At 47.6% G+C, this 71,053-nt stretch overlaps 2 protein-coding genes across 8 annotated transcripts in view; one reads left to right on the top strand and one right to left on the bottom strand.

Annotated features, from left to right (window-relative positions):
- The window catches only part of MKLN1 (muskelin 1), a 377,738-nt gene extending 376,734 nt beyond the window's left edge, over window positions 1–1,004 (top strand). For all 6 annotated transcript variants that reach the window (XM_070465719.1, XM_070465720.1, XM_020894367.2 and 3 more), the window contains one exon: window positions 660–1,004. In XM_070465719.1, coding sequence (XP_070321820.1) covers window positions 660–781 — 122 coding nt within the window. In that variant the 3' untranslated portion in view covers window positions 782–1,004. The remainder of the gene's footprint in view (window positions 1–659) is intronic.
- An 11,996-nt stretch (window positions 1,005–13,000) lies between these two features.
- Window positions 13,001–63,924, bottom strand: PODXL (podocalyxin like). Of its 2 annotated transcripts, none has more exons than XM_020894370.2 (8): window positions 63,549–63,924; window positions 23,152–23,799; window positions 21,958–22,178; window positions 21,363–21,434; window positions 19,370–19,517; window positions 19,110–19,171; window positions 18,681–18,848; window positions 13,001–17,695 (listed from the first exon to the last, which is right to left on the bottom strand). In XM_020894370.2, the coding sequence occupies exons 1-8, from the start codon at window positions 63,907–63,909 to the stop codon at window positions 17,501–17,503; spliced, it is 1,875 nt and encodes a 624-aa protein (XP_020750029.2). In that variant the 5' UTR covers window positions 63,910–63,924; the 3' UTR covers window positions 13,001–17,500. The 2 variants fall into 2 exon arrangements, with proteins under 2 accessions (XP_020750029.2, XP_070321833.1); XM_070465732.1 differs by having other exon boundaries at window positions 23,152–23,787.
- Between the last annotated feature and the right edge of the window lie 7,129 nt (window positions 63,925–71,053).

Raw genomic sequence — 71,053 nt, 5'->3', positions numbered from 1 at the left:
CATGTCGTTGTACGGCAGAAACCAGCACAACATTGTAAAGCGATAACCTTCCAATTAAAAATAAATTAAAAAAAATAAAAAATGTTGCTTCCATCCTCTGGAAGGACATTCTTCTGGACTATCTGAATTTTCACTCAGTTCTTTGAGACTTCTTCCAGCTCTCAGTGGCATGATTTTCTACTGCTTTCTAAAGACCCCTTTGATCTTGATTAGATTTTTATTATCAAAACAATTTTAGTGGTCAAAAGCATTAAGCATTAAAAAGAAAAGAGAAATGAAAATTCCTCAGTGGACCAGAAGAGGAAAATGCTTACAAGGAAAGGAAGAGAAATCAATATTAGTTACTAAAATACTAATCATCCTGCTGGGTGGTATTCAGATAATTGCATTTAATCTGCACTTTAAAGGTTATGACATAAACAGGATTATCACAGATTTGTAGCTGAGGAAACAGTTGTAGAAAGGCTGCTTACCATACGTAAGATCATACCATTGCTGTGTCGCAGAACTGGAATAGAGCCCATCGCTCTCTAGTTTCAAAGCCTGATTTGGTTTTGATTTTTCCATTATACATTGCTGCTTTTGTCAGCTAGCTTTACTGTTACGTGTAGAGCATTAAACACAGTGGATGAGTTTCTTTGTTATCTCTCTTTCACCAGGCTTTTCGGACGTGGATCACACCTATGCTCAAAGAACTCAGCTCTTTGACACCTTAGTAAATTTCTTTCCTGACAGCATGACTCCTCCTAAAGGCAACCTGGTGGACCTCATCACACTGTGACTGAAGAGTCCTTGGACAGAACTGGAGCACAGGAGTCTGCTTTTGGTATTCTGGATTTCAGCTCTGTTGACTGACAGTTAGGCTACAGTGACTGAGTTTTGAAGGGATCTTTGCTGTCACGAGTTTTAACCCTCCTCCTTCACACCTGACCTTGACCCCATCGTCCTCATCCCATTCCTAAATTAGGCTAATAAAGTGAAATTGGTATATACTTTCCATTAAATATATATTTTTTCTTACTTTAACTTTTAAGAATTCATGAGTATAAAAAAAATAATCAGGCAGTATACCCTTTTCTGATTTTTATTTCATTTTTATAAAATTGGGACAAGTAAGCCCTGTTCACGGACTCAGTGCTACAAGGATTGGGATTTTGTTGTTGGCTTGTTTTGGCCTTTCTTTTTTTTTCTTTTCTTCCCATTTCACTTTACCTTACATCACCCAGCTGCTTGTAAGTGATTTATATCATCTGTTACCTCTTCACTTCATTCTTAACAGTATATAGTTCTGTAGGGCAGTTGCTGTATGTTTAAGTGATATATGTGTCTTTGTTGACTAGAGTCTTGTATTACATTAAACAATAGGAGGGACAGAGGGCTCCTTGTCATAGAACTAAAAGGTAAAACCTGAGATTGATCCACACACTTATCTGAGATTGGTATATAGTATTCTTATAATGATATATTTTGTAGTGGTTATTATAAAACTTTGAGTCACAGAAACCTTAAACCAAGGAGAGAACATACTTCAGAACCTTTAAGAGCCATTCTCAAAATTACCAGCAGGAGGATTCTGGTTGCGACTGATACGTTCATTGATACTGTTGTAGTAATTCTGGAAGACAACGACTCCTTCCCCTGGCAGAGCTTTTCAGGGCCAGGGCTTCAATTTCTTCCTGTATGCTGTCAATTTTTTCCTATAAATGCTGTCTCTCTGTAGCGTTTCCATTTGGGAGAATGGGTTTCAGAGCTGCTTTATTTCCATACACATTAGCTCCCTACGTCTGCTTCTGTATACTGATATTTTAAAGAATAATGGTTTGTATTCAGTGGAATACAGCTGACAGGCATTTCATATAACACATAGACCAGGCTTCTTTTAACGGAGAAAAAGAAAAATATTGGTGCAAATATTTTTTAATTTAACTAGAAGAAAGGTAGTTCTACAGTTCCTTTTGTTGTGAAGATTGGAGGCATGCATTCCATGAAGTGCTGTAGAATGCAGTGTAGGAAAGTTATACCTGGCCAAGAAGTATGCTGTATGCAACTGATACTCACCACGCTTAAAGCAGACCAAGTATAATAGATGTCTACCAGTCCAGTGGCTCTTCCAAGTGAATGCCTTCCAAGAATTTAGTATGTCCCAAGTAGCAAGGTTAGGCCTCACCAAAGAAAGAAGAAATTGATTTGCACTTTCAAAAAGTCTCATGTATAGGAATGAGACTTTGAGATCCCTCTTCAGTCAGTCATTATTGCGTGGTTTCTCATCTTCTGGAGATGGATAGAAATATATCTCTTCTACTACTAGCCTTGAATCTTGGGGTCCTTGGCTTTCCAAGCATTCCAAAGCAATCAGTAGTGATTTATAAAACAATTAGATTTACGAAAGATACAGTACATAATTCAGGAAGTACCTAACTGTATAGCTGCAGAATAACCCATTGATTTTACAGGTGAGCAAATAGAACCAATCTACTTACTACTTATACAGTTCATTAAAAGATTTCCCTGAGTGACAGTCAAGAACATAAAACATTATCGCTAATATTATAATCTATTGAAGTCCTTTTGTGGAATCAAGTACAAATCAGTGAGTTGATAGGAAAGAACTTGGAAAGAGTTTCTAAATTTAAAAGCTCTAGTTTTACTCACTGTGAATTCTGGCACTTTAAAGACAATAACCAAATGAAATTCTGCTGCCCTCCACCATTTATTTTTTTTAATTTATTTATTTTAATTGGAGGATAATTACTTTATTATGGTGGTTTCTGCCCCTTTTTTGGGCCATTTTTTTCCTGTAGTTCTTTAGATTCCATATTTGGAAGAAACTCAGTTCTTAGACTCAGTGATTTTGTTTGCTTTTAGTTTTCCCTAACTGACTTTCTACCGATTGTTTTCTAAATATTCTTGTTCTAATTTCATCTTTCCTCACTTAAGTGAAACCTCTTCTCTTTTTCACTTATATATATTATATATTTTTCACTAATGTGTTGAAATAGGATTGAGTCATAGCAAACCATTTAGTGTTGCTTAAGTGACATAGACTGTATTTAGGAAGTTATTGACTAGGTAAGTCAGAATTTGTACCCTGGGGCAGTGCTGGTAATGATTACAGGAAAATGTAGGGAGGGCTTCATTATACCCACCAGGATTGCTCACTTTTGACATCAGAACCCTGATGTGTAAGTTGTTGATATATTTAGTGAAGAGCTACATGTATTTCCAAGTATTCTAGCAGTATATTATGCAATTTAATCTAATTTGGTATTTATATTACATTGTTCAAGTAGTCAAGTATCTATGCTTTACTACTTAAAAATTCTTTTATCCTAGCTTAGTGAGCCCTGGTTTTAGATGCATTAGTTAGTGGAGTACAGTTTACTCAATTTCATTACCCCTAACTTCAGCCTTATCTCCATTTCTCCTTTTTCCACTGGAACATATTATTCCAGAATAATAAACTAGAAATAATTTAAGCTAGAAATAGACTAGCCTCTAACAGTATTTTCAGTGCTTGTACCTCGTGAAATTAATTATCTGATTTGCAGGATACTTCCAAAATGCATTTGGATCTTGTGGAGTGACAGAGACCTCATGTGGCCAGCCTGATAATTCACACATGTTGGCCTCCTGTGAAGGAAAGGAATTGAGACTTGGGTGCCTAGCTCTGTGCTAAAGCTGACAATATTAACCTTTAGCAAGATTGTCATTTAGACCTGGTTTTCTTTAAAACTGATAGAAAACATTAGAAAATTAATACACTGATTTATCACAGAAAATCATGTTGGGTTTAGAGCTCAATGTTTTAAGATTGTAAAACTGCATTCATCGGTGAAATATGTCTTGAACATAAATGATTTGCCAGCTTATCTTTCTAGTGGATCTCTTCACATCTGCCTTAAAAGTGCTATTTAGAGATACATTAACAGAATTTCAGGTAATAAGACAGTTTTAAAATTTATAAACAGAAACTAGTTTGAGACACAGTGCGAGATTGTGAATGATACTTAATGGCTCAAAAGCACTTATAAAGCAGTATGGTTCTGATTTTGTTTTCTAAATTAAACTCAGTGTCATGTAAGGAGTTACCCTATAATTCTTAACACAAGATGAAACTCATTAGGTAACTGGGGGTCATTTGACTATTTCCTAGGTGAATGTCATGCTACCTCTTTAGCTAGTTGGGTGTTACGAAGCAGTTGAGAATTCTGGTTTGAAATGATTTCTATGGGAGAGGATCATACAATGTGTATGTACTTTAAGCAACATCATCTAATTATTAAAAAATATGCCCTTTGTAATCTTTTTTTTTTCTCTCTTAAAAAAATACACGTTCATACCCCAGTCGCTCAGTGGTAAAGAATTTGCCAGCAATTCAGGAGACACAAGAGATGCAGGTTCAATCCCTGGGTTGGGAAGATCACCTGAAGGAAATGGCAACCTACTCCAGGATTCTTGCCTGGAGAATCCCATGGATAGAAGAGCCTGGAGGGCTACGATCCATAGGATTGCAAAGAGTTGGACATGATTGAAGCGATTTAGCACATGCAGTTTCAAGCTTTTGCAGAAATTCTAGCCTGAACTTTAACTAAGTTTTAAATTCTTAAGACAGTCCTTAATCTAAGATACACAGGCTCCTTAGAAAAAGTTCATAGTTATTAGAGGAGTAATCAGAGAGAGTCTGTATATAACAGTAGTTGTAGATTAGGTCTTCAGGTTCTTTCACTCAAATTTTTGTATTCCTTATTAGTCAGATAGCATTATTCTTTTGTGATTTTTGACTATGGCCTACATCTCCCTGTGGTTTGTACTAATGCTGAAATGATATGGGTGCCCCAAACTTCTAATTGGGAGATAATTCAGTTGAAGGTGGAAATTTTTATGTTTGTTGAAATAATTAGGAGCCAGCTTGATCAGCTGAATGATGTCAGTCAGCACTGTTTGTTTTGACAGGGAGGACTCATAACTACAGTTATTGATTTCTTCACCAAATGCTCTTTTTATTTAAAAAAAAAATGCTGTCTTAAAAGATTTTATTTATACATAATTTTTAAACCTTGATTTCTTCCTGTCCCCCAAATACTATGAATTGTGCTTCCATTATTTTTCTTAGCTATTATAACTTTATTCTGGGCTTTTTTAGCCCTAGACTTCCTGGGTTTTCAAAATCATTCTGAAGCAAACAGGCTCTTTTATCCTTGTTTATAACAATAGATTCAAAATTTTAAATCGTATGTTATTAAAGAAATTATCGTGAAATTTAAAATCCTATGTTATTAAAGAATTTATGATATTTAGACACTGCTATAAAAATGCTTGAATCATTTTCATTTGGGGGATAGTAATATGGCTTATAGCTTATAGCATTCTTTTAATGGAAGAGCCAGTGTTGGCTGCTTTGCCTGGCCCTAAGAAGTATAGTTATACTATAGATGAGGTGCAAGTTTCATAGCAGAGCTCATGGAATTGAGCACATCACCAGAATTTTCATTTGCCTGTTGTCTTTGTATTTCTTTGCCTCTTTCCCCCTATTCTTAGAGCCTCCCTAGTAGCTCAGCTGGTAAAGAATCTGCCTGCAATGCAGGAGACCCTGGTTTGATTCCTGGATCAGGAAGATCCCCTGGAGAAGGGCTAGGCTACCCACTCCAGAATTCTTGTGCTCCCCTTGTGGCTCAGCTGGTAAAGAATCCACCTGCAATGCTGGAGACCTGGGTTGGGAAAATCCTTTGGAGAATGCAATGGCTACCTGGAGAATTCCATGGTATAGTCCATGGGGTCGCAGAGTCGGACACTTGAGTGACTTTCACTTCCCTATTCTTACCTCTCCTGAGTAGCATTGATTTTCTGCTAAAGTTGAATTTTGTGTTAAGAGTTGACTTTCAGTTTCTGAGATAATTGAATATCAGGAATAGCTTTAATTGCCATGAAATGATTGGTATTCTTTTTTTTTTTTTTTTCTTTCTTAAAATAGTACAGGGACTTCCCTGGTGGTCTAGTGGTTAAGATTCCGTGCTCCCAGTGCAGAAGGTGCAGGTTCGATCCTTGATCAGGGAACTAAGATCCCACATGCCTCTTGGTGTGACCAAAAAAATAAATAAATGTTTTAAAGTGTAGTACAGTCTTATAAATGTCTCTTCCCCTTAAGTATGTAAATTTAGTGAATTCCCTGGTGGTCCAGTGGTTAGGACACCACATTTTCACTGCCAAGGCCCTGGGTTTGATCCCGAGTCAAGGAACTAAGATTACATAAGCCATACCACGTGGCCAAAAAGAATAACAACAAAAAAGAATGTGAATTTAGCTCAAATTTTAAATAGCTAAATCCTATTCCCAGTCATCACCAGTGATAAATCCTATAAATTCTCTGACAATAGATTTACAGCCCTTAACTTAAGGAGTCATTAGAAATGATAGTAAACCAGATTTTCTCGTAGAACACAGAGATGCCTTGTGGGAATCCGTACTTTTTTTCTCTTAGAATTCTGAAGTTACAGATCTTGAATTCCAGTTCAATTCATAACATAAAAACTTGAAAATCAAAGGGTAGTTCTGGTTTATCTTCCACAATAGCCATTCTTTGGAAATAAGACTTACAAGTACGTACTATCATGTCCTCAAACACTGCCTAGCTTTATTGTAAACAGAGTGTTATATGGATGTTACTTGAGAGCCATAGGGTTAGCAACAATAAAGGGGGAAATGTTTAGTAGGGAAATAGACCAGTTGTATCACTTGGAATTATGAACTAATTTGTATTTTTCTTTTTATCTGCTGTTGAACCAGTTTCGATGAACTATTAAATAGTTATATGTAATGTCCTATTTTGTCTGGCATTTTCACTTGGAAGTATTGAACTTTAGGAACAGATCTATATAGGAGATTTGAGGGTTGGTTAGAGAAGAGAAAATAGGAGCTTTTTGCCCATGGATTTGAAGGTCCACAGATCTAAATGAGAAAGAAAGCTCTTCATTTCTAACCATAAATTAAATCTATTGCAGTGCTGAGAAGAAGCCTGTCAAAAGTGATCAAAGCTCAGTAATTCTGAACAGTCTTTAGAAAGCAGCATTTCTTGGTTAGTTGCTTTTCGCACTCTCCCAAATAGCTGATACAGATCTTGAAACAGAAAACCCAGTTATAATGAGCTCTAGATCTTAAAGTAGGTGAGCAGTTTCTTATGTACAGCCAGTTCCTTAATAAGGATCCAGAGAAAAAACCAGCAATAAACCATTTTAAACACACAAGTTTTTTGGGCTCCCAGGGAACTTGTTTTTTTATCAAGTTTAAGCTCTTGCTGCACACAGCTCTGTACCATCTGGGATGCTAGCGTTCACAGCAGTTAGTTTGGATATCTGAGCTGTCTGCCACGCGAATACCAACCCAAAAAGATCATCATTCTTCAGTTTCATTCAGTGCTTAATGAATGCAAAATTAATTGGCAGAAAGGAAAAACACTGTGTGATGTACTGAACAGGCCTTTGTGCATGATTAAGGAGTTACTCAAGTAGCCAATTCTGAGCTTAATTTCTCTCCTTTTGTTAACAAATCTCAAGAAAACCTTTGTTACAGTTTAGCTAGTGTCATACGGTTGGCATTCATTTTCTAGCCCTTTAGGAAGAAAATTATCATTTCATGTTTAACTTCTAACCCATACAGAATTGAACTGGCACCAGTTTAGTTTCCGTGTTTTAAAATAAATAAATTATACATACTGTAGACAGTCTCTGTTTATTTGACTTTTCCAGGAAGTAAATGAGTTCTGGGCTTGGCATTAGGAGTACTTGATAATTTTGGTTTGTTCTTTAGGTTTCCTCCCCATCTGTGAAGTGACTACATTAGAGAAGGTATCTAGAATGAGTTTAATTCTACAGTAACTGGCAGAGCTCTGTAAATTCATTTTGCAGCAAAGGAGAGGATCCTGTGCCATCAGATTTTGGCAAGTGACTGTTTTAGCATGTTGCCTTGTAGTTGCTGTGTTTATCTTCTTAAGGTAAAAGGGGGAAAACTAAGGACAGAAATGTGTAGCTTTACATTTTTTTAAATTGTGTACTTTAAAAGTCTTAGGGTACTTTCACCTTTATAAAGGCTTAGCTTAAATTCACTTGGCTTTTCTGGAGACCCCGGTTTGATTCCTGGATCAGGAAGATCCCCTGGAGAAGGGGTAGGCTACCCACTCCAGAATTCTTGGGCTTCCCTTGTGGCTGGTAAAGAATCTGCCTGCAATGTGGGAGACCTGGGTTCAATCCCTCAATTGGGAAGATCCCCTGGAGAAGGGAACCGCTACCCACTCTGCAGTGTTCTGGCCTGGAGAATTCCATGGGCTGTATAGTCTATGGGCTCGCAAAGAGTTGGATACGATTTACACACACACATTAGCTATAAACCCCAAAGTTGATAGTAGGATATCAAAAGTTTAAATGTGAGCAGTCTTTTGTGGGGAAGGTATGTTTTTAAAAGTCATGTACTTGGTCTCCTTTTTGAGATATTTTTTTCCTTTCCCAGAAAAATGATTTTGGTAACCAATTATAAAGCAATTTTTCCCTCAATTGTAAACCACGCATTTAGAGAAATAAAAGTGGACTCACTTTCTTAAGCATTACATTTAGCCTAACCAAGATACACTGTGATTGTGTTTTTCTTTAAAAAGCCAGCTCGCTTTTTTGACTTGTCATAAAATATCTTTTGAAGTGAACAAATTAAATAATATAGTATTAATTTTCCTCTATGTATAGCTCAGTTTAGAAACTGTAAAGAGACATTTTTCTGTGAGCAGATTCTTTTATGGAAATAGGTTTTTAATGAGATTTCTTCCCTGTCACCACTTGAGAATCTGTGTACAGCTGAGTCTGAAGCCTCAGAAGAGCAAAGGAAAACTTAGGACCTCCTTTTCTTGTGTTGGTCTTGGCAACAAACAATATTCCACCTTTTCAGTGGAAGAGATGGGGGATTAGGGGGTTGTGAATGCAGCTTGGGAAAGATGTTAGAATTTTTTTTGTCAACTCTTACAAATTAGAAGTATGTCTTGGCCAGAAATTAAGATCCATTTAGTTAGAGAGAGAGCCTCAGAACCAAAGTTGGACTGCAGGTTAGGTTGAGCAGAATAGTGCAGCTCATCCACAGCCAGTAGAATCTGTCTTTCTGGATCTGCTTATTGATGCTGTGGATAGCTCCTTCTTTCTGTTAGAACATCTCCCAGACTGGAAACATGGTATTAGAGCACCCAGCTCATCTGAAAGTTGAAAAGTGTTAAACTTTATCTCTAATGGGACTTTTAAATAATAACATTGGTTTTGTAATTGTAAAAGTATGTTTATCATAGAAATTTAGGAAATTACAGAGTGTGAAGAAGGAAAGCCACTCTTATTTAACTGGTGAGACTTACTCATTTTACTTTCCTGACTTCCTTCTGTTACCCTACATGGTAAAGACCAGGAAAAAAATAAAAAATCTCGACACAGTCATTCCACTGTCCACAAGCATTTTTCTCTGCTCTTACTATATTTCTTTAAAACATTGTCCTTTTTAGATAAACCATCTGAAAATAGTTCTGTTGAAATGTAATTTTTAAGCCTAAACTATAGATATAAGATACTACCCAAAAGCTATATAGGGAGCTGCCTTGTTCAGGTCATTTGAAATTTTATCTCAAGATTAATTTGAATTTTTAAGCCCTTTATGTACCGTCATAGACATTTGGAGCATATTCGTAACGAAGAGCTTTCTGTTTAGATGGACTTTATTTTAATATAATCATAATTAAATTCACACCTAAGAGGGGGAAGGTACTTTTCAAAGGCCAAAGGAAAAGCAGAGAAGAGCAAAGCAAAAGAAGAGAGATGAACGCAAGTGTATAAATAAAGGAGTCCTTCGCACGAAATTCCCCTTATCATGGTTAGCAACTGTCTCTCCAAAAATGTATTTCTCTGGTTACCAGCTAAGATTTAGGAGCTTTGTATTTCATGAGAGTCCTTTAATATTTGAAGGAAGAAACTGGAACCTTTCAGGGTTCTACCCCTTCCTTTACTCTCTTCTAGAGCAACATGGATCCTGTATCCTTGGGTACCTAAATCAGAAGTGGAGATCATGAGATAGATCTGGAACCACTGGCATGGGCTAGCTGGAATGTTTAAACAGAAATGTGTTGGGGGCATCCGGTATCCTCTGACGTCATTAATGTTCTAGATTGTTGGGCTCTGTCGTGTGTGCTCTGTAATCTTCCTCACCCCGCTCATGATCCTGTTTTATCTCACTTTTGCCCTGTCAGTATGGACTTTTTAGGGTTTTGTTTTCTTTCTTAGCAATGTTCTGATCCCAGGTTTGGTGAATGTGTTAACACTGCTTTGTGAATAAATAGGTGATCTGCTGAACAGTCACAGTTGTAGAATTACATTGTATGTAATGTACATATGGAGAAAGAATGTATTTTGTTCATTTTCTTAATAAAAAGTTATATACGGACACTACAAGATGTCTCTTGTGTTTGGTAAAACTTCTTTTGATGTCAGCTTTTGAAATATTTACATACTTTGTAAATATTTTTACAAAGTTAATATTCCCCTCAAACAGATGAGTTTTATTTAGGCAAATTATATACACTGTAGAAAGGCCTTGTTTTTGAGGCAGTGTTGAAATGACGCCCTGGTGGATCTTACTGAGTTTCTAGGGGAAGTTTCCATTTTTAAGGAGCACTGGTAAGTGACTTCATAAAATGGTATTTTCTTCGTCTACTGTTAATGACCAATTCTACTTTATCCGTTTTGTAAATCTGGACTTGGGTTTCCCAGGTTTTCTTTAAGTGGGGGCATGCTTGTACCAGTTAGGAACTAGAAGAAAAAACTGAACTGAAAATTAATTGTAGAAAAGATATTAAAGAGAATCTGGAGGCTGGTAAAATTCTGGATCCCTGTCTCCAAAGAAGGGGAAGAAATTTTAAGGGCTGATCCCTGAAAAAAATAAATTCAGAAATATGCTCAACAAAGATAACACATTGTTTGGGCTGAGTTGTATGAGCTTTCCAGACAGACTCTTACCAAGGAGCTTTCCTCTTGGCCCTTTCTATCTCCTGGTCTGGTTTACATTTTTCTTGGCTTTGTGTGTGATCCTGTATTCTGGTGTTAGTTGTCCACTGATTTTATTCAAAATAGGGATTATGTTCTCTCACTTTACAAATCAAAAATAATCCATTTTACTAGAGTGTGCTTTGAGCATGGCCGGTGAGTAACATTTCTGTTTTCAAAACAGGAAAATGGTGTGTGATGATAAGGTAAGGAATTGGCCTTTCCTGGGTTAATCCTCTAGAGAATTAAAAGGATGGAAATGTGGGTCACCACCTCCTCTCCCTTGATGTATTTGTCATCTGGTGGGAAGGGAGCAATAAGCAGAGGCTTTGTGTTTAACACAGTTGAGACGGTAGCTGCTCCCATATCAAGTGGTGTGGGTGAAGGCCGTCAAGTTATATTCTGTCCAGAAACATTCGTGTTACAAGGAAGAGAGAGCAAAAAGCTATAGTAGAAGTAGCTTTCCTACTGTTGGTCTGTCCACTGCCATGCTAGTCTGATGTTTGGCAGAACTTCATAGGAGAGGTTATGACATTTGGTATAATGTCTGTAGCACGTGTTGTCTACCTGCCCTCTGAACTCGGGCTGTAAAGATGGGTGGTCCAGGGCAGGAGTCAGGAGTCCTAGGCTCTTACCTAGGTCCACCAGTGACTTTTGTGTAGCTCTGGGCACTGTCTTAACTTCTCTGCCTCACCTTCTCTTTTAAGTAAATGCTGGTAGAAGACCCTGTTTGCTAGGATCCCAGTGACTTTTTAATATATAAGATGCCAAGGCCGTTGAAAAACCCTAGCTATCTCAGTATCACCTATGTTAATTATAGTGGCTCGTCCTATTCTTTAATTTTTTCACCCTTAGGATTCAAAATAAATATGTGGTTTGGGAGGGAGCTTGTAAAATGGGGACTTATGAGTGACTACGAGGCATAACAAATTAAAAATGACAACTGAGAGTGCCTCTTGGTTGGCAGGGCAGGGCAGGGAGCAGGGTGAATGACCTCTTCAGGAAGAGAATGGAGTCACAGGTCTTTGTGAGACTGATAAATGAGTCATTCTCTTAGAACAGTGTGCCTCGAGCATGGCCAGAGGCCTTCCTGAGTTCTTGGTACTCTACTCCGTTCAGTATTCTTGGCACACTGTTGAAGTTAACCTCAAAGTACCCCTGGCCCAACTCTGGCACCCTTAAGGATGTTAACTGCCTTTTGGAACTCCCATATAAAAGGAAAATCCTATTACAATTGCATTCTGGAAACACACTTTGTTGTTGTTGGAACACAAGCATCAATATGGTGTTGAGAGAATGTAGGACTCAGGAGGGAAAAGATGTAGATTCGGGGCCTAGTGGTACATTTAACTAGCTGTGTGATCTTGAGAGAATCCTCAATTTCTGTCCCCAGTTTCCCTACTGGTAGAGTGGTGACAACTCCTAAATAAGATGTGTAAAAATGTTTTGTCAACTGTAAGATGCCAGGCAAACAGAAGAGACTGCTGTATAGCAAGTACGAGTGTGGACCAGATTCACCTGTTTCCCTGCAGCAGATTAGGAATGATAAAAGTTTTCTTCTTGCAGTGAAGAAACATGTCAGTAGATAATTACCACCCCACGAGATGAAGAGAATCAGAATCATCTTTGAGCAATTCCTTTCCTGAACCTCCTTCATCTTCACTACATTTCTGGGTAAAGAATCCACCTGCTAACACAGGAAATGTAGGAGGAGGTAGGTTTGATCCCTGGGTCAGGAAGATCCCCTGGAGGAGGAAATGGCAACCCACTTCCAGTATCCTTGCCTGGAGAATCCTAGGGACAGAGGAGCCTGGAGGGCTCCATGAGGTCTCAGAGTCTGACATTACTGGGCATGCTCGCATATCTCTGGGTAAGGGGCAGGCACGGGCTTCTTCTGACAAGTAAACTGATCCTTTTATTGGCAGAACAGGACCAGAACAGAATCCTTTGGGGTTTTTTTGTATTTTTATTAATGTTTGCCTTGTCCTTACAACAGTGTTTCATACCTGATCAGGGTTCAGCAGCCCCCTTGGGATCTCTGGTGGTGGGTGAGTCACAATTTTTTCTGAGGCAAACGAAGTGAAGGAAGAGGGTAAAACATTGATAAAAGTGTTGTGAGGGAAAATGGGGCACTTTCAGTTCTCCTCACTAAAGCAGCCTGAGGTTATCTGGAGAACTTGGCATCACCTCCAGAATCCCCTGTCCTTTTACTCTGGACCCGCGTAGCTAAGCAGGCACAGCCAAGCAGAGGTTGCCCCGCTGTTTCTTTAAGGTCTTCAGTGATGAGCCATGTGCACAAGTTAAGAATGGAAGCCACTCAGAGCAAAATACTAGTGCTTGAGCCAGCTTAGACAAAAGCCGTTTAATTGACAGTATACAACTTTCCAAAATATATTTTTGTAAGAAAATGGCAATAATAATTTTTACAAAGAGGTTTCTTAGTAAATTCCAGTGTACTTTAGACTCCTGTCCACTAAGACACAGCTCCCCTAGTCTCCTGAGCAAACTCTATTAACATTCACTAATTTTTTTAAAAAGACGTGGAGCAAATAGTAATCCCCTCCTGTGACTCAGGGTAGGGTTTTCACCAAACTTGAGTTAATCAGCTAATGACAATGATGAAAACCATTGCCTTTCTCTCGCCCCCTCTGCCTTCCCATCTTGTTCCCTTTGATCCTTAGTCCTATATGTAGAAACTATTCAAAACTGTTCTTGGCAGAATACAATTGTTCATTTAAGTCTTAGACCTAAATAAGCCACAGACCAGTAAGGTTCCTGTTTTTGTCTTCATGCTTTCCCTACCCTTGCTGCAGATCTCCTTGGTATCACTCTGCTGCCTGCCCTTAATTAGCAGGCCTTAATTTGTTGGTTTCTTCCTGAGGCACACAGCACCGGACAGTTTTCCAGTCCAGGTTTTAAGCCTGTTTTCTGTCACTAAATATGTGAGTTTCGCCAGGTCATTTTATCTTTCTGGGCTTCTGACTCTTCTTCTGTTAAAAAAATAAAGACTGGACTGGGTTCTAAAACCCTTCCCAACCAGGTTGCATATTGACTACAACCCTTATTGTAACATGCTGGGACTTTACAGGGAGGGGATGAGGACCATATTTAAAAATAAAAATGCCCAGTCTGCAAGACAAATACTTCATCATCAGCCTATCTCGTATTTCATTTTTCATTAAAGAAAAACAAAAGCTTGTTATTTCTAGTAAAATAGACATTTACATTCCTGTTTAGAGGGAAAAAAGCCTTCTCTCTTAACAAAGGTTTTTTCGAAGTATAGTCACTCAAAGCAGTGCAGGGTGGATTAACATGTGGCTGTTGTATTTACATTATCAAAAAATACGTATATGTGTATCAGCTGGAACTGGTTTTTCAAAGTTTCTCCAGTATATTGTCAAAAAGATAAAAGCTCAAGAAGTGATTTAAATAAACTTTCTGCTAGCTTTCCTTATCAAGAAGGGAAAGAACAGTCTTGCATCTAGACTAAACCCGTATCTTGTCCTATGACGCAAAAGAATATTCTGTGCCCCCTTCATAAGCATTGCTGCGTCTGTCCCCCCTGACATGAGAGTGTGCTTCCCCCTGGATTTCATCCAGTCATCAGATTCATGGTTTCTGAATCAGTGTGCCACCGAAATAAGAGTTTATTATGATCTCTGGCACAACTTGTTTCAAGTCAATGCTGAATTCTCAGCTTTCTTCTCTCTTCTCAGCCCCAGAATCTGAATTAACCAGATAGCATCAGAGACCAGCAAAGACGCGGGAAGAAGATGACCACTACAGATGCATGGCGATATGGTCTTTGACATAGGTGGCAAGAGCAAGCCAGGGCAAGTTGCCCAGAAGGCTAGAACAATACGGTTCAGATGCACCCGAAGAAGGAGTCTCTGAGCCAGCCCAGAGCTTGTCAAGGCTGACTCTGGACAGAGCCAGTCATTCCTCTTGACCAAGCCTCATTTTTACTCTCTGGTCCTTGCCAGTCACCTTCTCGCTCCCCAATAGGCCTGTGGGTTATGGCCTTTGATTGGTTTCCAGGATGTATTTGCTGTCTCTGTCTAAACCTCGCTGGTGAAATGAGACCCAGAATCAGCAAAGGAGTAACCCAGGCTACCCTGTCCCATGGTGGCCATGATAGAAACCCACTGGGTAGAAAGAACCAAATGTTGGGTAGGAAAGAAGCAAACAGATCTTTTCCCAGTGAGACAGCATTTCCCTCTGCTGCTGCTGCTGCTGCTAAGTCGCTTCAGTCGTGTCCGACTCTGTGCGACGCCATAGACGGCAGCCCACCAGGCTCCCCCATCCCTGGGATTCTCCAGGAAAGAACACTGGAGTGGGTTGCTATTTCCTTGTCCAATGTGTGAAAGTGAAAACTGAAAGTGAAGTCGCTCAGTCGTATCCGACTCTTAGCGACCCCGTGGACCGCAGCCTACCAGGCTCCTCCATCCATGGGATTTTCCAGGCAAGAGTACTGGAGTCGGGTACCATTGCCTTCTCTGGCATTTTCCTCTATTTCCCCCCAAACCGGTATTCTCCATCCTGCCAGCCTCCAAACGGAAGAATCAGGGCAAATACTTCAGGATCTTTGTTACCTTAGCATCTTTCTAGCTTGTGGGAAACTCACTGGGGGCCCTACTTGAACCTCTGGCCTTCCTCTTCCCCTTGGTATCAAATGGCTAAAGACTATGAAGGGGGAATTAGATGGCCAAGGAAAGACACAGATTGTCCCCCTAAGATCCTCTCCTTTAAAAAAAATAACCTATCCCAAAGCAGACAGCCTATTCTATCAGATCTATTGCAGCCTAGGCCAAGTGACCGTTTTCATCCTCTGAAGCATCTTCCTAGTAGGATCTAGGGGCGTTATGCCCAGCAACAGAGAGACGTGGGCAGTTTAAAATTCCACGCAGTAATCAGATGAAATCAGAAAATCAGGTGAAACCTCGCTGTGCTCAGTCCTCCGGTGCCGTCTATGCAGCTGCTACCTGCTAAGCTCCCTCCAAACCCCTCCACTGGGCAACGGTCGGCATTGTGCTTCCCTGAGATGCCACCAGAACCTGCAGGAGCGCCGGGCAGCCAGCCCCACTAGGAATACTGAGGGCGCACAGCACGGCCTAGCTCCGTGCCCGACAGTGAAAGGTCGCTGGAATTCCACTCAGGCTGGCTGCTCCCGACTCAGCTTGAAGCGCACCTCACCTCCAGGCTCTTCTTGCCCTGTGCACAGAAGAATGGAATCTTCAAGCATCTCAATGATTTGAGCTTTGGCCTTTGGCAGTAGAGGGCTGGATTAAAGGAGAAAACTCTCGGCAACTTGCAAAGCCCCTGGGTGTCCTATGAAATGTAAAGTAAAGCCTGTCCTTCCTGTTGTTTCAGTCGATTGTCTGTTCAGACACCTCTCTGCTTACCGGGCCTGAGGAAGCTCTGTCCTAAAGCTGCTCATTCATGTTGAACCTCAGGGGGATGACCGGGCTGGGGTCTCCTCTCTATTGCGTCAGCTGAGCAGCGACAAGGAAACAGGAAACATCTTGCCTTCAGTAGCTGCTGCAGATTTTAGTCCCCGTGGGAGTGGGAGGCCAGGCAGCACTTGGGGAGCCTTGGGGTGGGTGGGGACCCATCCTGGAAAGAGGGGCTTCCCTTTCTCTCTTCATCTGTAGATGGCCGGTGGGCAGACGTGTTCACAGGGGGAGTCTTGTGTGCTCTGTCAGTCCCGATCTCATAAGCAGACACCAGGAAACTAGACTCCAGAACAAGAGACTGAAGGTCATGAATGACCTCTGTTAGTCCCAGAGGCCCTGGACCAGAGTGAGGATGAAAAACCTGAATGAAGGGAGGGAGGAGAACAAAGGACAGGAACACAGGCAGGAAGACAAGACCATCAGACAGGAACGGGACCTGTCTTTTCAAGGAGCCAGACCCCACGGAGGCAGGATCCGGCCCCGCTCTGCCCTCCCGCCCATCCACTGATGGGCCGCTCCCACCCCTGCCCAGGGTCGCTCTGGAGGGAGGGCACGGGTGATGCAGCAGCGTGGTGTGGTGGGAACGGGCACTGGACTGAATGAAGGATCTCTGTTTTCATTCCGACGTGTCACCCAGTGGCTGTGTGACTTTGACTTTACCCTCTTTAGGCCTCAGTCATCTTGTCTGTGAATGGAGGCTAGTAGATGGTCTTGAAAAGTCCCTTCTATGGCTCTTTCCTGTTCTCCCAGCAGCACTGCGCTCAGGCACTAGTGGGTTATTCTACAAGAGGATTCTACACAGAATGTGATTTGTTCAGCTTGAAAAGGGAAAAATTAAGGCCTGTGGGGACTGGGAGGAGGGGACCCTCCGAGTCTGCTCTCCTACCCCAGTCTTTCCCTCTAAGGGGAAGGATCTTCCTCCTCCCCTCACAAGCGGCACTTGAGGTGGTTGGACTGGAGCTCTGCACCGTTGGAGACCGCTGGCAGCCCCGATTAGAGGTGTGTGTCTTCCTCTTCAGGGTCATCTTTGGTCAGGTTGTCCAGAGGCACGATCCAGCTGTCCCCCAGCTCCCCATTGAGGTTCGCCACCTTCTTCTCCTGCATCTCTGATGAGGTCTCCATCACTTCCAGTGTTGGATTGTCATGGTAACCATTCTCCACTGTCTGTAGCTCCTCTGTTAGTCGTTGCTAGAGTGAGAGAGGTGACCCAAGAAAAAAGGGTAATTTTTGAGAGTTGTCAGCCTTGCTCTAGCCTTAATATTGGCACTTGTACCCCTATAATTCGGGAACCCCAATTTAGCTAATGTGAACAACGGGTGGTCCCGACTGCTGGCCTGCCTCAGGGCAATTCTGAGAGGAGAACCTGCCCAGCATCCTAGAATTCCCAGCTCGCATCACCTTTGCCCTGATGGCAAATCTGTGACGTCAGCAGAGGCGGACTTTATTCTCCCATCTCCTCTCCTCCACTCCTTCCCCATCAAACCTTCCTCTCAAGGCCCCTTCTCACCACTTTTCTGAACAGGCAAGAACTCTAAGAAAATGACTTTCACCAGGCTGAACACGATGCGTACAGAAACTTTTGCCCTCCCGCTGCAGGTGGAAACCATCTGGAGAGACCTTTCTCTCCCTCTTTACCCAGGATACAACCTGGGTGGAAGAGGACTGTCCCTGGGAATCTTTAAACGAATACAGTGACCCAGAAGTGCTGTTTCAGTTGGGGTGTGATGAAACTAAGCAGGGGGATTTCTTTTAACGCTCTCCGCAGTGTGCAGCCAGGGTTGAGAACCCTGAATCTGGGTGGAACTGTTACAAGGGAATCCTAGTAAGGTAAATGAAAAAATTTCTGGTTAGACGGGTATGCCTCAGCTCATTTATAGCAATGGATCCTCAGAGCAACTCTGCAAGGTGGATATTCCCACTACACAGATGAGAAACCTGAAGCTCAGAGATTATGACTTGCTCACGGTCACCCAGTTAATCAGAGGCAGAGCTAGGGTTTAACCCAAGTCATCTTTGACTCCAAAATCCATGCTGCCTCTTTAATTCTCCAGGCAAATTTCCATTTCCTATAAGGGATGATGACCTCTGCCTATCAGAAAGGGCCCGCGGCTTTTCTCTAATATGGGAATAACAGGGTGAAAGTCATCCAGTGAACTAGATGCTTGGTCCTCACCTGGTCCTTCCTATGGGAGAGGCGCTGGTGGCAGCAGCCATAGAGGGCCGCCACCAGGAGCAAGAAGGATGCCATGCAGACAATAGTGATGATCAGGGGCATGCTGAACCGGTCCTCCATCTCTTCTGGTGGCCCTTGACCCTCAAACTGCATGTCTCTGACGCCCACCTGGCCAGGAAAGAGAAAGTGACATAGCAGAAAATGGGTTCCGGGTCTCTCGCTCAGAACTCCCATTCACTTACGAGCTCTTCCACTTGGGGTTTGGGGGTCCTGTTCCACCGCCCTGCTGTCCCCTTTTACCCTCCCATCTACATGCTTGCAAACCAGAGGTTCCTCAGCAATGAGAAACAGTGGAACCGGGGAACCGCGGGCTTCCGAGGGACAGGCTCCTGACCCAGTCTGTCCCAGCACGAGGGGCCATCCACTTACGTCTTCTAGCTTGTCCCAGTCATCTTTCAGTGATTTATAAATGTCCGTGGGATGGAGCTTTGCTGAGGGGCAGAGGGAGAGATGCCGCTTCAGTGGTCTAGCTCAGAGACATGGCAGGGACAGAGGACTTGCTGTTCCTCCATCTCCTGAGCAGGTGACTGAGAGTCCTGACCCATCCCTGTGGCTCCCGTCACCACCCACCCCCCCCCCCGCCCCATTCCCACCCCAGAGAGGCCTCCCTGCCCTGGCCCTCAACTCACTGATGATAGTAATGTGTTTGATGTCCACTTCCTGGGCATGTGAACCAGGAGCCATCTCTATATGGCACTCATCTTGAGTTTTGTTGAAGGAGGGTTTTACAGCTTGGCACAATACCTCGACCAGTCTGTGATTTGAAGCAACTGTATTCTGTTGTGAGGAGACCATAAGTAATTCCTCGGGGATCACGACAGCAGCCTAGGTTTGCGGGGCCACCCTTGCAAGCTAAGGTCAGGACAATGCTGTTGCCAGCTGTGACCCGAATGCCCGGACTGGTGGGTCACATGCCCTCCTCCTGGGCCAGCCCCTGCCTTCTCTGGCTTGGGTAGATGTCTCCTCCCTTGTCCCCCCATCCCATTTATCTCGTCTTGTTGAACAATGCCATTCCCCCACGTGTGCCCTCCTCTCTCAGAGCTCCTTAAGCATCACGACCTGCTGCCCATCATCATTTCTCTCCCATGGAAGGACCTGCGGAGGCACTGCCAGGGCAAAGATGCCAATGAACCTGCATTCACCAGCCCTTGATGCTGAGTTCAGAGACCTCAGGAGGGGTAAACGCCGGGCACTCAGCTCAAGGTCATCCATCCCAAAGTTGAAACACATGCCTATTCCCTCGGCTAAGACTGAAACCATAAATAGGCTGACAAGAGAAGGGCAAGGTCATCACTGCACGGGGGGACTTGGGAGTGTCTAGAAGATGCACAAGGACATCGTCAAGGGGCTTCCTCTATATTTCTTAGCAGAAAGAGCATGACTGATGTGGCTTTAGGGCTGAGGGTGAGGAAGCAAAGTATGGGTAGCTTTTACCCAGTCATCAGAGGCACCCCAAACTGGTGTTTCTCTGACCAGACTTTGAAATAAGGATACCAAGATGAAGAAAACGACTCTTGCTATGGCTTGTCCCACAAACCATCCCGTGGGTTTTCTACCTGGAATTTCCTTAGGCCTACTAACTCCCCAGCCCTGCTACCAGGTAAAGATGCAGGGCTTTCCTCTTCCTATTTATGGCAAAGGAGAAGAAAGCTTACCACCAAACCTGCCAAGTTTCAGCCAAAAAGAGAGCCGGAGGAAAGGCTAGGCAAGCGTCAGTGTGGTTCTCACCTTGTCCAACAAGCCCAATCCCAGGAAAACCCTACTCTGATTGGAAACTCCAGCTTTTCTATAGTTCACTTGGAAAATTCCAGCAAAATGGACACCCAAAAGAAAACAACTGCAGAAAATAGGTAGCATTAAAGTATCGTAAACCCAAGTTTTCCATGCTGCTTGCTTTCACTTTCTGGTTCCTAGGGGTGTTTGCAAAATAGCCACTGACCAGAAGAGGGCGGCAGTGAGCCATCCAGCGCCAGCACCCACTCAGGCCTCAGCTACTGAGTAAGCACTGCGGCAGAAACCCCAGACTAAAGCCCTTAATCCTAGGGAGACTGGCAGTCTGAAGGCAGTGGACAACACGGCTACACTCTCTCTTTCAGGCAAACGCACTCACACACGTGCTGACACCATCTTCCTCAAACAATACACACACACACCATCCTGAGTGGAAGAACAGCTCCCCTAGGTTAGAGGCAGGCCGTCAGATAATACATGGAGCAGGAAATATAAAACCACAGACTCTTAGAACAATGAAAGTTAGGCAGATTAAGCCTCTTCTTTTCAACTGAGGCCTCTGAAGCCCAAAGAGATGGACTTAACAAAGTCACATCCTGAACCAGAAGCAAGCAAGAACCAGGGCTTGGGTCAGACTCTCAGAAGTGAAAGCTCAGGAGACCTGGTATTTCTGGCCCCGTAGCAGCCCTGTGGGCAGGGCTTCCTTTAGAGAAGCTGGTTCTGACCCTCCGTAAGCTTGGACGGACCAAAAACAAGGGCAGGAAATGAACACATCTCTCAGCTCCTTTCTACAAGGAACACTCCATTCCCTTCCACTTTCAGTGATCCTGGTGCTAAACCACCTTTGGAGGATGCAGGTCAGGGTGGGGCTCAGACGAGCATGGTACTCACACAGCTGTTGGCTCCGGAAATGTTCAGGGAGAGTTTGCTCCCATTCAGCTTTTCATGAGGATGGCACTGGATCTGAAAGAAGCCACTGGGATTAACGGCCAGGCTGAACTTGATAAAATCTCATCTTTGAATCCTCCCTCCCTCCCTTAGGTGCTTCCCTGATGGTTCAGAATCTGCCTGCAATGCGGACCAGGGTTTGGTCCTTGGGTCGGGAAGACTCCCCTGGAGGAGGGAATGAAAACCCACTCCAGTATTCTTGCCTGGAGAATCCCATGGACAGAGGAGCCTGGAGGGTTACAGTCTGTGGGGTTGCAAAGAGTGGGACAGAAGTGAAGCAACTGACACCCCCCACACACACACCGTTATGTGGGCGACATCAGGCAAGGAGCTCGGGGCCAAGCTGGGAGCTGGCCGGCTGGGGTCTGAGAGCCAGGTATGTTACTGGTTACCCTGCTGTCTAAGGCCGAGTCCAGCAAAGCCAGAGACAGTGGGTGAATGATACTGGCTCCTCACACCCCCACCAGGGGCTCTGGGAAGGGAAGGGTACAGATGCTCTTCCTGGAGTCCCCTTCTCTCCGAGTCTGGGCTCTCTTACCTGCCCTATATTTGTTGGAATAACTGAGGTGGGAGAATGGGTGCTGGAGCTTTGGGGGGCATTTGATGTCAACTGAGTGCTGGAGATGGTGGATCTCCTGACAAGAGATGTGGTCCCAGGTCCCAGTGAAGAGCCTGTAGGTTGCTGAGCTCCAGTGCTGACAGTGACAGCTGGCGTCTCCCTGGAGGTGTGTTGAGTTCCTTTGATGGTGACCTGTGGTTCTGTAAATGGGGAAACAAAGCTTATGAGGAAAGGTGCGTGGTTTAAACAGAAAAAAGGTAGTCTTTCCTATTCTTAGTTGTCTGAGGTTCTTTAGTCTTCCCCTCACCCCACTTTGGCTTTACAGACCACCAGCAAAAGGAGGCAAGCTATGAGAAAGAGGAGGTAGATGGATGAAGCCAGTTGCCGTAACCCATCACAGAATGAGCGGATTGGATGAGCCAGTGTAGGAACCCGAGAGAGGTATCAAGAGCAGTGACAATGCCAGCAGCAAATGTCAGCTGAGTAACCGCTTCATGTCAGGGTCCTAAGCGCTTCACAGGTACTTTCTTCTTCCTGACCGTCCTCACAATGACTCTGAGGGAAGTACCATAATTACCCCTTTCATAAACAAGGAAATGGAGGCTCAGAGGAGCATGATGAATTCTGCACGAACAAGTGGTAGAGCAGGGACTGGAATCCAGGTTTATCCAACTCAGGGCCCTTGCTCTTACGCAGGACATCACCGTGCTCTTGGAGTGTGGTTCTCTAGTAACTTCACCATGCACCCACATGATATGGCAGCGGGAGAGGGAGTGGGAGGTGGGATGGGGCGGGGCGGGGCGGGGTCCCTCGAAAAGCAAATGCTCAGATTCACACCAAGAAATTCTGATTCAATAGATCTCAAATGGGCCAGGAGGCTCATGATCCATCAGTGAGGTTTGAAGTGAATTTACTGGACTAAGACTAGCACTTTAAAAAAAAAAAAAAAAGGAAAACGGTCCACTGGGCAGTTCAAAACCTCGAGCACTCATCACAACACACAGCTCTGCGGGCCGCTGCTCACCACTGGATGGGAAACAGGCTGAGCGAAGGTGCTACACATTTACGATCTTTAACCCACGGCATGAATCTCCACCTTCTAGTTGAACAACGGTACAGAACATAGACATCTGAAAGTTTCTTTCTGCTTCAAAAAGGCAAGGCAATACTTACTCAGTGTGGCCACCTGAGCTGTGAAGGTGGGACTTGTCATCCTGCCTGAACTTGTAGTTACATTCATTTTGTTTGATTCCTCCGGGGGGCTTCCTGTGGGCTCTGAAGTCCCGGGGGCCAAAGTCACAGGGCCCCTGCTAGGCTGCTGAGTGCTTTCAAGGTTGGTCAAGGAAGACAGAGTAGGAGAGATGCCTCGGGTGATATTCGGATCTGGAGATGTGGACATTATCTGACTGCCTTCCTTAGCCGTCACGCTGTCTGTGGTCACACTGTGGGTAGTTGGGATTCTGGATGTGAGTGGATCATTACTTGCATTCTGGCTGCTCATGTTTTTAGGATCTGTTGAGTCAGTGGTTGATGCGGTTGTAGGATCTTTAGTAGTTACAAGAGGAGTGTTACTGGCTGTGGCAATTGTGTTTTTCTGGGCTGAGGTTGTTACCGCACTTGTGACAGGTGTTTTAGGCGTGAGTACGCCAGTCAGCGTTGTAGTCACAGTGGATGTCACACTGGATGTCACACTGGAAGTCAGGGTTGCATTTTGTGTGACTGTTGTCAGAGGAGTGGTACTGCTGGATTCTTTCTGGGAGGCTAGGGTGATAGCTGTCGTTTTCTCGCTTGCGTTTCCTGTGGTATTTCCTGTGGTATTTTCTACGGACAAAGACAACACAGAATCAATAGGGTATTAGCTGGAAGTCTTTCTCTCTCTGTTGCTCCAGCTCTTTCCCAGGATCCAGAGGCCTTGCTCTTATCCCTGCCATCTTTGCTGAAGGGTCTGGGCCCTTGATGTGCCCAGATTTCTCTGGGGTTCAAGAAGCCTCTAAGAGGGAGGCTGAGGAGAAAGCAGAGGAAGCCAAGAGAAATTCTGCTCCAGAGAAGGACTCAGCACCTAGTCCCACTGCCTGTGGGAGCCTGCAGTGAATTCTCTGCCCTCTCCATCCAGCCCCAGGCACGCACCGTTCAAGGTTTCCACACCCCAGCACAGAACCCTCATCATCCCTGCCTCCTTCTCCCAGACGCAGGAGCTTACAGAAAACACAAGAGACTCACACATATCCAAGTGCCCTGTTCTAAACACAGCACAAGGGACCTCTGTTCCTCTGGAAATCTATGTAGAAGGAGAAACTGAAAAAGTGAAATTACACAAATTGCTACTTAAGGACAACTCTGAGACACACTGAGGGGTTCTCTGAGTCTAGCCTGGGAGCTCAGCCTTGTCAGGGGGTCAGGGACTGAGCATATTAAAAAGCAGAGACATTACTTTGCCAATGAAGGTCCATATGGTCAAAGCTATGGTTTTGCCAGTAGTCATGTATGGATGTGAGAGTTGGACCATAAAGAAGGCTGAGCACCAAAGAATGGATGTTTTTGAACTGTGGTGTTGGAGAAGACTCTTGAGAGTCCCTTGGACAGCAAGCAGATCAAACCAGTCAATCCTAAAGGAAATCAGTCCTGAATATTCATTGTAAGGACTGATGCTGAAGCTACAACTCCAACACTTTGGCCACCTGATGCAAAGACCCAACTCATTAGAAAAGATCCTGATGCTGGGAAAGATTGAAGGCAGGAGGAGAAAGGGATGACAGAGGATAAGATGGTTGGCTGGCATCACTGACTCAATGGACATGAGTTTGAGTAAATTCTTGGAGTTGGTGAAGGACAGGGAGGTCTGACATGCTGCAGTCCATGAGGCTGCAAAGAGTCAGACATGACTGAGTGACTGAACAATAACAGGGATTGAGTGAGGGAACAGTTAAGTGACAGGTTCAAGCCCTGGGATTACAATGGAAAGTAAGACACAGATGCTTACTTGTGCAGCCCCAATGTTCTAGGACCCACAACAGATTTCCCAAACTGGTGATCCGAATTCTCAGGGAATTTGACTTTGAAGGCCAGCGGGATTTGATTACAGAACTTCCACAGGACTGGGGAAACAAACTCTTGGAGGGCACAAACAAAATCTTGTACGTACCAGGACCCAGGAGAAAGGAGCAGTGACCCCACAAGAGACTGAGCCAGACTTGCCTGTGAGTGTCCAGGAGTCTCTGGCAGAGGTGTGGGTTGACAGTGGCCTGCTGTGGGGTCGGGGGCACTGAGTACAGCAGTCCTGGCTTAAGTTCTTCTTAAGGAGGTCACCATTACCACCATTATTCCTACCATAGTTTGGAGTCAGGCAAACAGGGAGGGAACACAGTTCTGCCCGTCAACAGAAAATTGGATTAAAGATTTACTAACAATGGCTCCACCCCGCCCATCAGAGCAAGACCCAGATCCCCCCACAATCAGTCCCTCCCATCAGGAAGCTTCCACGCCTCTTATCCTTATCCATTAGAGGGCAGACAGAATGGAAACCACAATTATAGAAAACTAACCAAACTGATTACATGGACTATAGCCTTGTCTTAACTCAATGAAACTATGAGCCATGCCGTGTAGGACCACCCAAGACAGACGGGTCATGGTGGAGAGTTCTGACAAAATGGTCCACTGAAGAAGGGAATGGCAAACCACCTCAATATTCTTGCCTTGAGAACCCCATGCATAGTATGAAAAGGAAAAAGATATGACACTGAAAGATGAACTCTCCAGGTTGGTAGGTGCCCAATATGCTATAGAAGAAGAGTGGAGAAATAACTCCAGAAAGAAGGAAGAGATGGAGCCAAAGCAAAAACAGTGCCCAGTTGTGGATGTGACTGGTGATGCGAAGTAAAGCCTGATGCTGTAAAGAACAATACTGCACAGAAAACTGGAATGTCAGGTCCATGAATCAAGGTAAACTGGAAGTGGTCAAACTGGAGATGGCAAGAGCGAACATTGACATTTTAGGAATCAGCGAACTAAAATGGACCAGAATGTGCGAATTTAATTCAGATGACCATTATATCTACTACTGTGGCAAGAATCCCTTACAAGAAATGGAGTAGCCCTCATAATCAACAAAAGAGTCCAAAATGCAGTACTTGGGTGCAGTCTCAAAAATGACAGAATGATCTGTTTCCAAGGCAAACCATTTGATATTACAGTAATCCAAATCTATGCCCCAACCACTAATGCCAAAGAAGCTGAAGTTGAACAGTTCTATGAAGACCTACAAGACCTTCTAGAACTAACACCAAAAAAAAGATGTCCTTTTCATCATAAGGGACTGGAATGCAAAAGGAAATTAAGAAATCCCTGGAGTAATAAGCAAGCTTGGCTTTAGAGTACAGAATGAAACAGGGCAAAGTTTTGCCAAGAGAATGTACTGGTCATAGCAACCACTCTCTTCCAACAACAGAAGAGAAGACTCTACACATTGACATCACCAGATGGTCAATACAGAAATCAGACTGATTATATTCTTTGCAGCCAAAGATGGAGAAGCTCTATACGGTCAGCAAAAACAAGACCAGGAGCTGACTGTGGCTCCGATCATGAACTCCTTATTGCAAAATTCAGACTTAAGTTGAAGAAAGTAGGGAAAATCACTAGACCATTCAGGTATGACCTAAATCAAATCCCTTATGATTATACAGTAGAAGTGACAAATATATTCGACAGGTTAGATTTGATAGACAGAGTGCCTGAAGAACTATGGATGGAGGTTGGTAACACTGTATTGGAGGCAATGATCAAAATCATCCCCAAGAAAAAGAAATGCAAAAAGGCAAAATGGTTGTCTGACAAAGTGACGTTGCTCAGTCGCGTCTGACGCTTTGTAACCCCATGAACTGTAGCCTACCATGCTCCTCCATGGGATTTTCCAGGCAAAAGTACTGGAGTGGGTTGCCATTTCCTTCTCCAAAAAACCACCTGGTGAGGAGGCCTTACAAATAGCAGAGAAAAGAAGAGAAGCTAAAGGCAAAGAAGAAAAGGAAAGGTATATCCATCTGAATGCAGAGTTCCAAAGAAGAGCAAGGAAGGACTAGAGATGGAATGGGAAATGGAATGGGAAAGGCTAGAGATCTCTTCAAGTAAATCAGAGATACCAAGGGAACATTTCATGCAAAGATGGGCACAATAAAGGACAGAAATGGTATGGACCTAACAGAAGCAGAAGATATTAAGAAAAGGTGGCAAGAATACATAGAAGAGCTATACAAAAAAGATCTTAATGACCCAGATAACCATGATGGTGTGATCACTCACCGAGAGTCAGACATACTAGAGTGCAAAGTCAAGTGGGCCTTAGGAAGTATCACTACAAAAAAAGTTAGTGGAGATGATAGAATTCCAGTTGAGCTATTTCAAATCCTAAAAGATGATGCTGTGAAAGTGCTGCACTCAATATGCCAGAAAATTTGGAAAACTCAGCAATGGCCACAGGACTGGAAAAAGTAAGTTTTCATTCCAGTCCCAAAGAAAGGCAATGCCAAAGAATGTTCAGATTACCACACAATTGGACTCATCTCACACACTAGCAAAGTAATGCTCAAAATTCTCCAAGCCAGGCTTCAACAGTACATGAACCATGAACTTCCAGATGTTCAAGCTGGATTGAGAAAAAGCAGAGAGGAACCAGAGATTAAATTACCAACACCCACTGGATCATAGAAAAAGCAAGAGAATTCCAGAAAAACATCTACTTCTGCTTCATTGACTATGCTAAAGCCTTTGACTGTGTGAATCACAACAAACTGGAAAATTCTGAAAGAGATGGGAATACCAGACCACCTGACCTGCCTCCTGAGAAATCTGTATGCAGGTCAAGAAGCGACGGTTAGAATAAGATATGGAACAGATGGTTCCAGATTGGGAAAGGAGTACATCAAGGGAGTTTATTGTCATCTTGCTTATTTAACTTACATGCAGAGTACATCATGCGAAATGTCAGACTGGATAAAGCACAAGCTGGAATCAAGACTGCCAGGAGAAATATCAATAACTTCAGATATGCAGATGACACCACCCTTATGGCAGAAAGCAAAGAACCAAAGAGCCTCTTGATGAAACTGAAAGGGGACAGTGAAAAAGTTGACTTAAAACTCAGTGTTCAAAAAATGAAGATCATGGCATCCAGTCCCATCACTTCATGGCAAATAGCGGAAACGGCGGAAACAGTGGTAGACTTTATTTTTTTGGGTCCAAAATCACTGCAGATGGTGACTGCAGCCTTGAAATTAAAAGATGCCTAGTCCTTGGAAGGAAAGGTATGACCAACCTAGACAGCATATTAAAAAGCAGAGACATTACTTTGCCAGTGAAGGTCCATCTAGTCAAGGCTATGGTTTTTCTAGTAGTCATGTATGGATGTGAGAGTTGGACGATAAAGAAAGCTGAGCACCGAAGAATTGATGCTTTTGAACTGTGGTGTTGGAGAAGACTCTTGAGAGTCTCTTGGACTGCAAGGAGATCCAACCAGTCCATCCTAAAGGAAATCAATCCTGAATATTCATTGCAAGGACTGATGTTGAAGCTGAAACTCCAATACTTTGGCCACCTGATGCGAACAGCTGACTCACTTGAAAAGACCCTGATGATGGGAAAGATTGAGGGCAGGAGGAGAAGGGGACAACAGAGAATGAGATGGTTGCATGGCATCACTGACTAGATGGACATGAGTTTGAGCAAGCTCCAGGAGTTGGTGATGGACAGGGAAGCCTGGCATGCTGTGGTTCATGGGGTCGCAAAGAGTCAGTTGTGACTGAGCGACTGAACAACAACAGACAATTAAACATCACATTCTGGTGACTCCACGGAGGAAATGGAACAAGGACATGATGCAAAGAACAAGGAAGTGATGCTGTTAGACAGAGAGTTAAGGAAAAACACCTCAGGGACACCCATGAAGCTAAGGCTTGAAGGACAATAAGGCGAAAGCTAAGTGAAGAAGGTGAAGAAAAGTGTACCAGGGAGAAGGAAAGAACCTGCAAGTCCCCAAAGGAGGCATAAGAACTCAGAGAACACAAATCTGGGTGCAGTTTTCTGAGTGAGGGGGAATGGACAGGGCCCAGAAAACTTAGGGTGTCACAGTAAATAGATACTAACATGCTGTCCAAACCATAGTGTTTTGAGAATAAAATGGAAGCTCTCTTAAAAACTGTATCCTATGTAAAATGAGACATAAGATCACCCTCCTTAGACCAAAATAAGGATATGGGATTTTAAGTGCTCAAAAAAGTCAATGAAGGTTTTAAAAAAGCAAACAAGTTTGAGAACATGATTTACAAAGACATATCCCCTTGCTGCTCTACAGAACACGGACGTGGAGATGGGAAGAGAAAGAGGCTGTTACAGTAATTCAGATGAAGTGGGTAATAGTTGCAGCAAGTCCTTGACACAAGAGCTAAAACAAGGATGGATTCAAGACTGTATTTTGGAGAAAGAATCAACTATTTGCTGATGTACTAAGGGAGGGGAAGAGGAAAAGTCAGGGTGACTCCTGGTTTTCTGTTTTGAGCAGAAGGGAGAGAGAGGTGGGACTCAGAGAAGTGGACTCTGGCCATTCTTCATAGCCAATCAGAATCTGTAACCTAGTTCTATGCTTGGGGAATTGATGGAAGCATGATTTGCCTCTTGTTACATTATAAATGCTGAAAATGCCAGCTTCTTTTGTGACTAGAGCCTACATATACACTAAGCTGCCATGAATGAGTCCCCTCCACCTGAGCCAGTGAGTGAAGGGGCCATCGACTCTGAGGAACCCTGAGGCAGGAGCAGTGGAACCATGATCAGGTGTGAGCAGCCGCGGAGGTGAGGCGAGAGTCCATAGCCAAAGCTGCACCATCTGGGTCCTTGGCATCTGTGAGCAGAACTGCCTCTTCACACAAGTTCTATAAGCCTGTCTCGGATGACATTAAAGGTGACCCTAAATGTGGTCTTCGGGGCTTCCCTGGTGGCTCAGTGGTAGAGAATCTGCCTGCCGATATAGGAGACCTGGTTCGATCCCTGGGTGGGGAAGACCCCCTGGAGGAGGGCATGACTACCCACTCCAGTATTCTTGCCTGGGAAATCCCATGGACAGAGGAGCCTGGTGGGCTACAGTCCACAGGGTTGCAAAAGAGTTGGACACGACTTAGCGACTAAACAACAAAATGTGGTCATCAGCGATCCCAGCTCCTTCATAAGCTGGAGAATGACCCAACAACTTTCACATGTGTGTGTGTGTGTGTGAACACACATACATTTTGCTAATGAGAATCGGAAGTTTGCATTAGGAGTGACTCAGGCAATAGAAATGTGAGAACTAGTTTCTCGGCCGTACTGGGGTTAAAGGTAAGTGGAATTCTGCAGATACGAAGTGATGTGACTTTACTATCCTACAGCATCTCACAGAGAGGCAGTCACAACGTTGCCCACCATCTAGAATGAAGTGCCCATAAAGTGGCTTTGGCAGGACTGAGTGGCTACTGTCATAGAACAATATAAAGGGCATACACAAAAGGACATGTGTTAAAAATCAATGTAGTATTATGATTTGGCAGTGGTACTTCTTATAACTGATCATGTCAGAGTACCTTTCTGGCAAAAAATGAGATTGCTGGAGAGGAACATCAGCGTATTTAATAAACTAAGGGATGTAGGGTGGGATGGTTACTTCTTACAAAGATGAACAGCTGAAAGTACAGTTTTCAAACCCCAAACTGTTGACATTTTGGACTGAATGTATGCATGCTAAGTCACTTCAGTCATGTCTGACTCTTTACAACTCTACGGACTATAGCCCACCAGGCTTCTCTGTCTGTGGGATTCTCCAGGCAAGAATACCAGGGTGGGTTGCCATGCCCTCCTCCAAGGATCTTCCCAACCCTGGCATCGAACCTGTGTCTCTTACATTTCCTGCACTGGCAGGTGGGTTCTTTTTTCCACTAGTGTCACCTAGGAAGCCCTTTGGGCTGGATACTTTTGTTATGGGAGAGTGTCCTATGCAGTGTGGTCTGGTCTGGTCTCTAGCTACTAGATGCTAGTTAGACACATAATACCCTTCCTGGTTTGGATAACTGGCAGAAGACATGGGTTCGATCACTGGTTGGGGAACTAAGACCCCACAGGCCGCAGAGCAACTAAGCCCACACACCACAACCTGAGAGTCTGTGTGCTGTGGCGGAGGATCCCACGTGACCCAACAAAGATCCTGCAAGGAACAGCCCATGTGCCACAACTGAGACCCAACACAGACAAAAAAAAAAAAAAAGGCTCAATCTGCGATGGAACTTGCTTAAAAAACTCAACCACTTTTCTCCTGTCTGATCACGCACTTTCTATCTTGCTTGAAAACTCAATAACCTCACGTGAGCTAGGTGACAAAGAAAGCCATATCCTGTCATCATCTCTACTACTCTTCATATTTTTCAAACCTGTGATAATAGTCAGATGCCTGAGAAAGACAGAGTTTAACCCAGGAGAAGGCTTCTACTTTAAAAAAACATCTGCAAAAAGTCTAGCAAATAAGCCTGGTTGATAGACAATAAGGATGCTAGATCAGAGAAGGATAATCACAATTTTTATCAGGATGAATTTATCAATATGAGTATGCATACTGGGGATCTGGGACCATTATGCTGACTCAACCAGCTGAAAGCAGTACTAATTGTTTTCTTAGTTGGTTGACTGAAACCTGAACTCGATGGTAGTCTACATATTAAAGTTGCCAGAAATTCCCTGGAATAATGAATAGGAAGAAATCCAAAGTCTTAGAGAAGTGTTCCAGTGGTTTATCATGTATGATCTGCTTGTTCACACTCTTTGTTGCTTAAGAAAGCTCAAATGATTCTCCCTTCATCAAAGTTTTGAGAAATACTGTATTTCATGAGCACTAAAAAGGACATCTTTTCATGTCTCTGAGATGAGGATGAATTATAAATTATTTTAAGGCACACTCTGGCAGTGTTTTTTCTCCGCCACGTGGTTCGTAAAATATACTGCATTTTATCTTTGATGGTGTTTTGGATTTTGATTAAATTTGGTGTATTGTTGGGGGGAAGAGAAGCATGTTCTAAGAGATTGTTTTGACTGTTCATCAGCCTGGTATGCTGGTAGGTTGTTGATATTTCTGTCGGCAATCTTGATTTCAGCTTGTGATTCATCCAGCCCAGCATTTTGCATGACATACTCTGCATGTAAGTTAAATAAGCAGGGTGACAATATACAGCCTTGGCGTACTCTTTTCCTAATTTGGAATCGGTCTATTGTTCCACGTCCAGTTCTGTTGCTTCTTGACCTGCATATAGGTTTCTCACGAGGCAGGTAAGGTGGTCTGGTATTCCTATCTCTAAAAATTTTCCACAGTTTGTTGTGATCCACACAGTCAACGGCTTTAGACTGCAAGGAGATCAAATCCGTCAGTCCTAAAGGAAATCAGCCCTGAATATTCACTGAAAAGACTGATGCTGAAGCTGAAGCTCCAGTACATTGGCCACCTGATGCAAAGAGTCAAATCATTGGAAAAGACCATGATGCTGGGAAAGATGGAGGGCAGGAGGAGAAGGGGGTGACAGAGGATGAGCTGGCTGGACAGCATCACCGACTCAATTGACACGAGTTTGAGCAAACTCCAGGAGATGGTGAAGGACAGGGAGGCCTGGTGTGCAGCTGTTCATGGTGTTGCAAAGAGTCGGACATGACTTAGCAACTGAATAACAATGACAATGACATGCCGGTAGGAGATGCTGCTGATTTCAGTGGGAATGGACAGCACGTTCCTTGGGGTAGTGGGGCAGGAGCAGAATTTCATTTCCAGGAAAAAAGTGGGCACTATACCCTTTGGACTTGTACCCTTGGGCTTCCCTTGCGGCTCAGCTGGTAAAGAATCCACCTACAATGCGGGAGACCTGGGTTCGATCCCTGGGTTGGGAAGATCCCCTGGAGAAAGGTAAAGCTACCCACTCCGGTATTCTGGCTTGGAAAATTCCATGGACCGTATAGTCCATGAGGTTGCAAAGAGTTGGACACGGCTGAGAGAGTCCTTCTCTTCTCCCATACCCTAGCAGGACTTAGAACCTGAACAACAACAACCATATCAGGCAGCAGGACCACGTGGTAATCAGGGCAGTTTAATGAGGGGAACTGGACAGTGGCTAATAATCATGTGGTTTTTAGGATCAAAATGGATTAAACTGCTACCTCTGAGCCCAGCAAACTGAGACCTAGGTTGAATCACCACAGTAAAGAACATAGCCAGCTGCTCATCCAGTTATCAGGACTGAATCTTTTCACATACTCAAATGATGTGACGACAGCAAATGAATGAAGTAACAATAGCAAATACCAACAAAGTTAAAAATTGATTTTTTTTAAAAAGGCTCATAAAGCTGTAAAACCTTTAATGAGGATGACCAAAGAGGAAAAACAACCCAGAAGGGCATAAATACAAAATATGAGGTATAAAACCAGTAATATATTTATAATACAGGCCATTATGAGCAAATGCTGACAAGTTTGAGGCATGTTTCTCCACCCTTACAACAGTAAAAAGCTGGAGAAATGGAAAATTAGTGACTTTTCTTGAACCCACTGGCAAACTCAGGTCATGAGCCAATAACAGCTAGCTGAAAACTGGAGACAGTCAACCATAGGGAGAAACCAGACTCAAGTGTTTGCTTACATGACAGAATTTGGCAAGAAGATTAAAGTTAAAATGTTTAATGAATTGCTGACGGCTAAGCATGGGCTCGTGTAAAAGTGAAAACCTGAGAACTGCTGAAATGGAAAGCTTCACACACTTGTAGATGCTCCCCCAGCACCAGGAACCCCACCAAGGGCTGGTAAAGATGCCCAAAGAGACAGCCTTGAGAAACTTTCCCCCGTGGGGCTGGCTTCAGGGAAGAAACAGCAGTGAGGACTGACACTCCACATAGCCCCCATCCCCTGGGGGAAGAAAAGCCTGACTTTTCAGTGGACATCAACCAAATCTATGGCCTGAGGCCACTGGCGGAAACCCCACCACAGCGGGGGGAAGGAAACAACAGGCACCAATGAAACACCAAGGAGATGCTGCCCAGATCCATCACCCCTCTCTCTGCTGGAAGACAAAAGCATTCAGCTGCAGGAGAAAGGTAAAAAAGCACAGCCTAAAGGAAGTGGTGGAAACTCACTGCAGCTGGGGAAGGGAACAAGTAAAATGAAGAAGTTCTTTGCCCCTGGGAGAGGGTAGGAATCTGTGCTAAGTACAGCAGGATTTCTAGAAAAGAGACAGGACCGCCAGCAAAGGCCACACCCTCCGGCCCCAGTGCCTTTGCAAACATCTGGGAATATGCTTCTACCCTGCTATGAACTCAAAATGCTAGCAAGTGTGAAGTAAAGATAAGTGGAGTATAGCTGGAGGGGGGCTGCCAAAGTCAGGCTCCCTGGGAGGAGCAGAAAGAAGACTGACAGGCAAGCAGGGATGCGGACCAACGTCTCACCTGAGCAACATCAAGTTAGGGGTTTGCTTTTTTGTTTTGTTTTTTGTTTCCATTTTGTTTTTGATGGGCACCATTTTTTAAGTCTTTATTGAATTTGTTACAATATGGCTTTATGTTTTGGTTTAAAACGTGGGATCTTAGCTGCTCGACCAGGGATCAAACCTGCACCCCCTGCATCGGAAGGCAAAGTCTTAACAGCTGGACTGCCAGGCAAGTCCCCAACATTAACTTAGAAGTTAAAAACTCAGCCCCACTGATAAGATTAACACAAACCCTCAGGCTGAAGACAGCACAAGAGAAGCCATGCTTCAGCAGCGGTTGCCGCTGACCCACAAAGGAAACTGCACAATGTGTGGCTCCTTGCACTTATTTACCCGTTTTTGAGGTTCATCCATATCGTGGCACATGTCAGTTTTTTATTTTTATTGCCGAATGATATTCCGTGGTAGGGATAGTCCATATTTTGTTTTGCCACTAATCAGCTGATGAACATTTAAGCTGTTTTCACTTTTTAGCTATTATAAACAGTGCTGCTCTGAACACCTGTGTACAAGTTTTTGTGTGGACGTTTCATTTCTCTTGGGGATATACCTAGGAGTGGAATTTCTGGGTCACATGGTAACTATATTTAGTGTTCTGAGGAACAGCCAAACTGTCTTCCAAAGTGGCTGCACCATATTACATGCCCACCAGCAGTGTATAAAATGCAAGATGAGCCTGGAACATCTTGTAACAACAGAAAGTAAAGAAGTGCTTTTTTAAAAAAAGCAAAAACAAAATAGTAGACAAGTCCAAAAGACATGGGAACCAACCTGAGAGCTCCCAATAGGCAAACCTGGAAAACTTTGATCACCAAAATTAAAAAATAAGGGACTGATGGCTTCTCTGGGGTCTCAGTGGTAAAGAGCCCACCTGCCAATGCAGGAGACACCAGCCTGATCCCTGACTCGGGCAGACCCCACATGCCGCAGAGCAACTAAGTCCATGAGCCACAACTACAGAAGCCCACATACCCTTGAGCCCATGCTCCCCAACAAGAGAAGCCACCGCAATGAGAAGCCCACACCCTTGCTCGCTGCAACTAGAGAATAGCCCAGCATAGTCAAAAGTATTTTTAAAAAATCTTTATAAAAAAATACTGGGTTGAAAAAAAAAAAAAAAATACTGGGTTGAAACCCAAAGAATAAAATAAACATTCATGTACCCATGCTGATAAATGATTAAATATATAAATAAATGGAGAAGATGGGGAAGAGGAACAAATCATCCTTACAGAAGAATTCCAAAAAATGATAGATACTCTTCCCTCCTCTAGAAGGAAGGTATTCTCTCCCGTCCAAATCTGAGTATGGGCTGGTCTTGGTGACTCTCCTAGGATGGAAAGGGAAAACCAGTAACATTACAGTGAGAAACCCAGTAAACACATCGTCTTAACTAAATAATCAAAGTTAGCATCGTGATAAGTCATAACCAGTGATAAGGCGTCATGTCCTGGGATAAGATGTGGTGAGAAGGGCCCTTCACCTCTGTGTACTTCCTTCTAAAAATACATAGCCCAATCTAACCAAGAAAAAAAAAATCTGACATACCCAAATTGAAGGGGATGCTACGAAATATTTGGCTAGTACTCTTAAAAACCATCCAGCTTGTGAACAATATAAAGAAAGACTGAGAAACTGCCACAGTTTGGAAGAGATGAGAGAGACATGATGATGAAATGCAGTGCTCTATTCTGAAACAAAAAAGATTATGAGTAGACATACTGGTTAAATAGGAATGAAGTCTGTAGGTTAGGTGATAGCACTGTACAGTGTTAATTTCATAGTATTCATAAGAGGACCATGGTTTATAAGATGTTAATATTAGGGGAAGATGAAGGAAAGGTTATCTGCCACTCTGCATCATCTCTGCAGGTCTTCTGTAAATCTAAATTATTTTAAAACTAAAGATTTGTAAAAATGTTTTTAAATATTTATTTGCTCGGGTCTTGGCTGTGGCATGCGGCATCTTTCGTGGCACACTCACTTAGTGTCCCATGGAATGTGGCTCCATATAGGTAACAAGCAAATGCTTGTCAAAACTGGTGATACAGAAGTTACGTTATAATCATAGGCTAGAATATCACACAGCATTGAAAATCATGGACAGGTATTATATTGTTACATATATGTTTATCTGTGTAATATACATATTATGTATTATTATACATGTATTGACTTCCCTGGAGGCTCAGATGGTTAAGTGTCTGCCTACAATGTGGGAGACCCAGGTTCAATCCCTGGGTGGGGAAGATTCTCTGGAGAAGGAAATGGCAACCCACTCCAGTACTCTTGCCTGGAAAATCCCATGGGAGGAGCCTGGTAGGCTACAGTCCATGGGGTCGCAAAGAGTTGGATACGACTGAGAGACTTTCACATATGTGTATTAACATGAATCAATCTAAAAACTATACTGAACAACAAAAGCCAAAACAAAAATTTATATGGTTTTATTTACAGGGTTTAAAATCTACAAAATTAAACAATATAGTTTTAGAAATAGAGACATAGAAAATATTTACATTATAAACAGAACTTAATACTAAATTTAGGATAACAGCCACTTCTGGGGGGAAATAGGAAGATGCAACAGGGATGTCTGATTTTTTTTTTCCCTCCAAGGAGGGAGTGGCTGATGGTGCTGGATGATGAAACTGCCGACATGGAAGTTCCCGGCAGCCTCAACTTGCAGTTTCCATGGGAACAGTGGAGGTAGAACCCTAACTGGGGCTGACAGAAGATGAGTGAATGGTAGGGAACTGAGCTTCTGTGTGTAAATAACTTTATCATGCTGACAAAGGTGCTAAGTTGCTTCAGTGTGTCTGACTCTTTGTGACCACATGGACTGTAGCCCGCCAGGCTCCTCTGTCTATGGAATTGTCCAGGCAAGAATACTGGAGTGGGTTGCCATCCCTCCTCCAGGGAATCTTCTCGACCCAGGGATGAAACCCAAGTCTCTTACATCTCCTACACTGGCAGGCACCTGGGAAGCACAAGAACTTTATCAAATGTTAGCTATTAAAAGGAGTGGAGAAATATGGCAGTTGCTAGAAAGGAACTGCAGTAGTCAAGAAAGTTTTGCTTTTCTCCTTGAAGGTGAGAGATGCTAGAGCTGATATGGATGCTCCTTTTGTTTTATTCCCTCCTTAAGATGCAGAGGGAGGCACCCATGTATTAGATGGTAGGATACTTCTGCCTTTGAAACCAGAGGGAAGAAGATGGATACAGCCATCAGGACATTGGTAACATTGGTAATAGGAAGACACATTTTCATTTGACATCCTCAGTTCCCTCAGCGAAGTCTAGAGGAAATTAGTATACCGACAAAGATGAAATAAGAGAGGAGGAGGAGTAATGTGAAAGGGAAAAGTATGAAATACTCATTTGGGGTAGGAAAGGGAGCAGAACACCAAAGAATTGATGCTTTTGAACTGTGGGGTTGGGGAAGACTCTTGAGAGTCCCTTGGACTGCAAGCAGATCCAACCAGTCCATATAAAAGAAATCAGTCCTAAATATTCATGAAAGACTGATGCTGAAGCTGAAACTCCAATACTTTGGCCACCTGATACGAACAGCTGACTCATTGGAAAAGACCCTGATGCTGGGAAAGATTGAAGGCGAGAGGAGAAGGGGACGATAGAGGATGAGATGGTTGGATGGCATCACTGACTCAATGGACATGAATCTGAGTCAATTCCGGGAGTTAGTGATGGACAGGGAGGCCTGGTGTGCTGTGGTCCATGAGGTCGCAAAGAGTTGGACACGACTGAACTGAAGGTAACCTACTAGAAAAATGATGCTCAAACTCTAGGAAGCATCAGAATCACCTGGGGAGCTTGTGAACACACCTGTTTAGGAACTCAGGCCAAATTTCTGATTCAACAGACCTGGGGTGGGGCATCAGAGTTTGCATTTTAACAAGTTCCCAAATGACTCTGTTGCTGTTGGTCTAAGGACCACACTTTCAGAACCACTTAACCAGAAAAATACAGGATGACTGTCAAGTGGTATCTGGTGCCAAATTGGGCCAGAAATCCTGAATTTAAAACTAATAGCCCAATCAGCCACTGTGTGATTTTTCTCCCTTCCACTGTTTGCAGGTAGGTGTAGGAACAGGAGACAGGGCTCACCTGGGAATGGAGGTTTTGCTAGGTGAGTTATGGTGGCAGAAGAAGCAGGAGACCTCAGCATATTCATAAGGTTGGGATCATAATGGTAGATGGTGACGTATAGGGTGGATAAAACAGATGGGCTGACAGGCAGTGACAAAGTCACGGGTCATCAGAGGGGCTGCCTCATGTTCAAGCAGTGTGGTCCAGGTTTACCTGAGCAAATGAACTGGAAGGGAAAGAAACAGTGATCAAAGAACGAAGTGTAGAGGTGGTGCACAGCGTGGGGATGATCAAGTTCAGGGTGTAAAATGGGGCTACCAGTGGAGTAGAGATGGAAAAAGGTCAAGAAAATGGGAGGCCAGGTACTTAAGTGTTCATCCGAACGTGTTTATCCGAGCTCACCAAGAACGAGGGTGGGAATCGAGATAGGAAGGAAGGAATGAGTGATGGGGAGTGAAGAGGTAAGCAGAGAGCAGCAGTGAGGAGCTAAGAATGAAGATGGTGTGAAGGGTTGAACCAGCAAGGAGCCAGTTCCTCCACACGCTGACCTCCAGCGGGGAGACCAAACAGGAGCAGGAGAAGAAGGCTGACTCCACTCCTCTCCCCTGGGAGGAGAGGAATGCTGTTCTCAGTCTGAGGCCCTGCTTTCTCCCACTCCTGGCCATTTTCTTATCTGGGATGGACTCTGCACTATTAATAGCGGGAAAGGAAGCTCGAAAGAATGCCCCAGGAAGAGGGTGTGTGCAGGGAAGGCCATGAGATGGGAGGACCCAGGCCTGGACACCAGCATCCACCCCTTCGTCTTTTGTTTCCTCCAGCTCACCTTCCTGAGTGTGGTTAAAACCAAGAAGCTTCTTGGGGGGCCAAGGGGAGGCAGTGAAAGGGGCAGAAACCAGGCAGGATGAACCAACGTCTACATGGAAGGATGTGATCAAGGAAGGCATGAAGCCAGATGGAAGCCTCTAGTCCTGGTTCTCCTCTGAGCCCCAAGGGCAGGGGGCAAGTCCTTGACCCTCTTGAAACATCTGTGAAATGGGCTGGGTGGCTTCTAAGGTCCCCCAAGGAGGTATATGCACTTTCCCAAGCACGACGCTGCTTTTGACATGATAACGGAGCCAGCGGAACCAGCCACTTCAGAGGCCAGCTCCTTTCCAAGAGCTGTCTGACCTTGAAATGCATTCTCCCAGCCAGTGACATACATCTGCTTCGGGAGCCACCTCCTTCCCTACCAGGAGCAGGCTCTGTGCATGCCAGGGGGAGGGCGCTCTGTGATGCTGCCTCAGGTTCAGCCTGGTGGGAATCTAAGCCCTGCCCAGCTCTCTAGGGCCCCCCATCCTCAGCACCCCAATCCTGCTGCCCATCTCGAACTGGCCCATCTATTGCCAGGCTTCTGTGTGGCAGCTGGGAATTCATTTCAGTGGGAGTAGGGCAGGATGAGGGGAGCTTTGGAAGGACACAGACCCCCCCCCCCCCAAACTCCTGGGTGAAGCAGGGATCTGGGGCTGCCCCAGGAGCTGAGAGGGGCTGCAGACCCACAGTTTGCCCGGCCGGGACATTTCCCCACGGCCAGTAGATCAGATGTCCTCTCTTCACCCTGCATTCGGCCCCCTCACTCTCCCTCTTACCCTCATTTTGAAAGATTTGGAAAAAAAATAAAAAAGAAAAAAAAGAGAAAGATTTGATGGCCCCTCCCTTGCCACCATGTACTGTTCCTGCCTCCGTGCTTCTTGACTTTTATTGAATCAGCCGCCTGACCTTGGAACTCATTTTCCCAGCCTGTGACATCTGCTTCTTGCACTTCTTCCCTCCAGGAGCTGAGCCACACTCCTCACTCCAGGTGGGTCTTCTCAAGTCCCACACCTCGGGGGTCTGGCCATCCTCCCCAGCCACCTCCCTCCCGCACAGCCGAGTGCTCCAGGCCTTCCCCCAGGAGACCTTTCTGGATCCGCTACTGCCTCAGCTGAGTCCTGTCCTTGGAGGCTGCCTGCTCTGGTGTTCTGCCCTGGGTCTCTCATGAGTCTCACTCGTGTCCGACCAACTCTTTGAGACCCCATGGATTGTAGCCCACCAAGCTCCTCTGGTCCATGCTATTCTCTAGGCAAAAATAGAATGGAGTGGGTAGCCATTCCCTTCTCCAGGGGATCTTCCCTGAACCAGGGATCGAACCCAGGTCTCCTGCATTGCAGGCAGATTCTTCACCGCCTGAGCCGTAATGCTTGTCCTCTGTGGCTGTAACAAAGTCGGCTATCCCCCCAAAAACTTCTTAAGCAGATGCTTGTGGGGGGCATGGAGGGAGGGGGAGCCTGACCTGGGTGAACAGCATCAGCTCAGGGTTGTGACAGCTGGGAAGGGGGTCAGGGCTCTGGGCTGGGAGCCTAGGAGGAGGGACAGGCAGGTGGACTGGCCTCGCCTCGACCAGCTGGCTGTGGGACTCTCCCGGGGCCACACTGGGCCTGGGCGAGAGCCTGGACCCTCTCTGGGCCTTGGGTCCTGTGAGCTCGGGCTGCCGCAACAAAAATGGGGGGAATTACAAGGAACTGATTCCCTCACGGCTCTGGCGGCCAGAAGTGTAAGATCCGAGCGTGGGCAGGACTCTGCTCCACCTGGAGGCTCCACAGGGAACCCTTCCTTGCCTCTTCCGGCGTCTGGGGGCTGTTGGCACTCCTTCGCGGGCGGCAGCATCGCTCCCATCTCCGCCACCGGGGCGGGGCCACGCTGCTGCCTCCTTCCCTGCTATGTCTCTGAGTCACTGAATCTAGGGCCCATCCAGATGATCCAGGGTGACCTCATCCTTAGCTTAGTATCAGTCACATTAACAAAGACCCCTGTCGAAAGAAGGTGATCATCAGTTTCAGGGATCTAATGTACTTATCTTTTGGGAGGGGTGGGCTTTTTTTTTAGACTGCCATGGTCCCCATCTGAAAAATGGGGACAATGATCTTTGAGTCTTCTCTGTACCCTCCAGATGGCCCCTGCTTAGACTGAGGGCCCCAAAGATGAACCTGGTCAACTTTCCTGGCATAAGGGGTGTTCTGGGACTGAAGGTCTCTCTCCCCCTCAACTTGGATGTTGAAGCCCTACCCGTGGTGTGATGGTGTTAGGGGTTGGGGCCCCAGGACAGAAGAGAAGTCACGGCAAATTACTCTGTCTCTGCCACGTGAGACCACACCGGAAGGTGGCCGTCTACCAGCCAGGAAGAGGGTCCTCACCAGGAACCCACCCTGGCGCCACCCTGATCTCAGACCTTCCAGCCCCCTGAACTGTGAGACTGGCAGGTCTGCTGTTTAGGTCACCCTCACTGTCCCTGTCAGGCCAAGCAGTCAGGCAGACAAGTGCACCCACAGGTTCTGGCCAGGCTCCATCCGCCCTGTCCCCCTCCCAGGGCCTGACAGCTCTGACCCCCTGGTGCCTATCAGGCCCAGCTCCTCTGCATTGCCTCTCCGGGAGGGACTCAGAGCTAACCCCTCGGGGAGATACTTCCAGGCATTCTTCAAATCTGGAATTGTTCTGCCCTTATCAGCTTTTTTCAGCTGGCCTGCTTGACACTTGCTCCCAGGGTGGGGCCCTGTCTGGTGGTGTCCCAGCGCTCTCTGGTGTCCCCGGAGAGGGCTGCCACTGTCCAGCACGGGTATCTCCCGGCTCCCCTTGGGCACCTTGTTCGTCACAGGGGAGGGCGCTGTGGCTAGAGGACCTGCTCCTCCTCTTTTCCAGGCCAGCAGTTCTTCCTTCTTTCCTGTCCCTACACCTGGCACGTGGCCTGAGCCCGAGGCAGGCGGCTCCGATGTGGACACACCCCTGCCCGGTCCTGCATTGTGACCCCTCCCCCCCACCCTCACCCTGAAAGTGGGACCGGCGGTGGGGGGGGAGGTGGGGCGGGGTTAAGAGCCCGCAGCTGGGAGCCCAACCCCCTGGGTTCAAGTCCAGCTGCACCGCGCCCCGGTCAGGTGCCAGGCACGTGTCTTCACCCTAGTCCTCAGTTTCCCCTTCTGTCAAAAATGAAGAAGGGTGATTCACAGTAACAATAGCTCCCACCTCCAGGCATTCAGAGCAGTGAGCACACATGGGAAGTGCTCAGGAATTCCAAGGGAGCGGGGGAGTCTCAGATCCCTGCCAAGTCAGGTCCCCACCGTCTCCCCTGAGATGCTGTGTCAGTGAGGGCCGTGACGCGCAAGGGGGTATGCGAGGCTCTCCCCAGCTTTCCCAGTGAGGCCTGGAGTGTAGGGTGGGGGAGACGACAGCACCAGGGTGACTGTGGTCCGGCGAATTCTCAGGCCAGGGGGTAAGCCAGAATCTTCTTGGAGAAGGAAGAGGAACCGGAGGCCGGGGTGTGGCCTGGCTCCAGGGAAGTGTTTCCTCACAAGCACGGAGAAGCCTGAGGGAGAGGCAGAGCAGAGACAGGCAGAGAGGCAGGGGCTTTCCTGCAGGCTGCCCCGCCATCCCAGAGGCAACTGGGAAAGCCGGGCAGCCTGAGCCTCCCTCCCCGGGAGAGCCGTTTAAGGCCCACTGGGCTCCGGCCCCAGGGTTTGGTGTTAGGGACCACATGGTTGCGGGGTGGGGGGGGATGGTGGGCTAGGGAAGGGATGCTGGGCACGCCACCCCACCCCACCCCCGCAGTCTGGGCTTCCTCCTCCTCTGTGAAACAAAGCTTCAAGTTTCAAAACAAAGTTTCCCTGAAACTTCTGCTTCCTTCCCTGGCTCAACCTGAGGGATGTGGGTGATGATGAAAGAGTCTGAGTAAGCGTCTGACTCTGGGTGAAGAAGGTGGGCAACTCATGTATTAAGATGTATTGACTAGAAGACCTACATAGACATTTCTCCAAAGACGACATACAGATGGCGAAGGGGCACATGAAAAGATGCTCAACACTGAATCAGTAGAGACATGCACATCATAATGACAATGGGGTATCACTTCACACTGGTCAGAATGGCCATCATTAAAAAGTCTAAAATAACAAACACTGGAGAGGGCATGGAGAAAAAGGAACCCTCAGATATTGTTGGTGGGAATGTAAGTTGGTGCAGCCACTATGGGAAATGGTATGGAGGTGCCCCACAAAACTAAAAATAGACACCATATGATCCAGCAATCTCACTCCAGGGCATGTATCCAGGCAAAACTGTAATTTGAAAAGACACATGTACCCCTATGTTCATAGCATCACTATTCACAATAGGCAAGAAATAGAAACAACCTATATGTCCATCAGTAGATGAATGGATAAAGATGTGGTACACATATACAGTGGAATGTTGTTGTTTAGTTGCTAAGCTGTGTCCAACTCTTTGTGACCCCCGTGGACTGAAGCTCACTAGGCTCCTCTGTCCATGGGATTTCCCAGGCAAAAATAATAGAGTGGGTTGCTATTTCCTACTCTTGGGGATCTTCCCAACCTAGGGATCGAACCCATGTCTCCTGCACAGGCAGGCAGATTCTTTACTGCGAAGCCACCAGGGAAGCCCCAGTGGGATATTTGTTGCGGACTGATTCAGTTGTACATACATATACATTCTTTTTCAATAGAGTCCACATATAAGTGATATTTATGGTATTTGTCTTTCTCTTTCTGACTTACTTCACTTAGTATGATAATTTCTAGTTACGTCCATGTTGCTGCAAATGGAATTATTTCACTCTTTTTAATGAATGGAGTATTACTCAGTCATAAAAAAAAGAACGAAATAATGCCATTTGCAACAACATGAATGGGCCTAGAGATCATCATACTAAGTGAAGTAAGTCAGAAAGAGAATGACAAATACAATATCACTCATATATGGAATCTAGAAAAAAGAATGCATATATATATGTATGTATAACTGAATCACTTTGCTATACAACAGAAATACATACAATATTGTAAGTTGATTATACTTCAATAAAAATAAAATATACTATCAACTGAGGGCCAGGGCTTTGACAGAAAAAACTCAAAAGAAGTTTCTGTTATTAAGAAAACAAGGTGGAAAACGGTATCTACCTTGTAGAAAGTGCACAGGTGGCTTAGGCCTCCTACACAGGCTGTGGGGCTGAGGAAGAACAGCTGGCTAGGAGTCAGGGGCTGGCTCTAGATGGGGGTGGGGGCATGCTACTCTCTGGGCGAGACATTTGCAATCCTTGGGCCCTGACTCCCATTTGTAAGATAATGATATTGTGGCAGGGAACTGTAAAACACGGGTTGGCAAATTTTTTCTGTAAAGAGATTTTTTTTTTAATATTTCTTTCTTTATTTGGCTGTGCTGTGTCTCAGTTGCAGCAGTTGGGATCTGGTTCCCTGACCAGGAATGGAACCCAGGCCCCCTGCATTGGGAGTGTGGAGTCTTAGCTATGGGACCCCCAGGAAAGTACAGAGTTAAGTCTAAAATACTTAACTTAATACTTGCTAGCCACACAGTCTCGGTCACAATTACCCAACCCCACTGTAGCCCGAGAGCAAGCACAAGCAATGTGTGAATAAACAGACGTGGCTGCTTTCCAATAAAACTATATTTATACAGATACAGGCAGCGAGGCTGCCGTTTGCTGGCCCCTGATGCACACGACCCCTCCTGGGTCTGGGGGCTAGCAGGCTAGGTTTTTATAGAGCTGTGGACCCTATTAAGTATACTGTTCCATGTATGAGCGATGCTGTGGAGGCAGCCACGGTCATACCCTTCATGCCCTGTAATCTGCACAGCACCAGTGTTCCCAGGGATGGGGCCCCTGGTTCAAACTTCCTCTGACCCTGAGGGCAATGGCCAGTAACAGCTGGGGGCAGGGGCGGGGCTCGGGTAGACACTGGCCAGCCAGACGCCCAGGTCAGCAGCACCCAACTTGGCTCCCTTTCTCTTCTCAGGGGCTGGTTGCTCCCGTCCACAGAGCTTCTCTCCCAGGCTGGTCCACTGGAATTGTCTGCCTGGGGCCCCGGGGTTTTGGCTACCGATCATCTGCTTCTGTGGGTTCAGGTAGCTCCTGCCGTGTGCCATCAGGAGAGCCTCGGGGGACAGCCCCCTGCCCCTCTGTTTTAACAAGGTCTCACTGAAGAGTTACGTTTCACACATCACAGGGGAGGACGGGGCGCTGACAACCAGCGCCCAGATGGCGGAAGAGGACACCTCATCTCAAAGCCTTCCCTTTGTTCCCTTCCAGTCACTCTCCAGCCCCAAGGCAACCTCTCTTCCGACTTTAAATATCAGAGATCATTTTTGCCTGGCCTGGAATTTTGGATCAATGACATCACACAGTGTGACTCTGGGGTCTGGCTTCACTCCATTGGCATTTCATTAGTGTGATTCATTGTGGTGTGTAGGTGTGGACAGTCCCCTCCCCGCAGTGTGGTACTCTGCTCTCTGTGTCTGCCTGTCCTGCTGCCCGTGGGCACTGGGGTGGCCTGGGCGCAGGCCCTGGGGCATGGGCCGTGCTTTGGGCAGGTCCGTGTGGAGGCTGAGCTGCACGGATGGGCCCCACCACGTGCAGGGTGAGGCCAGGAGGGCTGGCCCCGGGCCCACCTCCTGAGCGCCTCCTTGCCACCCAGATCAGCCAGAATCTCAGGCCCTCCCCGAGTGGACCACTCTACTTGGCTGTTGCCCCAGACCCATTCCCCGACTGGCAGGCTGTCACTCAAGAGTGCACTTCCAGTGCCGTGGGCCTTGAAGATTTGGAGGGGCAGGAGCAGGGTGGGGAGCCAGGAGACCTGCTATAGGGCAGTCCTGCTCTCATCTCCCCACCCCATCCCCCAGGCTAGTGCAGGGGGCCTTCAGCAAGCTCTGCTGATCCCTCCTAGTGACAACCCCAGGCCAGAGCTGGCTGCACACCCCCACCCCACCCCCAGCAGATGCTCACCAGGTGGGGTCAGAGGGCAGAACCCCACCCCAACCCTGTAACAAGACGCTTCGAAACGTGTTCTCTGGATTACTCATAATCCTATTGCTGATGGCAGAGAGGTAAGAGGAGAGCTTGGAATTCGTCAGCTCTGGTCACCCAGGACGTCAACCCATCTCTACCTGAGCACCTGCTGTCCCTCCTGATTCCTCCTCCGCGCCCCCCATCGAGGTGCCCAGCCCGGGCCAGCCTTCCGCCTCTGACCACCCTCACTGCTGCGCCTAAGGGAGTCTGGAAACAGGTGTGTCCGGCTTTGTGGTGGGGCCGCAGCTCCTCCTGTACTGGAAAGATGGACTAACCCCCTTAAAACAACACCCTACCCGGGCCTCCTAATCCCTCGGCCTGCTGCCGACCATGTGAAGCCTGATCTGTGTGAGCGGGCAGCCGGCCCAGCGGCCGCCAACCCACTGACCTGCGGTGGGTGGGGTAATGCCCAGCTGACGGGCATCGCCGGGGAGCTGGGCTCCCATACAAAGGTCAGGACGATGGGACAGGACCCTGGGAAAGGGGCAGAGAGCCTTCAGCTCCTCCTTAAGATCTGTTTCAAGGATCCTGAGTGCTATGGACAAACCTCCACCAGGAGAAGGAGCTTAGAGGGTGGGAGACCCGGGTCCTGAGTGAGCCTGGAGCTTCCTGGGGGGGGCCTGGTCTACCGGTCAGGGGAAAGAGAAAGGCCTCCCTTAGAACAAAGTGAACGTTTTTAAAATGTCTAAGCATTGAGGGGTAGATGTCAAAATACTCCAATTCTTCAGAGGTCTGCTGGAATGGGAAGGCGGGCTGACCACTGTGCCAAGAGCCTGCTGAGCGCTAGAGCCACAAACACTGTGCCCAGAGCTCAAGAAAGGGGGGACGGGGGGACGGGGGGCTTAATGTCCTGCTGCACCTGTGCCACGTCTGAGGCCAAGGGCACCGGTAAGTATGTGTTTCCTCTCTCTTCTCACCGTGCAGTTTTCTACCAACCACTATCAGAAACAGTGTATCCTCATGACGCTGAAGCTTATAAGCAGCACTGCTGCGCCTGTCTTATTGACCAGACACTGAGCTGCCAGATTGAGCAGGGTCCCATCTGGGTCTCCCCGATCCGGTGTGGGGGAGGTGCCCTCATGATGCTCCTTGTAATGGAGCCCCGGGCTGGGGAGATACAGGCACAGCCTGTGGAGCAGGACTTTAGTTGGGGGAGGAGGTCTGTCCGTGGCGGTGGCTCTTCCCCGCTCCCCCTGCAGGCCCACACTCTCCTTGCCCTTGCTCCCCACCCCCACCCCCACCCCTACCCCCGCACCGCACCTGCTGCTCGCAGGTCCTGGGATGCAGCCAACGCAGGAGCGCATTTGGCATCCAACTCCTTCCTCAGCAGCCAGTTCAAAAACAACCCTGGTAAATATTTTTCCGCAGGAGCACGTTGTCATTCCCACGGCCACCTTCCCCCCTCCCGAAGCTGTGAAAATCGCAGATGTGTACGGGTTTCTCAGCTGCCCCTGGAAACCTCCGCCACGGACCAGTCGCCACTCCTGGCCCCAAAACAAAACAAGGACCAGGAGCCAGAGGGAAGTCCCGCACCAACGGTGCGGTGGTGGCCGCTGGGAGACAGGGAGCAAGCTCTGTGAAAGGCGGCCTGTGATTTTCCCAGGGAATGACAGGTTTCCGCCTGCTGGAAGCTGAAGGTGAAGGCTGCAGGCTCAGCTTTCCAAATTTCCAAACTTTTTTTTTCCTGTCCTGGAGAGAAGCCTCCCCTTCCAGGAATAACACCTGCATCTTTCTTGCTGCAGGAAAATCCACGTTAGAACGCGGTCCCCAGACTAAATGTGCAGCGCTTTGGGAGGGCGGGGGTGGGTAGAAGCTGAAGTCAGTCTGCTCCCCGCTTGAAACCCCACTTAACTCTACAAAGTGGGTTAAATAAAGCCCCAACCCCATCACCCATGACTCTGCTCTGCACTTGGCCCAGAGAGGCAGGGGAAAGGCAGACTACTCCTCCCCTTGTAGAGCAGGAAATCTGGGTTTCTTTGGTGTTGGAGGACTGGCTGGGGGGAGTGGGGGTCTGGTCGGGTGCTGCTTAAAAGAACAAACAATCCTCCCAAATGAATATGGCCGAACAATTGAGGGCGAGCCCCACCCCCTGTCCCCCACCAAGGCCTGCAGGAAAAGTTAAAAGCCACGTTCCTTTTAAACAAAGCCAAGTTGTCCTCATGTTTGGACCTTAGAGAGCCCAGTCAAGGAAGCTCAGTTTCCTATTCACCCCGCCTAGGAAGTGAATCAGGAATCAGGGTCAGGCCCGACCACAGCCAGGTATCCAAATGACTGGAAAGTCACCCCCAAAAAGTAGTAGTCAAGGGGTCAATCCCAGCTGAGCTGTTTCAAATCCTGCAAGATGATGCTGTGAAAGTGCTGCACTCAGTACACCAGCAAACTTGGAAAACTCAGCAGTGGCCACAGAACTGGAAAAGGTCAGTTTTCATTCCAATCCCAAAGAAAGGCAATGCCAAAGAATGTTCAAGCTACTACACAATTGTACTCATCTCACATGCTAGCAAAGTAATGCTCAAAATTCTCCAAACCAGGCTTCAGCAGTACATGAACTGAGAACTTGCAGGTGTTCAAGAGGATTTAGAAAAGGCAGAGGAACCAGAGATCCAATTGCCAGCATTCATTGGATCATTGAAAAAGCAAGAGCATTCCAGAAGAACATCTACTTCTGCTTTATTGACTATGCCAAAGTCTTTGACTGTGTGGATCACAATAAACTGTGGAAAATTCTTAAACAGATGGGACCACCTTACCTGCCTTCTGAGAAATCTGTATTCAGGTCAAGAAGCAACAGTTAGAACTAGACATGGAACAACAGACTGGTTCCAAACTGGGAAAGGAGTACGTCAAGGCTGTATACTGTCACCCTACTTATTTAACTTATATGCAGAGTACATCATGTGAAATGCCGAGCTGGATGAAGCACAAGCTGGAATCAAGACTGCTGGGAGAAATATCAATAACCTCATGACACCACCCTTATGGCAGAAAGCGAAGAAAAACTAAAGAGCCTCTTGATGAAAGTGAAAGAGGAGAGTGAAAAAGCTGGCTTAAAACTCAGCATTCAAAAAGTGAAGATCATGGCATCTGGTCCCATCACTACATGGCAAATAGATGTGGAAACAATGGAAACAGTGACAGACTTTATTTTCTTGGGCTCCAAAATCACTGCAGATGGTGACTGCAGCCATGAAATCAAAAGACGCTTCCTCCTTGGAAGAAAAGCTATGACAAACCTAGATAGGGTATTAAAAAGCAGAGGCATTACTTTGCCAACAAAGGCTTGTTCAGGCAAAGCTATGGTTTTTCCAGTAGTCATATATGGACGTGAGAGCTGGACTATAAAGAAAGCTGAGTGCCGAAGAATTGATGCTTTTGAACTGTGGTGTTGGAGAAGACTCTTGCAAGTCCCTTGGACTGCAAGGAGATCAAACCAGTCAATCCTGAAGGAAATCAGTCTTGAATATTCATTGGAAGAACTGATGCTGAAGCTGCAACTCCAATACTTTGGCCACCTGATGCAAAAAGCCGACTCATTGGAAAAGACCCTGATGCTGGGAAAGACTGAAGGCAGGAGGAGAAGGGTACAACAGAGGATGAGATGGTTGGTTGGATGGCATCACCAACTTGATGGACATGAGTTTGGGCAAGCTCCGGGAGTTGGTGATGGACAGGGAGGCCTGTCGTGCTGCAGTCCACGGGGTCACAAAGAGTGAGACATGACTGAGCAACTGAACTGAACTGAAGTAGCCAAGGAGGCTCCGTGTCAGAACAGAAGGTGTGAACACCCACACCCCATGTAGTGATTTCACAGCTCTTCTTTTCAGAAGAAACTAGGAGCAAGATGAAATGTTTCCCTCCAAGGTTCCAAAGGTCAGGACAGGGTTCAGGATTGCCTGGGTCACACAGGGTGATTCTGAAGTCAGACCCGGGGCTCCTTCTCCTAGGTGGAGAACAGAAGGCACCACCTCTTGTCCTTGGCCTCACAGGCTCCTGACCCTGCTGTTCCCCACTCTCTTCCCTGCATCTCACCACCCTCCAAGTGGGTGCAGAAGCCTGGATGTCTAGGCCAAGAGTCTCTGGTACCCCTACGTCTCAAGCACTAAGACAGAAGTACTCAAGTGGAAGACCAACTCTGGTAAACCACCATGATCCTCCTGCCTTGACTTTCCCATCTGCAAAGTGGGTGCAGTGCTCTGGAGGTGGCACATCCAGGGCCATAGGGTTTCAGAGAGGCCGGTCCCTTATAGACTGGTCTTTGCCTTTAGAGTGGTAGCATCATGCCTAAAGATGCCGCCAGAGGAGTAGCTGATGCCCACTCCTCAGGCTGAGGAAGCAGGGGCCAGAGAGCTACAGAGCAGACAGGGCCGGATGCAGCTCAGTATACAGTCCTCCATGGCTATTCTGAGTATGTCCTCTGCTCTAGAAGCCATGCAGACATCACTTTCCTCTGCATCCCTGGGTCATACTGTCAGAATCAGAAAGTGAAAGTGAAAGTCACTCAATGTTGCAGTGTTCAACTCTGCAACCCCATGGACCATACAGTCCATGGAATTCTGGAGTGGGTAGCCTTTCGCTTTCTCCAGGGGATCTTCTCAACCCAGGGACCAAACTCAGGTCTCCCACATTGCAGGCAGATTACCAGGGAAGCCCAGGAATACTGGAGTGGATAGCCTATCCCTTCTCCAAGGGAACTTCTCCACCCAGGGATTGAACCAGGGTCTCCCACATTGCAGGCAGATACTTTACCAGCTGAGCTACCCAGGAAGCCGTTAGGACCAGAGGGACCCTAGAAATCATGGATTCCCCATCCAACAAGGGAGAGATGGGCAAACAGATAGTCATCGTCCTGGGCACCAGGTCACAACTCCTTTGGTAACCAGAATTCTGTAGTCCAATTCCCAGTGTGGCTGTCTATCCTGGGGGACATATGCCCCTATGCTCCTGGTTCTAGCTCCTGCTTCCCCTCCTTGCCTTCAGACAGGGAGGAGAAACCATCTGACTTGGGTTGAGATGAAGAGGAGAGAGCAGTTCACATTTTCCAGGAATTCAAGGTGTCACTGGCTGTCCACCAACTGTGATGAGAACAGCCCCCCACCCCGTCACCTCCATCACCATCCCCAAAAGCATCATGCTACCATGTCTAGTCTTCCCCAGTTTCCCCCCTCCCCAAGCCCTCCTGGATGGATCCACAAGCTTGAATCCATTCCCATTATGCCAGTAGTTCTGGGGCTGAGACCATCAGGCAAGTCAGTCCTTTTCAGACCACCAAGTAACAGCCCCTCACTCACAAATGAGAAAACACATGTACACACCCACACACACACACCTACCTTAATTGTCAGGAGACCCCAGGGGCACTTATAGGTAGTGTCTTGAAACAGCTGCCCACGGAATTCAGAGATGTGAATTTGTGTGGTCAGGATCAGATTCCAGATTGCCCCCAGGCTTCATAGCAGAGCCAAAGTGTTTCTCCAGCTACTTGCAACCTCCCAGGATGCGGGGGTGGGGGGTGGAGGGTGGAGGGTGGAGTGGGGGAAGGGGGAAGGGGGATGGGAGGGAGAGGGGAGGCGAAGACAAGAGCCTGACTCTCATAAAGCTAGCTGTCCATAGCACAAGCTCTCTAGTGCCCTGACCCACTGTGTCTGCAGGGAAGTTGACACCAGGATAACCTCGAGGTGGGGGGGGGGGGGGGGGGGAAGGGGGCGGGAGGCGGGTGGTAAGCAATCTTGCATGATGCTCTGAGGGTCTTCTGGTAAAGGGGTGCCCTGGGGAGTGGGCTGACAGCACAGAGCAGTGGGAAGGCAGGGACCCAGCCCACACTACTCAGCAGTGCCCCCTAGAGCTGGGGTGCAGGACTAAGCCTGCCTGAGCAAGGGGCTCCCAGCTCATGGACCTGCCTGGGAGAAGGCAGGGGCCTCACCTGCCAGTGGCAGCTTGGGAAGCACAGGCAAGAAGGTGACTCAGCAGACAAAACACACTCCTTTCAGCCATTTGGTTCCCTGAATCCCAGGAAAATGACAGCCTGAGGGTGGATGAGATCTCAGCACTGAGTGGAAAGTCCCAGCATCACTGCCTCTGATGAGCCATTTTAGGGTGCTGGCTCTGGAAGCCCCCTTCTCCAAGACTCGAGACAGGATGACAGACTCAGATCGAATTGGAAATGGAGAAGTCATGATGTCAGGGTCAGGGGGCTCAAAACAGCAGGGGCAGAGGCACAACAGGAAAGAAGCTGGAAGCAACCGGCAAACAATGTTTGCTTGCATTGGAGTAGAAAGGTCAACATCAGAAACACGCGCAACCACAGTCCTCATGATGCCTCCAACTTCCATCTGAGAAACGCTTTGACCATTAAGCACCCAGGAGAGGCCAGTCGCCTTGAATGCCACTCATCCTGACCAGACTCAGGTACAGCAGCTTTCCTAGTGGCCACAGCCCCCCAGGCAGTGTCCGATGAAGCCCCTGAGGAAGCAGGGCCTGCTCCCGCTCCATCACCACATCAAGAAGATCTTGCTTAGGGGACTTCCCTGGGGGCCCACTGGTTAAGAATCTGCCTTCCAGTGCAGGGGATGCGGGTTTGATGCCCAGCTGGGGAACTAAGATCCCACATTCCATGGAGGCGACTACTGAGCCCTTGCACTCTGGAAGCCAAGTGCCACAGTGAAGATAATGTGTGCTGTAACTAAGACTCGGGGCAGCCAAATAAATACACAAATAAGTAATAAATAAATAGAAGATCTTGCTTTGCAACACCCCAGACACAGCTAGTTGTGTTTTTACATTTGACCTGGTCCAGGTCTTTACACGGGCTTCTCAGGTGGCACAGTGGTAAGGAATCTGCCTGCCATGCAGGGGACTTAAGAGACACAGGTTTGATCCCTGGGTCGGGAAGATTTCACGGAGAAGGGAATGGCAACCCACTGCAGTATTCTTGCCTGGAGAATCCCATGGACAGAGGAGCCTGGGGGGCTACAGCCCATGGTCACAAAGAGTCAGTTGGACATGACTGAGCACACACACAGATCTTTACATAGGATTGTCTGGGTTTTGGCTCTGAAAGTCACCCACCCATCCCAGACCATCTCTCAATCCTGGGTAAACTGGGACAGTTGGTCACTACCTTCACGTTGGCATCCCCCCAATAGATGTTCTATTAAAAAGAGGAAGGAGAAGAGGAAAAGGTTCCATGGTTAACGTGTGCCTGAGGAACTCAGGGTTAAACAAAAGTAATGAGGGCCCCCTCAGACCACTTCAGATCCTAGTATGTGTTGACTTTCCACCAAGGGGAGCAGAGTAGGCAGAATTTCCCAAACTTTTTGGATCATGGCTCCCTTTTATTCATAAAACAATATTTTATTCATTTATCAAACATTTACTGAGAGCATAGTTATTAATATTTTGAGGAGTATTAGTGTTTTTTTGGATAGTTTGTGACACAGCTCATTTCACTGAAATGTGACAGGAAAAAAAAAGCCCATATGGTGCTAGCCCAGATTTACCATCTCAGTAAACAGAGGCACGGGGTCATGGCCCACAGGCATTTATTGTGGAGAAAACCAAAGGCAGCTCCGGGAGGAGTTCCTACCTTCCTCCTACCTCTTGCTTTGTGAGGAACTACTTGGTTGCCTGATTTTCATCAGAGGCTGGATTGTAAACCCCTGGGCCTCCCCTCCATCCCTCCCTGGAGAAAGAAAATATAGAGGTGGCTGTGGAAAGACCAACGGCATGCTTCACTGGTTGGCTTGGCTAGAGTAGCTGGGAGTTTGGCGCAGAGTCAGGGTGAGGATGGATGAAGAAAGGAAGCTACTGAGACGGAGAGATTCAGACCCACGTCCTGGACAGGGTAGTGGACCATGGGTGGTGGGAGGAGCACTTATCCAAGGTAAAAAAAAAAGAGAGAGAAAATGCACTATTCACAATAGCCAAGACAGGAAGCAACCTAAATGTTGTGTGTGTGTGTGTGTGTGTGTGTGTGTGTATTATATATATACATGCAGTGGATAACTACTCAACTATAAAAGAATGAAATAATGCCATTTGCACCAAGAGATTCTCATACTAAGTCTGACAAAGATTATTTATCATTTCTATGTGTAATCTAGAAAATAGTACAAATCAATTTATTTACAAAGCAGAAACAGACTCACAGACAGAGGAAACAAATTTACAATTACCAAAGGGGAAGAGGGGGAGGGAGGCTAAAATTAGGAATATGGGATTAATAGATATGCATCACTATAGATCCCCTGGAGAAGGGAATGGCTATCCATTGCAGTACTCTAGCCTGGAGAATTTCAGGGACAGAGGAACCTGGTGGGCTAGTCTATAGGGTCGCAAAGAGTTGGACACCACTGAATGACTAAAGGCTTCCTGGGTGGCTCAGTGGATAAAGACTCTGCTTGCAAAGCAGGAGATGTGGATTCAATCCCTGGGTTGGGAAGATCCCCTGGAGGAAGGCATGGCAACCCACTCCAGGATTCTTGCCTGGAGAATCAATCCCATGGACAGAGGAGCCTGGAGGGCTACAGCCCATGGGGTCGCCAAGAGTCAGACACAACTGAGCAACTAAGCATAAGCACCACTGTATGAAAAATAAAGAACAAGGACCTCCTGTAAAAACACAGGGAACTACGTTTAATTGATAACCTCTAATGGAAAGAATCTGAAGTGTCCACTTGAAAATAACTCAATATCGAAATCAGCTATAGCTAAATAAAATTTGAAGGAAAAATAGCCATGTGATGGGAGACTCCATTTCACAGCGTGATGGGCAGAAGAACCTCGGAAGCTGCCAGGGTCAGGATCTAAGGGGCTTCAGGAAAGCCTGTTTTGACTTGAAGCCCAAAAGTGAAGGGCAGTGCCCTCTAAGGGTGGGGTGAGGAACACCTGGGTGGGAACTAGGAAGGAAGGGACCTGACCATCAGAGATCCTTCTTAGCTAAGCACACCCCAACCACCCTCATCCAGGACCATGGTGTAAAACTAATCCCACAGAACCGGGGCCCTCATCCTGAGTGGCCTGGCTGCAGTGGCTCAGTGGGAAAAAGTCACGGAGAAGAAAGCTCAGCCCAGCGAGGCCATGGCAGATGCACCAGTTTGGGAGGGGGCAGTGGCAGGGTCTGTTTCATCACACCTCACCTTGGGCTAGAGCTGAAGCCAATCAAAGAAATAAAACTAAAGTACGTCAGGCCCATCACTGACATGACATATGAAATATTCAACCCTCACCGAGGAAGGCAGGAGGAAACAGAGTCCGGGAAACAAGTCTGGAATCACAAGGCTAGTAAGCGACAATGCACTCAGCTGCTCAGTCATGTCCAGCTCTGTGACCCCACGGGCTGCAGCCTGCCAGGCTCCTCTGTCCACGGAACCCTCCAGACAAGAATACTGGAGTGGGTTGCCATTTTCTTCTCCAGGGAATCTTCCCGACCCAGAGAACCCCTGCATTGACAGGTGGATTCTTTACTACTCAGCCACTTGGGATTCGAGCTTCTGACTTTGAAGCCTAGGGCATTATGCCAGGAGATTTCTATTTTTCTCCTCTTTGACTATAGACAGAACTTCTCTCAAAGGACTTTTTTTGTGGAGACCAACCCTATAGAACAGATAAATGCAGAGTCTCACCAAGTGAATGGGATATGAATTGGATCCCTCCAAACTGACCTAGTCTTAGATTTCCCCACCAGGAGTGCACCCCAACCTCTTGGAGGCCCCTAAAACAGTTCACAGAACCTCTCCGCTGGGTTCCAGTGTGACTGGCCTCCAGCTGCTGTCCTCACAAGTGTCCATGGACCAAAGTCCTGAGAACGGTACCTCCCCCTGCCCTGCACTAGCCTTGCTGAGGTGGGAAGAGGAGCGTGGGGCACAGACATTCCTCTTTCCCATCCAGAGAAACGTGGGGGACAGGAGCCCCCCCATGCTTGCCCTGGCTGAGGCCCTGCTCACGGGATGACCCCAGGGCACCTGGCTCACTGGTGCAGCTCGTGGCTGAGCGACTGGACAGGGAGGGAGCTGGGTTTCCCTGAGCATCACAAGGAGCTGCTCCATCAATACGAAAAGGCTGGAGCCACAAAAAACAAGGTCCAAGGCATAGCTGGCTGAGCCAGAAGGTGGCAAAGCCTCAGGTCATGGGGGCCAGCTGCTCGTTTCACTTGTGCAGATAGATGCAAATTTGACCTTACTGCAAGATGAGGACTGAGGGCAGAGAAAACCAGTGAGCAGGACTATGATACCATGTGCCAGGGACCTATTCCAATATCCATCATCCTTCACTTCTTCACAACAAAAGCACTGTTTGTTGGTTAGGCACATGTCTGCCTGAAATAAAGCTTGCTCCTCCCGCTTCCCTTGCAGCTACATGTGACCATAGGACCAGGTTTCATTCAACAAACTGCAACTGGATGGGGTGTGTGTGGTTTCTAGCAGAAGAGCTGCAGCCTTCTTGTTCTTTTCTCCTGACAACTGGAGCCTGAGTAGCCACCTTGGACCACAAGGCAGCTCGCCCTCCTGTCTCTGCATCCATTCCTCCACGGATGAGGCCAGCCTCCCCACTACCCGCCTCTCTTCTGGAGTCAGGTCAGGAGCCTCATAGCTGGAAAGCCAGAACTGGCAGACAAGATTTCAGGTTCTAATGCAGCTCGCTCTGCCTCTTGCTCACTCACTCACTCAGCAAATACTTATTGAATACCTACTATGTGCCAGGTACTATTGTGGGTGCTATGGCTATAGCACTAACCAGCAGAAGTCCCTGCCCTTGTGGAACTCAGGGGAAAGACAAAGAAATGCATGCCCATCAGGCGATATGGAGAAAAGTCTCAGGGGAGAAGGGATGGGGGTGTGGAGGCCCGAAAGCTTCTCTGAGGAGGTGGCATTGCAGTGGAGAGCTGAAGGAAATGGCAGATGAGGCAGGTGGACATTGGGAATAAGAGCTGCTTATGTAATCTACTGTGGCCCTTGGTGCCTGGGGTCTCCATTTCCCATCTCTGGAATAATCTGTGCGATAGAGGCTGTCCATAGGCAAGTTCTGTGGCCCTGGCTGGAAACTCACTCCAATCAGCAGGATCCAAGCAGATTAGCACAGGAATCAGACCAGATGGAGATGGAGGGATCCCTCGGACAGAGCTCCATGAATTTCTGCTGCAGAGGGGGCATGGCTTCAACCCCACCTTGCCTACGTTCAGTTGAAGAATTACAAAGTGTCCTGGCCTTCCCACTGTCCCTTCCATGCTGACCTGACCTGGAAGGTTAGAGGTCAGACAACTGTGGGCTCCCAGGTCAGCCCATGCATCTCCAGGGGTCCAGCTCTGAGAGGGTCCTCTGCACCCCAAGCCGGAGCTGCATGGCCAGCCCCACATGGACGTCCCTCCACACTCTCTCCCCTCTGGGCTGAGGCCCACAGCCTTCCGGCCATGACAATTGGCGGACAGGGTGCCACCCTGTGCCCTGGCCCTAGGGAAGTTGGAGGTGGCTGACCCGAGGGGGGTAAGGCTACAAAGGAAGAGAGGGTGGTGGTGGTGCGTGCCAGGGCAAGGGGCGGGGACAGTGGGAGGATGGGTGGCTGGGAGGCCAAGAGGCTGGGGATCTGTGCCGGCTGTGGGAGTGGGCCACGGCAGCGCCTGCATGAGAGCACGGGGTGGGGACGCGTGGGGAGGGGGCACGTGGGGTGGGGGCGTGTGGGATGGGGCTGCGTGGGGAGGGGCACGTGGGGTGGGGGCACGTGGGGAGGGGGCGCGTGGGGGGGCGCATGGGATAGGGGCGTGTGGGGAGGGGGCGCGTGGGGGGGGGACATGTGGGGAGGGGCCACTCCTGAATCTGTAGATGCTGCTGCATTTGTGCACTAGTCCTCGGACAATCACTTCTCACCTGCTCTTTGTTCTGGATTCTGACTCCATGCTGCGGATACCAGAGGCACCCAGGCAATGGGAGACAAGACACGCAGTCACAACGCGTGGGGCCAGTGCTGTGACAGGGGAGCCTAACTCTTGAGTGACAAAGTGGCTCCAAGCCTCAGTTTACCTGGCCAGTGGAGGGGTGGGGAGAGAGTCTGGGCACCCAGCAGAGATGTCACCACCAACCATGCAGCCCTGTCTTCACAGGGTTGGAGGGAGTTTCTCCAATGCCCAGGGAAGAATGAGCCTTGAATGAGCCCATTTACTAGTGCCTGTGGTTGCAGACACGCACGTGCACACATGTCCCCAAGAAGCTACCAGCGGGAGTCCCAGGGAACTTATTAAGCAAGTTCATCCCCTCATCTGAAAAAACGAGGGGGTGTAGAAGATGATTTCCAGAAGGCTCCCTGCTCTAGATTTATGTGTTCTCTGATTTTCTGGGTTATTCAGAAGTACTGTGGAAACCACCCTTTGTCGACTGAATTCTATTTTGAACAGCCCGCAGGCTGCCTACTTGAAGGTATCTTATGGTCTACGCTGTTGCAAATAGGAGGCTCCTTACCATGTATCTTTTGTGTAGATTTTCTTGAAGGCTTTCCCTAGAGAATACCTACAGCTGTGGATACCTCCCGGTGTGGCCTGAGGAGTGGAGATCCTCTGCCACCTGATGTTCTAACAGCCCCACAAAGTGGACAGGACACAGGACAAGCAGAGACCCACACCACTACACGGGGACGGGATGAAACAAGACACGGACACCCCGCCGAGCCCCCTGCCCTGCATTCTACACGGTGGGCAGGGCTAGGAAGTAAGCCTAGAGCTAAGGGCAGAGCTCCAGCCTCCTCTCAATCTGATGAAGTCTCTAGGCAGGCTTGGGCTGGGATGGCTGGGCAGGGAGTGGGCAGAGGGTGGTCACTCTCCTCCAGGGACGTGGGAGGCCGTCCGCTCCGGCTCGAGCTTGTACTCAGCAGACCTGCAGAGGACCCCCGGGGGTGTGAAGAAGCTCGCCCTTCCTGGGGTAAGGGTCTTCTACATTCCGACGCCCCTCCCAAGAAGTGCCCAGCGCTGTCCAGAGGGTTCCTTTCACTTCCCTTAGGAGCTGAGTGGTCCTCACAGCAGCCGCCTGGCTGGTCTGTATTCCCAAGCCTGGAAGTCCCGAACCTCTGCGGTTGCTTCCACCGGCTCTAGCTGCTGCAGAAAGAGCCAGGTGGCCAGCATCACCACCGGGGTTCGAGCTGGCCTCATGCCTCCCCCTTCCGGACAGCCTGAAAAGCCAGGGGTTGGGGCCAGTTCCCCTCGTTTCCCAGTCCAAATAACAATTCCTAAGCTCAGTGCCCGGTGCTGCACTGGGCCCCGGAGGAGGGATGAACATGCTATGGGCTCTGCCCTGAGGGGCTCCCCGAGTGGGGGAGGAGACGCCCTCACAGACCCTGGAACAGGACTGGGTTCCCTCTAGGAAAGCTCGGCAGAGGTGACACCCGAGGATGGACGGGGTTAATGCTCCAGCCCTCCCCACCCAGGGGATTCACCTCAGGTGGAATTCCTTTCCTTTCTGGGCTTCCAAAGCTGGGGCAGAGATATCAAAACCCTACTCAGCAGGACCCTTTCTTCTCCCTCCAAATCGTGAGGAAAAAAAGCAAAGGAGGGGCTGCCTCTCCCCCCACCTCTGTGCGCTGCCTTCTCTAGGTCCGGGGCGACCCCCAGAGGGCCCTCCTGGGCTCGCCAAGCTCCCCACTCTGTCCCTCTGATAGCCACACCCTGCAGCTCTGGCCAAGCGGCCACCTGGTGTCCCTGGGAGTCTTCCCTCCACCTCCCCAGCCCTCCGCTCCGCCCTCTCAGCCTGCTGGAACCAGTCTCCTCCCAGTACCGCCCCCACCTCAAGCTCACTCCCGCCTCAAAGCCCGAACAGCACCTCACCGGAACCCCCGCTGTCCCCAACCCCACCCCATGGAATGTTCTTTCTGGGCTCTGAACGTTCATCTCCTCCCCAAAGCCTCCCTGCAGCTCACTGACCCCCTCACCTCAAGAAGCCCCCATCATATCCCCAGCTTCTGATCTGTGTCTTCGCTACACCCTGCAATTCATTCTGCCTCGGGCCACCCTAGGAAGGATTCTCCCACCCCCTGCTGACCCTTTTATTTTAAAATCCCTGTATAGGACTTCCCTGGTGGTCCAGTGGTTAAGACTGTGCTCCCAAAGCAGAGAGCACTGATTTGATCCACATGTCCCATGGGGTGGCCAAAAAATTAATTAATTAACTAAAAATAAAATAAAATCCCTTTATAATCCCAGCCTCACTTTGCCCAAATCACCCCTTCCCAAATCCTGCCACTTTCTCCACACATGCTGCCCTTTCCCACACCACGTGGCACTTTAAGCTTCAGTTTTTTTTATTACTGCTTAGCAATGGACACCCACAAACATTAGCAGAATCCTGATGCTGGGGGCAGAGGATGTACGGTTTATTAATCATAATAGCCAGGAGTTTTTGAGTTCTGATAGTGAGCTGGGCACAACGTCAAACTCATTAATATGTTATCTCTCATTTTTCAGAACAACCTGCAAGATGGAGATTTGTTGTTATTTTTTACAGACTCAAAGAGGTTCACTATCTGGTCTTCGGTCATATAAGCCTGTCTGATCCAAAGTTCCAGTGTTTTCAACCACCTCTAGCTGCCTTTTCCTTGCCTAAGATTCATCCATCGAATGACATAATCAGACCCTTAAGACAGTGCTCAGTCAACCTGTCCTTTCGGCAAAAGCCCAGAAATGTCACAGTGACACTGGATGTTCCCCAGCTCTTTCATTCCATCTTACAGATGCAGAAACAGGTTGAGAGGTACAATTTGCCATATGGTTCAACCAAGTGGATATCAAACCAGAAAAGGGTCTAATGGGTTGTCGGCACCGGGTTGGATGCTGCTGATGCTGTGTGACCCACCTACAATAGAAGGTAAGCTCCCAGGGCCCTGTTGGATATAATTCGCTTGTTCTACTTGAAACCTTGCTTAGAACTAAATCACAGGACTTCAGCAGTTTGGGGGTTCACCCTCCCAGATGACTGCAACTCAGCCAGCCACACCTTCAGAAGAGCAGAGAGCGAGCAGTCTTTACTGGGTCCCTATGGCATGCTCAGCCATGTCCAACTCTCTGCAACCCCATGGACGATAGCCCGCCAGGCTCCTCCGTCCATGGGATTCTCCAGGCAAGAATACTGGAGTGGGTTGCCATGCCCTTCTCCAGGGGAGCTTCCTAACTCTGCCACAGCCACTAAACACCAAGCCTGCACCCGTCAGCCTTCTCTGGTCTCAACATAGCAAATAATACTATTAATAGTGATAGTCCCTTGCCAGCTAACACTCTTCAAAGCACTTCCCATTATCACTGCATACCATAGTAGCATTTTAGGAACTGGAGACCTGGGCTCAGAAAGTCCAGGTGATCTGCTGGTGGGAGAGGAAGCAGGGTTCTGGTTCCTCTTTTCTTTACCACAGATGGAGTTCCTACCATACTCCATGCCCCATGCTAGGCTTGCGGAGGGCTTCTTGGAAGAGACAGGGTTTCTGGGTAGTGCACAGGTACCAAGGAAGACAGTTCCAGCCTCGAAGCCAGTAAGGAGTTGGGCTTGGAGCTCTTCCCATTTTATGGGTGGCTCCAGACAGAGTGGCCTCTTAGGACAGAGGAACAGAGGTCTCATCCCACAGCCTCCACCTTCTCCTTCAAGCTCAGCCTCCTGAAGCTCAGAGGCACTGGGAACTACCCCAGCCTTCCTGACACAGCCCATCGCCCTTCTGGATGGTGCTAGGAGGTTTCTAGCAGAAAGGGTGAGCGTCGGGTCCACACTGAGGTCCATCCACCTGAGAGCAGGGCTGAGGAGAGACGCCCCACTCCTGCATCTTCCCAACCCTGCAGGTTGTGCAAATCTGCGGTGACTACCATCCTCAGAACTGTCCTTACTGTTCCTCACACTGGAATCCCTCCTCTAGGCGTCACCCCTTCACCCACTCACTCTTTTCAGGCCAGGCTGTGGAGTCTCAGGGCCGCTCCCTGGAGGATGCCCAAACCTACTTGCTCCTTGAGCGCCAGCCCCTTCCCACAAGCACAGTGCCCTGTGATGAAGAAAATAGACTGCACTGCCATGCCACCCCACCCTTCCCCTGAGACTTTAGTCCCAAAGGCAGCACCTACCAAGAAGAAGGTCCCCTCTCTGTCTTGACTCACTACAGTCCTGACTGTAGAATGGAAACAGGGCTCTTTCTCCCTGCAGACACCTGCTAAGGTGGGCAAGAAAGAAATGCTTCTTTCTCCTGGGGCTGAGACTCCTAGCTGTTCCTAGGGACTCTGAGACAGTACCGGTCCCACCAGACTCTCACCTTTAGAAGAAATACGGGAGATGTTTCTATGGCACAGTCCAAGCCCGTTTCATGAGAGAGAAATTCTTTTCTCTACAAAGGGCTGGGAGGAACTCTCACCTTCTTGGCCATGCACAGAGAAGGGGGTTGTTCCCTTGGTGCCCTGGAGGCAGGGGCCCCACTCAGGTGAGTCTGGGATTGTGGAAAATCCACTTATTCCCTTTCCACCTGCCCCAGCACAGGTTCAAGTGAGCTGAGTGAGCACACGAAGCTCGGAAAAACAACTCGGCAGAACGCGAAACACATGGCCTCAAGGGCCGTTACTGGAGGTTTGTCACCTGCTTCGGGGACTTCATCATAAGCTCCCAGCCTGCCGCTCTGCCTGGAGTTAACGGCGACACAATACCGTCCCTTATCCGCTCCAACGCGGAGAAAAAAGTGATCAGACGCTGGGGGTCCAGCGGAAGCGTGGAGTCTCGCGGTGCCCCAAGTCCCGACTCTGGGACCGCGAGCCCACCCAGCGCCCCCGCGCCCCTGTTTGTCCGAACAGAACCCATCGCAACTCCACCCGCATGGAGACCCGGACGACCCACGCTCGGATCCCGGCACCTGCGGCGTTCTCCGGGAGTGGGAAGGGGCCTGGCTGGTGCAAGGTCAGGGCTCCGCGTGTGGCCCCGGCTGGTAGTGCGCGCAGGGGCTGCTCCCGGGTCCCGCCACGAGGCAGGGCGCGTTTCCCAGCAGCGGGCCTGGCCGGGGGCGCACCCGCACAAGGGGAGTCCCGGCAGAGCCCGAGCCACCATCACTCACCATTACTGGAGAGCGGCAGCAGCAGCAAAAACGCCGAGAGCACCAGCGCGGAGCGCATCGTGTCCTGGGCGCGGGCGCGGAGCAGGTGGCTGCGGGCTTGGCCAAGGGTCCGGACGGCGGGAGCGTGTGGGCGCCTCTCCGGGAGGCCTGGCGGTGGCTCCGACGGCCGGGCGCTGGCCCGAGCGTCCCGAGTCGCGCCCCTGTGGCCCCTCCTCGCGGCCGCTGCGGCAGAGCCGGCCGAGGCGCCGAGCCAGGCGGCAGAGGAGCGCAGGCGGCTGCGTCGCGGGCTGTGTCTGCGCGGCTGCGGCCCGGCCGGCGGCTGCGGCGACTCCGGTCCCGTCCGCGCCGGCCCCCGCCCCATCCCCTCCCCTTCCCCAGGAGCGCGCGGGCGGGGCGGCGCTGGGCGGAGAACAATGAGCCGAGGAGGAAACTCCGCCCTAGCGCGCGGCGGGCGGGGGAGCGCGGCCGGTTCCCGGCTCCCAGCTCCCGGCTCCCGGCTCCGGGCTCCGGGCTCCTGGCGGGCTGCTCGGGGCGGAGGGGAGGGGGGATGTGAGCGTGAGCGCCGGGAGGCGCGGTAGCTGGGGTGATTCCCGGCACCAGACCGCCCCCGGCCCTCTGGCCCGGCCGCCCGCCCGGGAGCGCAGGTGTCTCCCGCGATACTTTTGAGGCGGGTCTGGCGGGATCCCCCAACACTGCCGAGTTCCTCTTTACTCAGAATCAGAGCTAGAAGGCCCCCAAGGCTGTGTGTTCTCCAAGAGCGCTCCAGGCCTCCCGGCTGCAGAGCGTTTTGTTGCAAAGCCTGAGGAGCGCGTCTCCTACCTGCCAGGTGCAACTCACTTGCGGGCGGGTCAGCATCGCGCATGGTTTATGAGCAGGTCTGCGCTATAGGGTTTGCACCATAGGGTCTACACCCAGCAATCTGGACTAATTAGTTCCTCAGCTTTTCTAAACCGACCTCACTTGTGAATGGAGGTGATGGGAAAAGAAATGCAAAACAAGACAAAATATTGAAGGGTTAATCATACGTGCCACTTGGTATTCTAAGGGCTTTACATATATTAAGTCATTTATTCTCAATAGCTATGTTTTCAGCTTCGTTTTGTAGGTATGGAATTGACTGAAAAAGGCTTAAGAAACTTGCTGAAGATCACAGAACTGTTAATCGTCAGGTCTGCTTCTGAAAGTAGTTTGGAGAAAATACTTTGCTCAGTATTACTATTGTTCTTATTCTTGCTCCATTAAGAACAACAATGAAAATTTAGGGCTTCAATTTAAAACCGACTTGAGCTCAAAACCTAGCTATGCCCATCTATTAGCTGTAAAACCCTGGGCACGTTATTCCATGTACCTCAGCTCTTTCCATCTGTAAAACAGGGATAACGCCACCTAGCCCAGAGGGTTCCTGTGAGACTTATCTAAGATAAAATGCAGGGAGAGTGCTTAGCACAGGGTCAGGAACACAAGTCTGCAGGACTGAAGAGGCCCCGCTCCCAGTACTGGAAGGAGAAATGTGCAGACCTGGGGTACAGGTGGGAATTGAATTCCGCAAACCGAGTAAACCCGGTGAAAGAACAAAGACCTCCCCCTCGGTTAGGTGGTTTTTGTTTTCAAAAGCTGCTTGAATGATGCAGATCCTGGAATCCCCTATGGAAGAGGTTCACGGGTGGCTCCGGGGCTGGGGTTGGGGGGAGGGGAAGCAGACGCAGAAGGGGAAAGATGATTAACTGGGGGACAGTGGGTGGGGGGTGCGCTAGGATTTGGCTCTAGCGACTTCTGGGTTGATAAATGGAGTCTTTCTGCCAGATGGGCCCCGTGCCAGGACCCAGCCCCGTGGACTCCTCGAGCCCCTGGAGGGGGCTACACGCTTACGCTGCCCTAAAGGCACAGGATCTTTGGAGCAGAGAAGGAAGCGCAGGCACCCTGGCTAGGGTTTTCTGCAGCAGCAGGCTAGGGCTTGGGAATGGCTGACCTGCCTGTTTTCTTCAGGAAGTTTCTGCAGGATCATTCTGGCCCCGTTTTCCATGCCGCATATGGGAAAGACAGAGTGTGTTCCCTATGAATACTGCGGGGGGGGTGTGTGTGTGTGACTATCTTTGATATTTTTTAGTACTGTTCCCTTAAGATCTGTGCCAACAAAAGGCTTGTTTCTCTTTCTGAAACCAAGCAGTGTGTTTAAAAAGTTGGGATTTAAAAATTTGTGTGTTGTGTGCTCTCTGATTCAAAACAGTAATTTTGCACTCAAAATTTTGCACTCCAAAAATCTAGAAAAGAGCATGTTAACTCTAATACTCACAAAGGGAGAGTGTACACTTCAAATTCACATGATGTGGGATTGGTCCTGTTACCATGCAAAATTAAAATGAAAGCAGACATCTCCAGCATAGGAAAGGGACAGCTCTCTGTAGCCAGAGACTTGGCAAAATCAGAAGCACCCTGGACCGTCCCCAGTAGCCAGCAGCAACGGGTCCTCCCCTCACCTTATGCAGATGGGGTTTCCAGGAATGAGGCTGGCCAGGCAGGGACATCACCGGTGGTCAGTGAACAAAACTGCTCCAAGCATGTGGCCTGTGCCCTGGGCCCCCTTTAAGATAGCACTTCCACTAATCTAGTTCACTGGCTCTGAAAGTCAAAACTCAAAGAACTTTAAAAAAATTTTTTTAAATTTATTTTTATATATTTTTTGGCCATGCTAGGTCTTCATTGCTGTGAAGGCTTTTCTCTGGTTGTGATGAGTGGGGCAGGGGGCACTACTCTCAAGCTGTTAAAGGACAGAGTGTGTTCCTATAAATACGATGGGATATGTGTGCAGGCTTCTCATTGCGGTGGCTTGTCTAATTGCAGAGCATGGGCTCCTGGCACACGGGCTTCAGTAGTTGCCGCAGGTGGGCTCCGTAGTTGCAGCTTCCAGAGCACAGGCTCAAAGGTTGTGGTACACAGGCTTAGTTGCTCCACGGCATGTGGGATCATCCTAAACCAGGAATCACAACTCTCTTGCATTGGCAGGCAGATTCTTTACCACTGAGCCACCAGGAAAGCCCTCAAAGCACTTTTAAATGCTAGTCCATCATCCTTCTGAGATTTATTGCATTTTCGTTATATGTAGGATGCATTAGCTCCCCTAGGAGACTTTCAACTGTTTTTCTTTTTTGCTTCAGACAATTATATTTATTAACATATTATTTTGAAATAATTTTAGACTAAGAGACTTACAAGGAAAGTACAAGAGTTCCTGAATATTCTTTACATTGCTTCCTTTAAGATTAGTGTCTAAAGAACACATGGCACAATGACAAAAAAAAAAAAAAATTAACATCAGTTCAATACTGTTTACTAATTAAGACCTCAATCAAATTTTGTAACTTTTTTTTTAATGTACTTTCTCTGGCACAGGAAGTTATCCAGGATCCCACATTTCATCTAGTTTTCCTGTCCAATTTCTTCTCCAGTTTATGAGAGTTCCTCAGTGTTTTTCATTTATGACATTGACAGATGCTTTCAGCTTCTTAATGTGGGTTATCTCTTATTCACCTACTTCCTCAGATCACCCGGAATAACACATCACATCATAAATATAGATACAGACACAGATATAGATACTGAAAGCAAACATGAATGCCAACTGGTAGGTATTACATAGGAATCTATGGCACAGGTTGAAAATGGTTTTTCCCACGGTCCCTGTCAGTCAAAGTTAGCTGTTATAATACTTGGCCCCACATTTAATTTAATGATGCTGCTGACCTCATCCTTAAATGCAGGTTTGATAAAGTTCTCCTGACCCTCATCCTAAAAACTTTCATCTCCAACCACAACGTCTGCATCTAGGGTTAGGACAAAGCCTCCAGCCATAACCCACCAATAAAAAATAAAAGCACACACATCCATCCTGGGGCCACATCACTGTTCATAAGGTGCCAAGGATGCTCTTACTTCGGCTTTCTAATCCCTGACCTCTCAGTTCCCTGGGGGCCCAGGCTGGAATTTCATTCATCTTGGAATCTCAGTGCCCAGTCCAGTGGTCCCCACCCCCAAGAAGGTGCTTGATAGCCAAATGCTGAATAGATAGGGAAGTGCTTGGATTTCATCTCTGAAGCTGGGCTTTATCTCTGACTCCTAAGTTTTGTGATTCTATGAATATCAGCTGAGGCTCAAACTGGGCACCTCTTCCCAAAATCATACATTTACCTATTAGTATTCAACAGCATCTACACTGGCAGCGTAGAATGCCAGGCTCTGAGCTCAGTGCTAAGAATGACAGAGTGGATAGAATAGCCTTGGCCCTCCTGGGGGAGAAGCAATACCTATATACAAACATAGTATAGAGGCTATAACAAGTGTCATGAGCAGGCATGTGGGAAGCAGAGAGCAGGACAAACTCAGCGTCGCCAGGGGAGGTCAGGAATGGCTTGTGAGGAGGGAACAGGGTCTTGGAGAAGGCGTAGGACTTCACCGGGAGAAGAACGAAAAGCAAAGCACTTTGGACAGGTGGAGCAATGGATGAAAGTGAAGAGGGGCCTGTAGGCCAGTGTTTTACCTTAAGTAGAGTTCAGGGTATGCGGGCAGGGATGGAAGATGAGACTGGAGAGGTGGGTGGGATGAGATTCTTAGACAATGGAGAATCCCCAAAGGGTCAGAAGTTGGAGGAGACAGGACCAACTTGCTAGTGAGCGAGATCACTCTAGCTGCAGTGGACAGAAGGCTCAGGGGGCAGATTCGAGACTGGAGGTGAGCACAGGGCTTTGGGAGGTTAAGGCACTTAATCCTGCAGGGCCTGAGCTCAACAGTGGTGGTGGGAAAGACGAGGAGGGGCTGTAGGCAGCTCCTGGGCCTCTTTGCTGTTTGTTCATCCCTATTTTCCTTAGACCTTAATCATAAAGATGAGCTCCTTAGGCAACATTTACTTTAGCTCCTGATTTCTGCTTTTCTAAATATCCACAATGCCTTACCTAAACTGTTGATTCCTTTTCTGGATTAGAAGGAATAAGAATGAAGAATTAAATAGTTCAAGAATGACTGACTCTCTACCCCCAGCATCTGCTTAGTAAATCTGCAGGTGGACCGTGAGGGTAAGAGAATATTCAGTTGCAGGCAGATCACCAGACAAAACAGAGTCCCAAGGAAGATGGGGAGAGGTCAACAGGCCTGCACACAATGGAAAAGATGATGGCGAATCTGACCTCCTGCCTTAATAATTAACTGAGATTGTTTCTCCCTTTTTCCCTTTAAAAATTGTCATGGGTGTGTAGAATCTTTGGAGCCAGGCCCTGCATACAAGTCCACTTTCTCTCCAGATTGCTGGCTTTTCTGAATAAAGCGTCTTTCTTCTCTTTGAAGCTTGCTCCTCCATTTATTGGCTGTTGAAGGGCAAGCGGTCAAACCTATGTTCAGTTACAGGGCCTGATGCATGAGGTATTTGGAGAGCAGAATTGATAGGACTTGGTGACTGGTTGAATGTGGACGTGTTATGTGTGGTATCTTGAGGGCATGGAGCCATGGAAGGAGTCTAGGCTCACTTGGGCTACTGGGTGAATTATCCAAGTGCCAAGGTTTAATGTCACTAACTGAGGTGGAGAACATAGCAGCAAGTTTGGGAATAGAAAAAGAAGAGTCTTATTTTGAATGTGTTGACTCTGAAGACTCCTGAGGCATTCAGGGGCCATGTCTAGAAGTTGTATCTGTGACACTGAAGCTCTATCTGTGACACTGAGGTCAGGACGGGAAAGAGATTGGAGAGCCATCAGTGTGCAGGCAGGGGTGGAGACATGGCAGTGGATATTACCCTGGGAGGCTCTGCTGTGAGAAGCTGGAGGCAGAGCCTTTCAAGTTTCATGGAATAGGCTGAGGAAGTGGAGATGGGGGATTGGGGTCGCACAGAGTCGGACACGACTGAAGCGACTCAGCAGCAGCAGCAGCAGCAGCGGGGGGTGACTGAGAGAGAAGGGTGCCATGGAAACGGAGAGAGGTGGATGTTGTAGTAATAAGATGGTCTAGTGTCACCTGCTGCAAAAACTGAAACTTACGGATTGGATCTGGCAATGAGAGAGTCACTGGGAATCTCATCTAGAGTGATCTGAACTGACTTGCAGTAACTTAGGGAAGTGTATGGAAATGAGGAAACAGAGGCGTTGAGTGCGAGAGGAGGGAAAATGTGGGGTCGAGGGAAAGGTTTGTTTGTATTTGAGTGTTCAATGTATTAAAATTGAAGAGGTGCCTGTGATAGTGAGCCAAGAGGAAGAAGCCAGTTCAAGGGAAGAAGTTCCAGGAGATGGGAGGTGAAGCAGAGATGGAAGGAGTGATCTCAGGCAAAGAAGCGTCATTGCTGAAGGTGTGGGATTGGCAGATGAGAAATGGCCTTCGAGTGAGTCAGCGGCAATTCGAATCTTTGTTCTGTGATTTAATAGCTCTGTGACCTTGGGCTTTTACTTAACCTCCCTGAGCCTGAGCCTCTTTTTCCTATAACATAAATAATAACATGAATCTTGCAGAATCACTGTGAGACTGTGAGGGAGTATTCCCACTCAATAAATGGAGGGTCATATTCTTGGGTCAACAAAAGAACTGGTCCACTTCTCACCTCTCTTGGGAGGAGCAGGGGCAACAGGGCGATTGCTCAACAGTCAACAGCAGCTCATGCTGCTCCTCAGCAGACAGTTCCCCTCTGAGAAGCCCTCATTCTGGGTCAGAAAAGCGGGTCCTGCCCTAGAATGACAGGTTTTCCCACCGTGGTTGCCTCTAGGCAGGCCAGGCTGCAGGCTGCAAAATCAGGCTTTGTTATTGTCCTCCAGTTGCTAAGTCGTGTCCCACTCTTTGCAACCCCATGAACTGCAGCACACCAGGCTCCTCGCTTCTAGGCCTTTGGCTAAGATCAAGTGTTGTACCCCATTTGATGGATAAGGAAACTGAGGTGTTCATGGAAATGAAGTAGCAGACCTAAGATCACACAGGTGTTGAATAGTGGAGGCAGGATTCAGATCCAGCAGCCTGACTCCTAAAATCATTACACGTTTCAGAGAATGAAAACATACATGAATGAAAAGTGATATTTATTGTACTAAAATCTTGCCTGACATGTCTCATAAATATGATGAAGATGAAATATCTGCTCCTAGGAGCAATCTAAAACATACAATGCGGGTGTAGCAGGCAACTGGTGTTTTTCTCAATTCAGGAAATGACTGGTTCACCACAAGACCCTTCCTACACTTGTTAAAACCCACACTGCCCATATCCCCAAAGAAGCCCACCCAACTCAAATAAAAATTGACATAGATTTAGCCTGACAGTTTTCTGTTACTGATAACTCAGGATAGAGTATACAAGAGCTGTAGACCATGCCTGCATTTAAGTTAAACATGTGCAAGAACTTTTCATTTAATCAACAGACTCTTTAAGTCTCAGGGTTTCTTGCTCCATCTGCAAAAGTCAGAATTGCCATAGCACCCACAGTGTATTTTTTTACCCCCAGTGTTTTTGTATCACTGTTCTCCTTTCTCACATCCAAGGAT

Source organism: Odocoileus virginianus, chromosome 1 (assembly GCF_023699985.2).
Source record: "Odocoileus virginianus isolate 20LAN1187 ecotype Illinois chromosome 1, Ovbor_1.2, whole genome shotgun sequence".
In the NCBI taxonomy this organism is placed as follows: Eukaryota; Metazoa; Chordata; class Mammalia; order Artiodactyla; family Cervidae; genus Odocoileus; species Odocoileus virginianus.
The sequence above is the reverse complement of the archived record's forward strand: the minus strand, read 5'-3'. Positions and strand labels throughout refer to the sequence as shown.

Excerpts from the sequence above, each read along its gene's own strand:
- PODXL (XM_020894370.2), bottom strand. The coding sequence starts at position 63,909 with ATGGGGCGGGGGCCGGCGCGGACGGGACCGGAGTCGCCGCAGCCGCCG. Across the intron at positions 23,800-63,548 it reads GCTGCCGCTCTCCAGTAATG|AAAATACCACAGGAAATACC; the intron begins GTGAGTGATGGT and ends CTTTGTCCGTAG. Across the intron at positions 19,172-19,369 it reads CAAACACATTACTATCATCA|CAAAGCTCCATCCCACGGAC; the intron begins GTGAGTTGAGGG and ends TCTGCCCCTCAG.